This window comes from Arachis stenosperma, chromosome 5 (assembly GCF_014773155.1).
Source record: "Arachis stenosperma cultivar V10309 chromosome 5, arast.V10309.gnm1.PFL2, whole genome shotgun sequence".
In the NCBI taxonomy this organism is placed as follows: Eukaryota; Viridiplantae; Streptophyta; class Magnoliopsida; order Fabales; family Fabaceae; genus Arachis; species Arachis stenosperma.
The window spans coordinates 26,401,280-26,473,368 of NC_080381.1; the positions used below are offsets into that span (position 1 = coordinate 26,401,280).

The 72,089-nt window shown below is 32.7% G+C and overlaps 4 protein-coding genes across 4 annotated transcripts; 2 read left to right on the plus strand and 2 right to left on the minus strand.

The window, feature by feature from the left end:
* Window positions 1-17,219: 17,219 nt before the first annotated feature.
* LOC130980611 (uncharacterized) lies at window positions 17,220-18,086 on the plus strand. Its single transcript, XM_057904271.1, has one exon. It carries the CDS (start codon window positions 17,220-17,222, stop codon window positions 18,084-18,086), a length of 867 nt encoding a protein of 288 aa, XP_057760254.1.
* Window positions 18,087-18,334: 248 nt separating this feature from the next.
* LOC130980612 (uncharacterized) lies at window positions 18,335-19,843 on the plus strand. Its single transcript, XM_057904272.1, has one exon. It carries the CDS (start codon window positions 18,335-18,337, stop codon window positions 19,841-19,843), a length of 1,509 nt encoding a protein of 502 aa, XP_057760255.1.
* Window positions 19,844-21,007: 1,164 nt separating this feature from the next.
* LOC130981767 (F-box/kelch-repeat protein At1g23390-like) lies at window positions 21,008-22,577 on the minus strand. Its single transcript, XM_057905451.1, has one exon. It carries the CDS (start codon window positions 22,485-22,487, stop codon window positions 21,369-21,371), a length of 1,119 nt encoding a protein of 372 aa, XP_057761434.1. The 5' UTR covers window positions 22,488-22,577; the 3' UTR covers window positions 21,008-21,368.
* A 13,395-nt stretch (window positions 22,578-35,972) lies between these two features.
* LOC130980613 (uncharacterized) lies at window positions 35,973-37,479 on the minus strand. The gene is made up of 6 exons (XM_057904273.1): window positions 37,251-37,479; window positions 36,892-37,157; window positions 36,618-36,815; window positions 36,379-36,471; window positions 36,164-36,283; window positions 35,973-36,068 (listed from the first exon to the last, which is right to left on the minus strand). Exons 1-6 carry the CDS (start codon window positions 37,477-37,479, stop codon window positions 35,973-35,975), a joined length of 1,002 nt encoding a protein of 333 aa, XP_057760256.1.
* Between the last annotated feature and the right edge of the window lie 34,610 nt (window positions 37,480-72,089).

The following is a 72,089-nucleotide window of genomic DNA, read 5'->3' on the forward strand; positions in this document are numbered from 1 at the left end:
ACTAGATTCAATTTTAGGAATTGAAGCTATGTTAGGAATTGAAAATATTGTATTTAAATTACTATTCGATTCAACTGCATCAGAAGAATCATTTCTAACATGAGAGACACTTAAACTATCTAAATAACTTTTTAAGGAACATAATATATCTTGTTTATCAGCCATGAAAGAATACAATCAAACTGAGTGCTTGACCTTTACTCCCAATCAGTCGGTGTGTAGTTAATCTTTGGGTGGTGCAACTTCATATTAAACCTTTTTGAAGTTAAAAAACAGCCTTCACAATTGTAATAATTGAGCATCCTGTCAACATTACGTGGTTTCAATTTGTCATTATAAACATTAAAGTCAACATACATAAGCTCAACATAAAGAATTGAATCTGCCTTTATCACTTCAGTTTTTCCATCATCAGTCCAAAGAAGAATGCTTTGGTACACAATCGAAGGTACAACCCCAACACCATGAATCCAATCCCGACCCAATAAGACATTATAACTAGCCTTTGATGGGACAACTAGAAAAATAGTAGTTCGAGATGATGATCCTACTTTAATTTGAAGAGTTACCAAGCCTTTTGCAGGCGTCGATACTCCACCATAATCAGTCACTAAAATATTTGTAGGAATCAGATCATCGAAGTGATTCCCAACTTTCATCAACATTCTTTTTGGCAACAAACTGATTGCTGCTTGATGCGTGAGCATCTTTCCTATCTTTTCCTAGTGAATTTGCATCTAAATTGTTGAGTTTAATAAAGAATTAATTATCTTTTAGCCAATATGGATGCTACTTCGAATCTTTTGCAATTTTGTTTATTTTAGGTAGCATTCGGCTGGATTTGATGGAGTTTCTGCAACACAAGAATAAAGGGAGATGGATGCGAGGAGTGACGCGTATGCTTGACTGACGCGTGCGCGTGATTTGGAGCTTCCCATAGTGACGCGTGCGCGTGACTGACGCGTACGTGTGATTTGAAGAATTTCACAGCGACGCGTGCGCGTGACCGACGCGTCCGCGTGACTTGCGAAGAAGACCAGCGACGCATACGCGTGACTGACGCGTACGCGTGACATGCGCCACGTGCAGAAAATGCATAAACCATTGGGGTAATTTCTGGGCCTCATTTTAGCATCCAAGTTAGGCACGGATCCAGTTAAGCCAAGTGGTCCCCATGTTACAAGACGTGGAGTAGTTTGTTAATTCTGATTTAAATTCAAATTTGATTTTTTAATAGGAAAAGATATTATTTTTAATTTTAGATAATTAGATTTTAAATTAATTAGGATTAGTTATAAAAAGGGGATTCCATTAGGGAATTCTAGACGAATTTAGATGCCATCAGATTGGAACTCTGTATATTTATCACAATCCTAGTTTTTCTCTGAACCATAAGCAACTAATCCTCCATTGTTAAGGTTAGGAGCTCTATCTATTTGTATGGATTGATTTTATTACTTTTTTCTATTTTAATTCATGTATGGATTTATAATTTAAGAATTGTTTTCGCTCTTTATCTTATGAATTTGGGTGGAACGGAAGTATGACCCTATTTCTATTTGAGTTATTGTAAAACTTGGGAAAGCTCTTTATTTGAACAACAGCTTGAAAACAATTTCTCCTAAATTTTAATTATTTGGATTTAACAGGATACGTGACATATAATCCTTTTATTTTGGGTAATTAGAATTTTTGTGGCATATAAACTGGAATTTGAACTTCACCCTCTAATTGGAATTAATTGACCAAGGCATTGGCAGTTGATGAATTTTAGAGGAGACTAGAAAGGTCTAAGGAGTTAGGGTCTAGTCACAAATAGTTTGCCTTGAATTAAATCTTGCATGCTTAAAATAGTTAGTAAGAAAAGTCAATCCAGAAAATAGATAACTCTAAACCCTTAACTGTTTTCTCCCATATTTTATTTTCAACTTAATTACTTGCTGCCTTCTGATATTTTGAATTCACTTTTTAAACCTTTTGAACATCTCAAAACCATTTTCTGCTTGCCTAACTAAGTAAATCATTTAACCATTGTTGCTTAGTCCATCAATCCTCGTGGCTGTGGGATCGATCCTTACTCACCTGAGGTATTACTTGGTACGACCTAGTGCACCTGCCGGTTAGTCTGTAGTTGTAATGATCGCACCAAGTTTTAGGCACCGTTGCTGGGGATTGACTATGATTAACAACTATCAGTTGTTTGATTGCTTAGATTAGGCATTTTAGTTTTAATTTAATTTAAATTTTATTTAAAAAATTTTCGAAAAAAATGTTTTTTTTTTAATCCTAGTATCTTTCTTTGTTTAATTTTTGAATTTATAGTTCACTTCTTTTCATTTATTTTCGAATTTTTTTATTATTTTTTTATTTTATTCCTTTTCAAAAAAAATTTCTGTTATGTCTTCTTTGCTTTCCTGTTTACCACATGGTGCGTTTAATTCTTTTTGGTGTTTTGTGCTAAGAAAAATAATGGAGAGAGATCACATGGGTTACTACTCACACCCAAGGAGTGATTCTTATTATTGTGGATGGAGGAACGACTCAAATTTTGGTTGGCAAAGTCAAAACCAAAGAAACTTCAATGCTCCATGTTCCAACTATCAAGAGCCACCATCTCCATATTCATACCAAGAACCACCACCTCTCTATCCATATCAAGAACCATCATCCTTCTACCCATATCAAGAGCCACCATCTTCATATTTATACCAAGAACCACCACCTCTCTATCCATATCAAGAACCGTCATTTTTCTACCCATACTAAGAGCCACCATCTCCTTATTCATCTCAAATACCATCAGATCTTGAGCTTCTCATGAAAGAATTCCTACATGATATAAAGACGAGTGTCAAAAATATAGAGAAATATGTGCAGTCGCTAATCAAGAACCAGGAAGAGGAACAAGCAAATTCCTTCCCAAAAGATACAATGCAAGATCCAATGGAAGAAAGTGAGAAAACCAATCAAAGGAGTTTATACTCCAGTGAATTAGAGAACTTTCCACCCTCACATATGGAAGAAGGGAAAGATGCACAACCTCCCATGCCCTTGGTAAGCAATGAAGAAGAGATTGAATTAGAAGAAAGCTACCAAGAGGAAGAGGTTGAAATTGAGAAAGCTTGAAAAGAGGTAAAAGAATTCAAAGAAGAACACAAGGGAGTGGAGCTTGAAAGACCTCTTCCAAAGCCATCACCATCCAATACATCATTCAAGTGGGTAAAATTCCTATCCTTAACCTTTACTTTCCCACTTGAATCTGGACTACTGGAGATGGATGGTCAACTTAGAGCTCTTTGTGGCATTAAGAGTAAGAGGAAGATGGTTAGTGGCAAGAGTTGTCAAGAAAGGTTCAATATGGTTGCATGCTCCAAATTGAAGTGCAAGGATTAGTGTAGAGCTCAATTAAATGGGTCTAGAAGGTTGTTTGGATGTTTCTGTGAGAATTCAAATTGCTTGCCATCCGGTGGGAACAATGGTGATCCACAAGAAGACGGATGTAAAAGCAAGGTTTGGGATCCTGGAATTCATTCCCACAATCAACACTCTTGGAGCCTTGTCACTTGCTTCAACTTGCTCGAAGGCGTTGTTATGCGCTAGCTTGGAATCCCAGTGGCCATTGGAATTACAAACATTGATGGAGATTCCTGGATCAGTACAAGCACAAGCCACCATGACAAGGAGCTCACCACATGTCCAACTTAAGGACTTTAACTAAAAGTGCTTGGTGGGAGACAACCCACCGTGGGATGATGTTTCTTTTCACTCTTAGTTATTTTTCGTAGTAGTAATTTTCTTACTTATTTGATTTTTATTGAGTTCTTACTAATTTTCTGATCATGCAACTATTTTAGAACAGGAACCGGAAAAAAAAAGAGAGCACATGACGCGCAAGCGTCGCTGACGCGTACGCGTCAGAGGGGTGTGTGTAAAAAATAAAATTTAACAGAGAGTTGTGCGGGAGTGGCGCAGGAATAATGCCTTTCTTACAAACAAGCCCACGCATACGTGTACCCCACGCGTGCGCGTCATTGGTGATTTTGGCACTCCACGTGTGCGCGTCATCGACGCGCACGCGTGACTTTGAAAAACGGCGTAAATATGTGTTTGGTCAGAGAAATGAGCTGGCTTGGGGCTAGAAGTATGCTAGAAGCACAAAACTTGTTCACGCGTACGCGTCCCTGACGTGTGCGCGTCATTTGCATAAATGGCCGTCCACGCGTGCGCGTGCATGACGCGCACACATCATAAGAAATATTGATTCCCAAGCCACACGAACAAAGAGTTGTGCGAGCGCGCGGATGGCTTCACGCGAATCGCACAAAATCCATGGCATGCAGACGCGTGCCTGACACTCACGCGTCATTAAGAAAAACCCGCGACCCACGCGTACGCATGCTGCACGCGTACCCGTCGCCTGTGCCGCACAACTCCACTAGTTCGCTGCCCAGTTTTAATTTTCTTTCCCCCTCTCCCAATCCTAGTTCTCTCTTGTTCTTTTATCCTTTTCTTTTTCTTTCATCATAATATTTTCTTTCTATTTTCAGTTCTTCTTTGCTTGAGGACAAGAAAACCTTTAAGTTTGGTGTTGACTCTTTGCTTAAGGGTTTTCTGTTTATTCCTATGGCACCAAAAGGGAGGCGAATCATCTTCACTGAGGAGCACAACCTGAAGAATAAAACGACCGCTAGGATAGCTAAGGTGGTTGAGTCCCTTTCATTTTTTTATTCCTCCCCTCTTTTTCTATGTTATGTTCCGGTTTTCTGTTATTTTGCTTTGTTTGTTGCATGATCCTTTATTAGTTAGAATCCTAGGACTAGTTTAGTTTTCTCTTAATTGCTTTAATTCTGAAAAGATGTCTCATGTATTACTCACTGAGCTTGAATTCAAATAAAAAATACAGAAGTGATGTATTGCATGAGAAATTGAGTTAATTTTAAGAGTAGTCTTATTTACTTAAATGTGGTGGTATTAATTGTAATTCTGAATACATGACATGAATAGTACATATTTAAATTTAAATCAAAGAATGTTGATGTATTAGGAACAGGAATTTAGAGAATTATAATGAATTCTCTGAAATTAATGAAAGTTTAATCCTTGAAACAAAAGAAAAACAAGAGCAAGGTCCAAGGCTCTGAGCATCAATGACTAAGGAGGACAGACATGAGTAAAAGCTCAAAGAGTTGTTTCCCTAGTTACATGCTTGTGGTGTTCTTATGTCAAGTAATCCTTGAGACAATAACATTTAGAGTCAAGATCAATTGCAGAGTACACCAAGGGCTTTTGAGCACCACTGTCTGGGAATAATAATATAAAAAAAACAACAACAACAAAACAATAAATAAATAAATAAAATTATTTAGAACTTAAAAAGAGTTCCCTAGTTAAGTGCTTGTGGTGTTTCTGTATCAAGTAAAGCTTGAGACAAAATATTTAAAGTCACGGCTAGGCTCAAGGTGCAAAGCACCAAAGAAAAATTGTTGTGTTCAAGGATTAAATTGAGTTACAAAAGATCAGAGAATTCATAATATTATTCGAATTCTAATTCCGAATGACAGTGACATCCTTCTGATTCAAAGGAGAGTGAGATGCCAAAACTATTCAGGATTGCAGTTATAAACCCCACTATAAGAAGAGACATGAGCCTAATCGAACTCTCATTCTCATGCAAATTCACATCCTAAACTTATATTAGTTTTGGTTGCTTGAGGACAAGCAACAATTCAAGTTTGGTGTTTGTGATGCGTGAGTATCTTTCCTATCTTTTCCTAGTGAATTTGCATCTAAATTGTAGAGTTTAATAAAGAATTAATTATCTTTTAGCCAATATGGATGCTACTTTGAATCTTTTGCAATTTTGTTTATTTTAGGTAGCATTCGACTGGATTTGATGGAGTTTCTGCAACACAAGAATCAAGGGAGATGGCTACGATGAGTGACGCGTACGCGTGACTGACGTGTGCGCGTGATTTAGAGCTTCCCACAGCGACGCGTACGCGAGATTTGAAGAATTTCACAGCGACGCGTGCGCGTGACTGACGCGTACGCGTGATTTGAAGAATTTCACAGCGACGCGTGCACGTGACCGACGCGTCTGCGTGACTTGCGAAGAAGACCAGCGACGCGTACGCGTGACATGCGCCACATGCAGAAAATGCAGAAACCACTGGGGGTGATTTCTGAGCCCCATTTTACCACCCATGTTAGGCACGGATCCAGTGAAGTCAAGTGGTCCCCACGTTACAAAATGCGGAGTAGTTAGTTAATTCTGATTTAAATTCAAATTTGATTTTTAAATAGGAAAAGATATTATTTTTAATTTTAGATAATTAGATTTTAAATTAATTTGGATTAGTTATAAAAGGGGATTCTATTAGGGAATTCTAGACGAATTTAGATGCCATCAGATTGGAACTCTGTATATTTATCACAATCCTAGTTTTTCTCTGAACCATGAGCAACTAATCCTCCACTGTTAAGGTTATGAGCTCTGTCTATTACTCTATTTGTATGGATTGATTTTATTACTTTTTCTATTTTAATTCATGTATGGATTTATAATTTAAGAATGGTTTTTGCTCTTTATCTTATGAATTTGGGTGGAACGGAAGTATGACCCTCTTTCTATTTGAGTTCTTGTAAAACTTGGGAAAGCTTTTTACTTGAACAACAGCTTGAAAACAATTTCTCCTAAATTTTAATTATTTGGATTTAACAGGATATGTGACATATAATCCCCTTATTTTTGGGTAATTAGAATTTTTGTGGCATATAAACTGGAATTTAAACTTCACCCTCTAATTGAAATTAATTGACCAAGACATTGGCAGTTGATGAATTTTAAAGGAGACTAGGAAGGTCTAAAGAATTAGGGTCTAGTCACAAATAGTTTGCCATGAATTAAATCTTGCATGCTTAAAATAGTTAGTAAGAAAAGTCAATCCAGAAAATAGATAACTCTGAAGCCTTAACTGTTTTCTCCTATATTTTATTTTCAACTTAATTACTTGCTGCCTTCTGATATTTTGAAGTCAGTTTTTAAACCTTTTGAACATCTCAAAACCATTTTCTGCTTGCCTAACTAAGTAAATAATTTAACCATTGTTGCTTAGTCCATCAATCCTCGTGGGATCGACCCTCACTCACCTGAGGTATTACTTGGTACGACCCGGTGCACTTGCCAGTTAGTCTGTGGTTGTAATCACCGCACCACTGCTCTTCCATAAACCAATATCTTGTTGATACATATACCATTCATACTAGCAGTAATGTGTAGAGGTCAAAGATATGACTTTTACTTTTCAGTTGGCTTTTTGAAACATCCCAACTCTTCCTCATCACATACAAAGGCAAAAGCCTCTTCATCTTCCGTATCATAATCTTTGCTCAAATTTCTTTCATATTCTCCCAAATAATCTATTGGTATGATAAAGATAGTGCTCACTATATCTTCATCTCCTTCATCGAAATATTCCTTATCAAGGTCAGCATCTTTTTCCTTAACTTCATTCGAGATGATTGCAACAGACTTGCCCTTCTCTATTTTAGCTAGAGAAGGAATTCTTTTAAGATAAGTTTTTCCATCAGATGAAAAAATTATATGGGTATGAACAGAGGGAGTTGCCCCCTTGTCTGTTGAAGTTGATGGTCTTCCTGACACCATTTGACGTGCAAATCTTCCACTTCGATTTCCTCTGGCCCTTCCTCGAGGATACGGGTAACAACCTTGATTAAAACATTGATGCTCTCTTTGAGGCTGACGTCTATATTGAATATCTTGACTGTGAAATTCTTGGCAATTTTTAATCCATTGAACTCCCAAGGCTTGTGATAGACTCAGTGAAGGAGGAAAGTTTTCTTGAACATTTCGAGAACTTTGACCTTCCTGCCTTTGAGAAGGCTGCCTTTGATGAATTTGTTCTTCTTTATGATCCAACTCTTTTTTATTTCTTTCTTTCTAAAAAATCGCTGCAGCTTCAGCATCGACAATAGCATTACATCGAGGACATAAAAAAACATCTCGAACTTTTAATTTATGTTGTATCAAGACTTATAGCAATCCTTCACCCACACCAGGATATACTGCACACACATTGGTCTCGAAGTCTCCTAAAGCATAATGGAACTCATAAGAGGTAAAGCCAGAAACATTGACCCCCATGAAGTGAGGCTTGGCAAAGTTTGCTCCAGCGTCAAAGGAATCAGTATCAACTTTCTTATCTTTTTTACCATCATCAAACTTCAATCTTCCTTCGATAATTCCTTCTTGAATCAAGTCCCTGAAATGGACACAATTATTAGTTGAATGCCTCGTTGTTTGATGAAATTTACAATAAGGCTTTCCTTTCAAATCTTTTATTGATAGCAATGTCTTGCCTTTTGGAAAAATCAATTGTTTAACTTTAAGCAACACAGCAAATAGTTGTTCCAATTTTAAAATATCATAACTATATTTTTTCCACTCTTACATTTCAAATCATTAGATTTTTCAACATTTACAATTTTTTTAAGCAAAGAACAAACATAAGGTGGACTTTTCTTTACTTCAGCCAAATCAACTTCAGAAAATTTAACATCAGACTCTTCACTCGAAAAACCCATTTCCACACACGACACCTTTTCTTTCGAGTAAGAAATTTACTATTATACTTTTTCTTACTTATAAGTTTTTCTTTTACTTTCTGAAGAATTTCTACTTGACGAACCCTTTCAGCAAAATGAGTTAAATCAGGTACATGTACATTGAGAAATCTTCGATGCATATAATATCTTAATCCCACGGTAGCTATTTTCACCACTTCACTTTCAGGAAGTGAGACACGGCATTGACTTCGGGCATTCTTAAATCGAATCATAAAATTATCGATTGACTTTTCATCATCACATTTTAAAGCAACTAAATCCATGATTGTCATATTCAACTCACCTCTATAAAATTGAGAATAAAAAATACTTTCTAACTGTGCCCAAGTTATAATAGAATTAGGTCTCAAATTTGAAAACCAAGTAAAAGCATTCTTCATCAACGAAGAAGGAAAGAATTTTATTTTCAAGTTCTCATCATTTGCCAAGTTGCCTAATTATATCATATATCGAGTAACATGCTTAGTAGTCGATTCACCCACTTCTCCAGCAAACTTTGTTATTATCTTAGGATTGTTAACACCGCTAGGCAATTCCGCCATCTGCAATATAGCAGGGAAAGCGAAAACAAAATATGCTTGATTCATAAATCCCACATTGATTCTGACTCTATTAAGAATATCTTCAACTATTCTTGTCCCTTGATAATGTTCACCTCGTTGATTAATACGCATCCTAGCTAACACTTCATCTATATTTTGACCATGCCAAACTATATGATTCAAATCTCCACCAAGATCCATATTATCATCTCTATTCCTAAGATTATTCTCCAAATCTACTGGATCTACTCCGTTTCAATGATTGCCTTTATTATAATCAACTATTCGAGCAATTCGTTCTACTTGTCTAGCCAAATACTCGAATTTTGTTTCATGATTAGCCATCATGGGGTTCAAGATAGTAGTCATCTATTGAGTCAACAAGTTGACTAAATCATGATGACTCTCATCGACATACTGTCGAACTGCTGCCATCAAACCTATACTATTCGATGTCGATCCTACCTGATAATCACGGGAGACTTCAAGATGGTAAATTGGTGGTTAATTATTAACCGCTCCCTGTACATTTCTAAATCTAATTGGAGGCACAAAACCACTTGTGGGGGGGAGTGTAACTAGGAGAAAGACCAAAAGGGGGCTACCTTGTGTTTACAGACGATTGTGTTTGTGTTTGAGAAGTTTGTGGGTGTTAATTGTGCCCATTCCCTCTAAAGGTGGATTAATAACTGCCACATTTTCTCCAAGCCCAACTCCTGGGTTTTGAATGCTACTTTCTGTATATGATGCCAATTTTGCAGAAATTTGAGCAACTACTACAGGAATATGATCATTCGTAGATGATCTAACATTAGCATTAGAAATTTCGTTTGACATACATACAACTTTTTCACTTCTAAGTTGCATAAACTAAATTATTACCAAAATTTTGGCACATTTTTCAAAATTGTCCCACCGGACGTGCCATTTTGTTATACAGATTTTTTGCAAATCTGAGTTGGTACGATATCTAGTGATCTGAGAGCAAAACCTACTCCTCCTTTGTGAGTACTAGTTTTTGAAAGTGCGCCAAAAGATCCCAATTTCGGACGAATAAAGAAGAAAAGGAAAATTTTGAAATGTAAATAAAATTTAAATGACTTAAAATTGAAATTACAAAGAGTAAAGTAAACGACTTTAAATTCAAAGAAAAGCGATAAAATGCCTTCAATGTGGTCAAAGGACTTTAAATTCAAATACAAATGCGAAACTATAAAGAAAAAAAGGAGATAAATTTTGCAAAAAAGATAAATTTGCGAGAAATTAAAATAAAAGTAAAGACTATGGAAGGAACAGTACAAAAAAAATAAATTTTGAGCAAGATCAGAAAGTCTCTAGGGATGTGATATTGAAGAGCTTCTTCTGAAATGAATTCTATCCGCTATTCCTTCCAAACTTTGTCTATTTATAGCCACCTTTAATCAATCAAATACAATCATGTGCTCTATAGATGAAGAACTAAGTATAACTGTTTCCGCCACATAAATGATGCAATAATCGTCATTAATTGTCTCAATTACTAGTCATTCCATTGCTTCAATCGTCAAATCATGTCTTACACAAATCTTTTTTATCAATCCTCTTTGCTCATCGATCAACACCTTTGATAAACTCGAAAACCTGCTTTTGTCGATATATTTAGTACCAACTTGGATTTATTTCGAACCAACACTAGGAACGTAGACTAAAACTATAATAATATTTTTTTTCAAAAATACTCATTTAAATTTTCAAATTCCAAATATACCCTTCAATCTCTATATTTATCTTAAACTAAATATGATACTGAGACATAATTCAATCCTATATATTTTACACTATACACAATACATTTAGGATTTGTCTCTTAGTCGCTATCTCACTATCTCTTCTAAACACAACCTAAAAGTTGAAAAGGTTATTTAACTATGCAACTAATATTCTTTCGTAATCGCATTAACACATTATAAAACCTTTTGCATTAAGATCTTACGAAATAGGTCTATTTGTTTGAAACGGGTACTATTTTGTAATAAAGGGTTACGAACAAAAGATTTTTTCCGTTTAAATTGAGCCATTTTATAACAAAGAGATGCGAAATGAGTAGTACATTTGGTTTTACAAAAACCACATGTGGGATTGTGAAATGAGTAAAAATTTTATCTCGTACCCCATCTTGACGAAGCTACATACAAAGAGAAGTGTTCTTGTGTAGAAGGATGGATCTCCTTGATGGTTCTTCTATACAACTTACTAGCACTTTGACAAGAACAATGATCCTCAAGTAGGAAGAGTTATTCCTCGGCTATGGCAGAACAATGAGTATGGATACCTACAAAAGGCATTCCGACGCTTAAGTCAGTGTATGAGGCTTTTGATAGATTTAGAATATACCTCTCTTGCTGCTTAGAGTACATATAGTAATGGGTATTTATCAAGAAAGTTGTTCATAATTTTACAAAGATATAACAATGGCACAAGAACTCATATATATGTTTGTGTATCCAAATGCTAAAATAGATCATAATATCTTTAATGGGGTAACATTTACACATAATATGCCAATGTGGATGAGTTTGTATCCAACTAATAGTCTTACTAAGTTAAGACCTTTTATCATAATTAATTATTTGGATCATCATAGTGAAAGTGAATTTCTAAAATATCATATAGGTATTCGGTTTAACTCATTAGTTGAGGATTTTAATATGCAACTTATTAGCTCGACAACGATTTGCATGTTTCAATTATGTCAATTATCATAGCCAAAATCTAGAGTAATGGAGTATATAGTTATACATTTAAGTTGAAGATGTTATGGACAGCTTAGGTGGTTCAATCTCGTAGTTGGAAGTGAATATTTATATTCTAGTATCAACACTCAAGTACATGATTATCATTACAATGATATTTATGTGGATTTTGTCTTACAGGCGCTTTTATAAGAGGTTAATATTTTTTTTGCCCATATTAATTTTTCGTTTGATGAGGATGAGAAAATTTTGTCTAGTGATAACAATAATGAAGAAGTTGTTTTAGATAGTCAGCCAATCCCCACTCTAAAATTGACACAACCTTTGGCAATATCACTACTTCAGTTTGCCCACTCTAATGGCTAAACTACAGAGATTTCAAGTCATTACCTCTCACTCAACTTAATTAGAGGTGATGTATTTCAGGAAAGATATTGTCCTACAAAGCACTTTTTCAACATCGGGTAAAGTAGAGTTTGAAGTTGTGGTAAAAAATTTTCCATCAGTATGTCGATACTATTTACTGTAAAAAAAACTACATTCGTCGAGCAATTTAGTACAAGATGGTGGAGTCAAACCATTATTGACCCCAATGTAGATACAAGCAAATTTGGAAAGAGTGATAATGGATGATATAGGTTGAACAGGGTCACAATTTCAATCTTTGCTAGTTTCAGAAGTATAAAACACCTTACCCCCTTGTGAATTGCCTCACACATATATATAGGCTCACAACCAACGGTAAAAGCTAATATAACAAATTTAAGTAAACCTTTAAAAGATTTCACAAGCCCTTGCTCCTTGCATCTTTAGTCACACAAAAGCCTTCACTATTGTATTCTCTCATATGATTTTAATTTAATCCAAATGTATTATTCATTTTGTAACACCTTGTTGGTGGAATAGTCATTTCTGTAGAAAAATCCCTTATTCGCAACCCTTTATTGCAAAGTGTTGTGTAATATGTTAATATAATATAGTATTGCGAAATGATATATGTTGTGTAGTTGCACAACTTTTCCAACTTTTACGTATGGTTGAAAATATTTGTTTAAATAAAAATCAGAAATAGAGAGAGTATAATTTTATATTCGAATTAGGAGTGAACTACTTTTAGAGAGTTAGCGGCAAAAATTAAAGCCTAGTCGTGCTCAAGAAGCGAAGAGCTATAAAGTATAGTTTTTAGACTCTACTATATTAGTGCTATAAAGCTTAGTCGTATGGTTTCAGACTCTACTACGTTAATGGTAATTTTAGAAGTGTAAATCACTCAAAATTTTATACTTGTTACATTATTATAATTAAAAGAACACACACGCGCGCGTACACACTATTATTATAATGGTTACAAAACTTTGACAACACTTAAAAAGTTTAGTTAAAATTAAGGTCATTCTTTTTTATTATTTTGCAACACTATTAAATTTGAAACTCAAAAGAAGAAACGTAAAAAGTGTGAATAAATTAAAAGGTATTTTCAAATAGTAAAAAAGTGTGACCATAATCTACTACAAGAAAAATATTGAGTACCGTCGGATTTACCGTCAAATTTAGCATCGTAGAGTAGCGGCGGATTTACCGACGGTAACCACGTCGAATTCATAAAATTTTTTAATTATCGGCGGATTTTATTTTCCGATAGTAAATTTGCCAGTAATTTTTGGAGGAAAAATAAATCAAATTGGCGCGTCCTTTACCATCAGGTTTATAATCCGACGGTAACTCACTTTAGTAAAACGATGCATTTTGGTGACCTGCAGTGGCTTATCGTCTACAAATTCTGACAGTAAATCCAATGGTAGAAGTGGCGTAAATTCAAATCATGAACCCCTTCCCCCTCATTTGAACCATCGCCACTACCACCACCATCTCTCTCTCTCTCTCTCTCTCTCTCTCTCTCTCTCTCTCTCTCTCTCTCTCTCTCTCTCTCTCTCTCTCTCTCTCTCTCTCTCTCTCTCTCTCTCGTGTTCCAACTACCGTCACTGTCCTCTGCTATGTCACCGAGACCACCGCCGTCGCTACCCCCTCTCCCACTGCCGATGCTTCCTTCTTCTCCTTCTTCCTCTCCCTCTCAACGCCGCCGCGGTCCTTTCGTCCTTCTCCTTTTGCCCTTCTCAGCCTATAGTCTCCAGCTCACCCTCTCCTCTCTAAGCCAAGACCAAGCAGAACAGGGTAACTGTAGTCCAGCTCCTTGCTCTGACGGCTCACGACCGCCACCTCTAGTGCTGGCAACACCATAGTGTCGTCTCCTTCCTCCTTCCTTCTTTGTTGTTTTCTACATCCTGCATTCGAGGTTTTGGGTTTGAACTCTATTTTTTTTTCAAATTCTGTTAGTTAATTTTCGTTCATTATATTGATTTAATTAGTTTAGTTATTTTAATGTTCTATTTTAGTGGATTTAGGAGGTTAAGATAGTTCAGTTTAGCTTTATAGGTTCTGAATTATTGCTGAAAGTGTCTGTAACTATTTTGAGTTTGCTGATTAAATTAATGGAAAAATTGTTGCTTAGTTTATTTGGTTAATTGTTTAATTGTACTCATTTATTGTATTAATTATTATTTTATTGTTTTGCTATTTTGAATTAATTAGACTACTGTCTAATGAATTTATGATCAACACTGTTGACTTTTTTGGTATCATTGATGTTGAATTTTATGAATTGGTGTTACACAGATTACTTGTTAATGTTAAATTATATTGTTTATGACTTTGCATGTCAAATTTATGTAAATATGCCTCAAAAAGCTTTTTAATGAAAAATTTTGGTCAATCCCTTGAAATTTTGGTCCAACGACCAATAAAAGATGTAAAACCATCGAGCCTGAAACTCAGGAATCGCCAGAAGATCCATGACTGGAGGAGCTGCAATGGAGCGGCCAACTTAACTACCTCCCTGTTGACTACACAGCACAATCATCGATATAACCACGAGAGAGCAACGGATCCCCAATTGTATCTGCCTATGTCCTCTAACCTGATCATAGGGGAGTCTTTTGTTCCCAAAAATAAATGTAAAAGTTGTCGACATACTTTTTTTTTAATTCCAGATGGTCCCTCCCTACAGGTGCAAATCAAGATCCACAAGAAATTGGGGAGTGTACCAGAGCCATAAAGCCCTTGAATAGTGAGCAATAAGATAGAGTTATATGGATGTCTGATCACTCAGTTTTTCATAAAAAACACTTAGAGGTTAATCGAAGCTACTATGCCTTGGTTGAATTAAAACCGGAAATCTTTATAAGAAGAAACTCAGTTGTGGACCGATTTCGACCCTTTATTAGAAGAAAACGGAGGAGCGATATTGTTTCTATTAGAAAGGCTACGGTAGCCACTGAATATGCATTCGTGTACCAGACTTGTCACTGAAGAGCTGCGTCGATAATAGCATCATGATGTACGCTCTCGCGTACCTCCTGACTGTCTCTTCGTCTGCGCTCTGAGGAAGGTTACTGAATGTCTCCTGCATCCAAGTGCACTTCACAGTGAACTTGTCGATGCAGTCCGCCGGAGGCAACACACCTAATAATGCATATAATGAAATTCTAAGCAACTTAATATCGCAAAAAATAATTTTTTTTCTTAAAGAAAATAAATCTTATTCACTAACCTCTTCATGGATGAAACTAGTAATATGGGTAACTCCGTCCAATCGATAGATATGATTCGAATCGTCTTCCATTTTTGCAGTTTGAATATTGTGATTTTCTTTTCTCACATTTCTTTGGATGGTGTGTTTAGGGAGTGAGAGTTTGGTGAAATATAATTTAAAATAACTAAATTTGAATTCTATATATAAGTACATATATACTAAATCAAAATTAGTGGATTTAATTTACCATTACTAAATCGAATTCAATTAATTCGATTTATTAAGAATATAAACTATGAGTATGAATCAAAGCACCTAATTTTGATTTACTATGATAGTTCAATTCGAATTTTAAAACATAATAAATCAAAACTACTAAATTTGATTTACATACAAACCTAATAATTTAAATTTATTGATTCAAAACATGCAGATAACATTTTTTATTTTATGATATCTATGTAAAATTGAATCTCATCTAATTTTTTTAAGTGATTTGCCCAACAATATAATTAGCTCTTTGAATATATATATTTTTGTGGACGTCCCTTCGCTTCTAGAAGACACTCCTAGTCTTAACATTTATGTCGTGTTGTGTTGCTCATTGGTTTCAGTCAGTACAAATTCAACACACACACCACACCATCGTTTACTTTGAAAAATCTGTACCTCTTCAACCGACAAAAAAAATTAAATTCATGTTTGAGGAATCTGTAGTTCTGTACACGGAGCAGAGGGTCGAACAGGGTTAGGGACTTAGACCATCTCCAATAGGGAACTCATCCCAGTTTTTGTTTATGGCTCACCTGTCATAAAAAGTAACTCCACATCAGTTTTTGTGTCATAAACAGTAAATAGGAACTCAAAGCATCTATCTCTTCTCTATTAGGAAGAACTAACTTTAGTCCCTGTTGTGGTCCCACCTAATTAATTAATTAATTAAAATACTTGAAATTAATGTAATTAATTTTTTTTAATAATATAATTTAAATATTTAAATTTAAAAATAATTCACTATTAAAAGATATTAATATTAAATAAATTTATACATAACAACAATACACAATATATAATTTGGGATTACACAAATTTGTAAAATTACTTAATACAAAAAAAATATAATAATATAAATTATTATATAAATAAAAATTTAATCATTTAATTAATTAATTATTATAATTATTAGTAAATTAAATACGATTTAATTATTTAATATAATTAATCATATTTAATTTATTAATAATTATAATAACTAATTAATTATGTAAAGTATACTATATATATATATATGTAACTATTAGTACTATATATGTAACTATTAGGGTAAAAAACCATAATAAGCCAACTGGCTCAGAAAATTACGTAAATACGCCAAAGCAAAAATCGTTACAGCAATAAGCCAGATCGTATTTTTATATAATTCGAACCAGGTTGGTTCGAACTCCATTTAGTAGTAAATCGAACCAGGTTGGTTCGAATTATGGTTTTTTTTTTGTTAGTAATTCGAACCAGCCTGGTTCGAATTAGTAATGAAGGTAATTCGAACCAAGGTGGTTCGAATTATAGAGAGAGAATGTCTGCATGTAATTCGAACCAGGCTGGTTCGAATTACACCAATCATAGTTCGAACCAGGCCGGTTCGAACTATGTGTGAGACTGACTGTATATATATGGTTCCAAACGTGAGTTACTCTCATTAGAGGGAGAAGGATGGCTAGTGAGGAGAGTTTTGTTGTTTTGGTGCACCACAGAGGATCTGTTAATAGAAAAACTCGTTCCGGAGTAAAGTTCACAGATAAGAATCCTCTATGTATTGTCATAACATCTACGACGAGTTACGATGACCTTGTTAGCGCTGTACTAATGAAGCTTGGTCTGGAGGGTGCGAAGCGGGTAAAGAAGTTTTTCTATCGCATTCCAGTCACGGTGCTACAGAATACGGTGAAGTATGATTGCTTCACGATTAATAATGATGCGGACTTGCAAGTAATGTTTCTCTGTCGGCGGCAGTTTCCGGAGGTGAGGACACCGGAGTTGTTGGCCCGGCTGGTTGATGTTGTATCCAGCTCCGGCGGTTCGAACAGGAATACGAACACTATAGCGAATGCAGCAGGTTCTAGTTCCCGGCCTGCCGTTGCTTCCTCGTCCGTCCCTGTGTACGAACCAGTGGTCCAACATGTCGCCTCCCCATCTTTCGCTGTTGACCTCAATGCCACCAAAGGCGACGAGGTAGTGGAAAGGGAAAATTTGCCGAACGCTTTAGTGGGAGTTGCACCTGTTGGCGTAGGAGACGATTTTTTGGACGATGAAGACGAGGATGACGTCGAGCCGGATATGATTGACGATGATAGCGCTGATGATATTGGAGCGACTGGGCCTGCATTGGAGGTAGGTGGTTCTAGCTCTGGCACACAGCAGTATCCACCACATTTTTCCTCATTGGACTTGGACGCCATGAGACATGAGGGGGTTTTAGGGCACGCTGTTGGATTCGGAGCTAGAGATGCGGAAGGGAGTACTGGTCTGACAGAGTTCCAGGTTGGTCAGCAATTCCAGGATAAAGATGAGGCCCTTTAAGTGTGAAGACTTACAGCATCCGGCGAGGGGTACAGTACAAGGTGGTGGAGTCCGATCACCGCCGGTATGTGGGCAAGTGTTCCGAGTTTGGGAATGGGTGCACATGGTTGATTCGACTGAGTCTCCGGAAGCGGAAGGGCATCTGGGAGGTCAAACGGTACAATGGACCTCACACTTGCCTGGCCACATCCATCTCTAGTGACCACAGGAGTTTGGATTATCATGTGATTTCGGCTTTCATTATGCCAATGGTTAGGGCCGATGCATCCGTGAGCATCAAGGTGCTCCTGAACGCCACGGCAGCGCACTTTGGTTTTAGGCCGACTTACCGGAGGGTTTGGATGGCGAAGCAGAAATCTATCGCCCTCATATACGGTGACTGGGATGAGTCCTACAACGACCTGCCTAGGTGGGTCTTGGGTGTCCAGCTGACGATGCCTGGGAGTGTTGTGGTCCTGAAGACGAGCCCGGTTCGAGTTGGAGGACAGGTGGACGAATCTCAAGCGTACTTCCACAGACTTTTCTGGACTTTCCCGCCCTGCATCGAGGCTTTCCGTCATTGCAAGCCGCTAATCAGCATTGACGGCACACATTTGTATGGGAAGTATGGGGGAACGTTGCTCATCGCGATTGCACAGGATGGGAACTCCAACATTCTACCTGTGGCATTCGCACTAGTAGAGGGTGAGAATGCGGAATCCTGGACATTCTTTCTCTCACACCTTCGACAGCACGTGACCCCGCAGCCCGGTCTGCTGGTTATATCGGACAGGCACAACGGCATCAAGGCTGCGCTTGAGGCCCCTGACGGCGGTTGGCTACCGCCATCTGCGTACCGTGCATTCTGCATACGACACGTAGCGGCTAATTTTGCCCTAACCTTCAAGGGCAAAGACGCTAGGAGGCTACTAGTGAACGCGGCGTATGCGAAGACCGAGGTTGAATTTGATTACTGGTTTGATATCCTGCGATCTGAAGATCCGGCGATGTGTGATTGGGCGAACAGGATTGATTACTCGTTGTGGACTCAGCATCGTGATGAGGGGCGGAGATTCGGTCACATGACGACGAACATCTCCGAGTGTGTGAACTCTATCCTGAAGGGGGTCAGAAATCTCCCTGTAGCATCCCTGGTGAAGGCAACATATTGTAGGCTTGCGGAACTGTTTGTTCGCAAGGGGAGAGAGGCTGAGGCCCAGATGGGAACAGGACAACAATTCAGTCAGCATTTGGTGAAGTGTATTGAAGCCAACATGAAGACGGCCAGGTGCTTCACGGTGACGCTGTATGACCGGGATAACTCCGAGTTCACTGTAGCAGAGACTACTCCGACTGGTTCTTTCTCCTTGGGTACTTACAGAGTATCACTTGCCTCTCGGACATGTGACTGCGGGTACTTCCAGGCTCTTCATTTCCTGTGTCAGCACGCACTTGCGTGCTGTGCATACTCACGGGTCACCTGGACCTCTTACGTTCACAGCGTCTATCAGATTAGCTCGGTCTTCAATGTGTATCGGATGGGATTCACACCTCCCATCCCGGAGGGCTTCTGGCCACCTTACGACGGGCCCACAGTGATTCCAGACCCTGCCATGAGGCGTGCCAGAGAGGGTCGTCCTAGATCCACTAGGATACGGACGAACATGGACGAGGCGGATCCGAATCGGCCAAAGAGGTGCGGCCTATGTCGCCAACCTGGACACACGCGACGTAGTTGCCCACAGGTTGCAGGCTCGTCTCAGACAGGACACCATTAGTATGCATGTTGTTAGTGTTAGCATTATCTACATTAGTGCGCATCTTCCTAGTCTTAGAGTTATTTAGATTATATCCCATGTTGTTAGTGTCAGTATTATTTACATTAGTGCACATGACTTTTAGTTTGATTGTTGCGAGTAGTAATGAATATGGCTTTTTTAATTATGTATTTTTTTTCTTTAAAGTTCAATCATGTATGATCCTGGTTTGTACTTTTTTTGTTATGTTATAGTCTGTTTATCTATGTTTTTTTTTAATTTGTGTTCTGGGACATTCATTTTGTATGATCAATGAATCTTGAAACAGTTTAGCGTTTATTTTCTCTTATTGAACTGTGTCCGGGTTGGCGACATAGGCCGCATCTCTTTGGCTGATTCGGATATGCCTCGTCCATAGATACACAGTCTCACACATAGTTCGAACCGGCCTGGTTCGAACTATGATTGGTGTAATTCGAACCAGCCTGGTTCGAATTACATGCAGACATTCTCTCTCTATAATTCGAACCACCTTGGTTCGAATTACCTTCATTACTAATTCGAACCAGGCTGGTTCGAATTACTAACAAAAAAAAACCATAATTCGAACCAACCTGGTTCGATTTACTACTAAATGGAGTTCGAACCAACCTGGTTCGAATTATATAAAAATACGATCTGGCTTATTGCTGTAACGATTTTTGCTTTGGCGTATTTACGTAATTTTCTGAGCCAGTTGGCTTATTATGGTTTTTTACCCTAACTATTAGCTCAATACATATATATATATAAAGTATTAATTTTATTAATAAAATATTATTTTTTTTTTGAGAGAGCGTCCCTCTGAGCAGGGCCTTTGCTGCCTCGAACTTCGTGAAGGAACTCCTTTTTTAATTGCTCCAATGGTAGACCCTTTCTTTTTTCTGACACACAGTAAATGGGGTTCAAAATTTTTGAACCATTGGAGTTGCTCTTAGGGGGTATGGGAGTGCCGGAGCGTGCATTTTCACGTTCTTACTCGCGTTATGGACTATTTATTTCCCTTTCTAGTTTTTGTGTATTTTTATCTTTTTATTATAGAAATGTCTGTAGTTGTTTTCACAAAATTTTTGTGTTGATCTCACATGAGATACGTTAAAAAGATTTTTTTTTAAAAAAAATTATCGGTAGCTTTTTAAAAATTAGTTAAAATTTTAATTACTAAAATATTTATTCATCTAATATTTTTTATTTAAACATAAACAAAGATTAATTTCTCTTTTAGAAAATACTAATTTTCCGTATCATTGATGCAATCGATCACTTTCAAAGAGTAAATTGCAATACATAAGCGAGTGGCTAGAATGTAGATAGAAGATAAGCACTTGACCAACTCTATCCAAAGCACCAACAACAAAGAGATAAGATTATTAATCACGCAAACCACTCTGAATTGAGTGAATTCGGAGTTCTTGCACCTACGGTCACGTGCAAGTCACATCACTCTGATAAGATCACGCGCAACTCACAAGCCACAACTTTTCAAGTTTCTTTCACAACTAGAAACTCACACTAGCTTCATGCAGAATCTTGGATTCTCCGTAACCACCGCCCGCTGCACCTCCTGTAAGCTTACGCCACCGCCACTAACCACCATTCTCTTCGTCAAATCCCCCGCAGCAACGTTCCTCACGCTCCACCACTCGCACCTGGCCCCGACCTCACAAACCACCACCTCCTCCGGTTTAACCGGGTTCATAACGTAAGCAAAATTCCCAACCCAAGTCACTACCACCGAACCAAAATCCCAACCTCTCATGACCTTCTCCGCCATCTCATTCGGCATCTCTCCCACTTCCTCGAACCAAAAGCCCGAACCCGAACCTAGTTCCCCTTCCACGGACCACAATTTCACTCTCTTCGAGTTTTCCGCGCCACTCATCACCCCGGCCACCGTCAATTTCCCCGCTAGGATTCCGGTGAGGCAATAGAACACATTCTGATCCGGGCGAAGATCGTACGGTCCGTTCCACGTGTCAGAAAATGGATCAAACGAAAAAGTCACGCCGGACTTTTTCTCCGTCACCAGCATCTTGTCACCGACAACGGCGACTGAGAGCCACGTGGACCCTGCAGATCCCTTCAGTAGCTCAGGCATGGACTGGCTCGTGTTCCAAGCGCGTGCCTCCATGTCGTAGACTTCCACCGCGTGTAGGTCGTCCTCAAAATCGCACGCGCCTCCAGCTACCACAACGCGATTACCCACGCGCGCTACGACTGGGTCGGTGCGCCACACGCTCGGTGCTGGCGCGTTGTGCCAGGAGACGCGGAACGCACCTTCACTATCCGTGAAGGCGAAGCCCGCGGGGGTTAGCGTGTAGAGCAGAGTTGATTGGGATGATTGGACGGCGGAGGCGTGCTCGATCGACGGTTGAAGATTCATTTCAATCCAGACGCGCGAGCGGGGGTCGTAGGCGTAAGTGGCTGTCACGTGAGGATCACGTTTACTCTGTGTGAGGATCGTGAGCCATGGCTTGATGGGGTTAACGTGTGCCAGGGAGGAGGATACAGCGTGGTTCCATGCCCTTGACACGTGATAAGCCGGTACGAGATGGATTAGTGGCACGTGCGAGAATATTGCCTCTAAGATATCCCCATAAATAGGTGCTTCTGCTGTTGCCGCCATTGATTTAGAAATATGGATTATAATGAATAGTCGAATAGCTTAGCTTATAGCTCTGCTTATTTGAGTTGTGTGTAATGTGTGAAGGAGAGAAGATAGGATTCAGTGTTTATATAGTGTGGGAAAAGAGGAATGAAAATGATGGGTTCAAACATTGTCCAATGGGTGTGTGACATGTCATATTTTCATTGGCTTAGTCTATTTAGTATTTTGCCACAATGCATCCAGCCTTGAGATTCCTTGTTTCCATAGGTGTAATATATGAACCAACAATTATATAGTATATGGAAAAAATTTAGATATTCTAGTGTTCTAGTTGTTTTAATTAATACTTTTAATTATAAAAATTTTTATAATATAAATTAATAAAAATTAATTGTTAAAATTATTGAAATATTAGTATTTTATAAATATTTAAAAAAAATCTATATACCTTGAATTAATTACTCAAAAAAAAAAAAAGAAATGTTACAATAATGCATACCTATAACCACCACATGAATCAGAGCCTTACAGGATATAATATAAGCAAGTCTTACAAAACAAGAATTTTACTTGTTAAATGTTGTTGGTTGGTGTTTGGAAGTTGAGACTTGAGTGGGAAAGCAATGTCCAACTAATGTTAGAATAAACCAACAAATTAAAGAATATTTGGACATATCTTTCTTATGTTGGTAAGGGAATCCCATTTTTTTCTTTAAATCATTACAGTACTCTGTGATATCAATTTCAGTCGCTGCCATAAAATGGAGATGAAGTTAAAGTTAGGTAACCTAGCTTACTTGTCCCATTGAAATTGAACGTAGTTAACTTAGTATTTTATTTAGTAAAAAGAAGCCCTTTGTTTAATTCAGGCCTAAGCAAGTTGATGATCTGATCCACATACTAATTTGAAATGGATTTGAAATCATATTCAAGATTGTTACGCTTAATTGAAATGATAAAAAACCAAAATGTTATACTCTGATGTAATGACGTTGGCCACACAACTAAGGAACTGAACTACTTATAAGGTAAATGCAATAAGAATGTGGATGGATTGTAGTTTATTTGGTTATTGACGCACAAAATTCAGTTATTGATATTTGCTAAATTCTTACTCTCACGCATTAAACACACATAATAATAAACGGAAGTTAATTCCATTCCATCTCACCTTCCTTTGTAAAACTTTCTGTTCATTTTAATTTTAATAAATTTGAGTATCAATAAAGCTTTAAAACGAACCAAAGTTCAATTAAATTGTTAATATATTTTGCATTTTATGCACGCACTCTTTTTGTTATAGTCACCGTCACTACCACCTTCTCCTCCTTTTTTATTTGAATTTTTTTTCCTCCTTCCCTTTTCTCCTCCTCTTCTATAATCATTATCGTTATCATTATCGCTATTGTTGTTATCGTCGTTTTCTTCTTATACGTAAATAATATTGTTCATTTTCTTTCGAATTTTTGCACTTATTCTATTTAATTTTGTTGCATTATCTACAAATTTTTTTATTTATTTATTTTTCTATCAAAATTTGTAAATCTGTAACTCAAATCTTCATGAAATACATTCTTATTTCTATCACATCATTTAGTTAAAAATTTTGGTGTTAGAGTGAAGACATTTCGATATGATTCTTAAGAAATTTATGTAATATTTTATATATCATATACACCTCCTTCTTCTTATACGTAAATATTACTATTTATTCTCTTTCAAATTTTTACACTTATTTTGCTTAATTTTTTTTGTGTTATCTACAAATTTTTTTATTATTCTCTTTCCCATTAAAATTTGTGAATTTATAACTTAAGTCTTCATGAAATAAGTTCTTAGTTCTATCACATCATTTAGTTAGAAATTTCAGTATTAAAGTGAAGACATTTTGATGTTAGAACGAAGATATTTTGGTGTTATTTTTTAGAAATTTATGTACTATTTTATATATCAAATATATCGTCTTCTTCTTATACCTAAATGACACTGTTCATTCTCTTTCGAATTTGTTCACTTATTTTACTTATTTTTGCTGCGTTATCTATAGATTTTTCTACTTATTCTCTTTTTTATTAAAATTTGTGAATCTGCAACTAAAGTCTTCATGAAAAAAAATTCTTAATTCTATACTTCTATCATATCATTTAGTTAAAAATTTATGTGAGAAAATATAAATATTTCGATGTTATTTTTTAGGTTTTTGTGTGTTATTTTATATATCAGATAACATTCAGTTTATTAAATGTGTAATATTTTTTTAGAAAGATTCACTATTTTTTATGTCATGTTATTAAATTTTTAGTGCCAATTTTAAATAATTTTAGTGTTATGTTATTTCATTTTATAAAATTAATATATTAGTATGTAATTTATTTTCTATCTTTTATATCATTATATTTAAATTTTGGTGTCACTTTAATTTTTTACCTTATTAAATCTTTTCTTTTGTGCTCCCCTTTGGATGTGGACAGACTAGTATTGTGAGAAAGGAGCATATCAAAATTTAAGATTTCTGAGTCAATTTCATCAGATGCTCGACATAATGTTTCTAAAAAAGATGATAAAAAATAGAAGAAGAGAATTTGGCAGGAAGAAGACTTAATGATGATGAGATTACAGGAAATGAAATTGATGATGAAATTGTAATATGAAAGAAGAGTTGAGTGAGGAAAATAATATGGAGCAAGTAATGATGATGGGAAATATAAGTAGATAAGTAAATTTATAATTTACTAATATTTTTTAGATATTTAATATTAATAAAAATTAAATTAAAAAATATATATATTATAAGAATTTAATTAAAAAAAAATTTAAAGACTTAATTAAAAATTTTGTAAAATTATTAAAATCTGTAGAATAATTAAATTTATATTTAATTGTTTACACAAGTATTTTATTTGAGGGAGAGACAATAATAATATACTAAGCTTTGAGTCACAATCAAATAAGAATTTGGAAGTAAGGGTGACAAACATACTAAAATCTGCTAGGCCGATCTGCATAATTTACAAAAAAAAGGTTGGATTGAAAACTTGAAATCGTTAAATTTAAAAAATTTGCCTAAACCACACCGTCTAATCCTTGAGCTTTGGCCGGTTTCGGCAGGGCAGTTTGAATTTTTTTGGCGGGCTAGGCTTTTTTTTACAGAACTTTTTTTATAATTTTTTATAATGTTATTGATTTATAAGAGGATAAAGATAATAATTGAAGATATTTTAAATTATATTTTAAATTATGTTTTATGTTTGATTAATTATAAACTTAAAGATATTTAATTATATATTTTGGACAATATTTATTTTATTTTAGATAATATTAATTTTATTATATTATTTTAAAAAATTTAGTTTATAATGATATTTATTATATATTTATAATATAAAAACTTTAATATTTATAAATTTAAAAATTATAATTTTTTTATATTTTTAAAATTTATAAATTTATTAAAATAATTATAAAATTATATATATTATTTAATATTTAACAATTTAATAAAAAAATAAAATTATTTGACAAATTTAACCCGCTAACTCGCTAATTTGTTATTAAACGAGATGGAAAAAGAATTTAAAATTGCCTTATTAAACAGAGCGAGACAAACTAATCTGCCAAATAACAATTTTTTTACGGGACGAAAGGGGACAAACTTATCTGTGTGCCACCCCTATTTCTATTTGTATGTCATGTTATGGTGGAATATGGCACTTAACAACTAATATTGGTATAAATTATCGAATAACTACATCTGCAAATAAGTATAAGTTGTACTAAACATTCCCTCCCTCATCTCCCTGTTGTGGGATTTTTGTGAGTGGTATTTCTGGAAAAAAAAAATCTTATCATATGTATAAAAATTTAAGTAACTACCCTTAGTTTTGATCAATATATTTAGCATTATATCACGAAATTTGTAAATATTCGAGTCTTAACCGCTAGTATTACAATATAAAAATATCCTTTTATATTAAAATTAACTATTATATATTTATATATAATAAATATATATTATTTAATTTATTTTTAATTTATATTTTATATTTTATATTAATAATTAATTTTAATAATTGATTTTAGTATATATTTAATATGATTAATTATAATATTATATATTTTTTTATCTTTTATTATTGGAATGCTTATGTGTCTTCAATTGGAGCTTCCTGGCCTAGAAAAAAAAGGCATATATAGTGTAATAATTGGAACACGTTAGAAAACAATACGTGTAAGGCTAACGATCGTTAATATACTAATATTATATTATGTGGTGAATATAAATGGGATCAAGTAGCGAGCTTTGTTCAATTATTATATCGTGTTTGAAAATGAAACCATAGAAGCTTCTAATCCTTGGATACAATGTGAGGCGCACGTTACCTTTTACAATGGGCAAAAGCATGTTGTATGAGTGTTTATTGGCATTATTATTAGCTCCCATTATGCTATGTCTTGAAAAAGATTCTTTCCCCCAGGACCCATTTTTACTTGCATCCACTATATTGCATGTTGGTATGTCGTCCCTTTCTTGACTTCTGATTTTTTGCAATTTTATATGTGATTAAATTACTTTTTCTAAAAGATTTAATAAATTGATAAAAAAAATATATGAATGATTAGAGGAATATTCGAGAACAATAATAGTTTTGTGAATCTCTATGTATTGATACTACTTTGTCCATTATAAGTTTATAATATTACATTTTGAATTTATTACTACAGTTTTTAAAAAATTGTGATCATAAAAAATTTATGATCACAATTTTTTACTGTAATAAAAAAAATCTATGATCTTAATTTTGTAAAAAGAATAATTATAAAAGAATATTTATGATTACAGTTTTTTTAAAAAAATAATTTAAAAAAATTTATAGTCATAATTTTGGAATAATCTAAAAGATTTATAGTCACAATTTTAAGAGTGACATAAAAAAATTTATAGTCATAATTTTTTAAAAAAGAGTGACCTAAAAGGATTTATTGTCACCGTTTTAATTTGGTAGGTAACCTAAAAGAGTTTATGGTTATATTTTTAAAGAATGACTTAAAAAGATCTATGATTACGATTTTGGAAGGTGACCTAAAGGTATCTATAGTTACGGTTTTGAGGGGTGACCTAAAAAAATATATATAGTTACGATTTTACGAAAGAGTAACTTAAAAGGGTCTATAGTCACGATTTTTGGAATAACCTAAAAGGAGTCTATGATCACAGTTTTAGAGGTGGCTTAAAAGGGTCTATGGTCATATTTTGGTGGTGACCTAAAAAGATTTATGTCATGGTTTTACAAAATAGTGACCTAAAAAAAGTCTATGGTCACGATTTTTAGAGATGATCTAAAGAGATCTATAGTCACGGTTTTAAAAAGTGGCCTAAAAAGATCTATAAGAATTTTATGTGATTTAATTTAAATATTGAAGTTTTAAATCTAGTTTTGTAAATAAAAAAAATTACATAGAACACTTTTAATTTTAAATTAAAAAAATTATTAAAATTTAAAACTAATTAATAAATTGACAAATAAATATTATATTTTTAAAATAATTTAAAATAATAGTTGATTTTTAATTATTATTCTACCTTCTAAATTTATTAAAATTTTTATAATACCCTAATTTTTCAAACCTAACCCTAATCTTATCCTAATTTCAAATTCATCCACCCACTAACTATCACACACTCAACAAAAAAAAAAAAAGAAATACAGAAGAAAGGGAGCAGGGGAACAAGGAATTGAAGGGAAAAGAAGATAAGAAGAAGAGAAAAGGGGAGGATGACACCGGCAGAGGAAGGACCACCATTGCAGTGAAGAGAGCCAGATGGGGAGAGAGAGTGACACGCGAGAGAGAGACAGAGAGAAAGTTCATAGACACAAATCAAGAAGTGGAAAGGGAGAAGAGAAGGAGAAGGCAATAGCGCCGAAAAAGAAGGAGAGGCCGTCGCCACCGTCGAGCTAGAGAGGAAGAGCGAGAAAGAGAGACGAACAAGTATAGAAAAGGACATAGCGTTGCTGCCGTCATTACTGGGGCTCGTCGCCAGAGCCACGACCATCTTCGTCAAAGGAGCTCGTTGAAGGAGCTTGTCGATGAGCTGCACGCTACTGTTAGAGTAGCCGTCGCTATCGCTGAGTTGTTGTGCTCTTACTCAAGCGTGTTCTTGGTTCAATGCTATTATTAATTTTTTTAATTTGTTTTTCATTCTATTTGTTCTTGATTTTGGTTTAGGATTCACTGCTGCTATTTTTTATTTTGATTTTAGTGTTTTTGCATTCTAAAGTTTCATCTTTTCTCGTCGAGCAACAACATTTCGAACCCTCTTCTACTACTGGTTCAATTTATTTTTGTTTGTCAATTTGTTTTTGAGTTGCTGTTCTACTGGGTTTAGGAATTTTGTTAATAGTTAAATTGAATGATTCTGTTAAAGATGGAATAGTTTATTTGCTGATTCGATTGAATTATTTAATTTATTTGTTGATTTTTTAGCTGTATGTTCAATTTACTTGATAACAAATTTAAACATTTTTTTAAAAATTAAAAAAACTTCAAATTTGTTTTGTTAATTATTACGATTGGAGAAGTCATTAGACATCCCTATTTAAATGTTCAACAACCAAATAAATTAAACAATTAACATCAATACTAATGATGTATAACAAATGAAGTAACTAATGTGATGAGTGAGTGAATGGTTCCATATATTTAAAAGCTTGAACTTTGAAGTTTGAAATTTTACACGGTAGTACATTAGTTCTTTTGAATTGACCTGAGGTAATGAAATCAAAGAGAGGAAAATATTAAGTTGTGTAACAACTAATAACTAAATCTTTTATATAATAACTTGCCTCTGAAGCTTACTATAAAAGTGTATTTAACTTGGTTCTATTATAGTAATTCCCCCAACCCCTTTCACATTTGAAGTTAGAAATATTATAATTTTAATTAATTGCAGAACATCAAAAGTGTTATATAGAAGAAGAAGGCATACAAAGCACTTTTAATCATTCTCAAGATAGTCTATACAACATTTGATTTGGCTTTTTGATTAACCAAAAAAATCTGGATTGATGTGATTAAAGCATATTCTTAGAAAAATATTGATGCTGTATGAACTGTAGCTATAATGCTTCAATTTGTGTGACTGTGTGAGCATAAATAATATAAGAGCATGCATTGTGTGAGCATAAATAATGTTAAAGTGTTAAGCTTATAATAATTATATAATGTAAGTGTGTGATCAGTGACATTTAAGCGATAGATTTCTAATCCTTTCTGGGGAGGGATTCTGGAATTTAATTGTGTTGCATCGAATTTATATCATGAATGTGAAGGTTGACTTAGATTAGATGGTAAAATATCTAATTGTTCACTGTTTTTTATAAAGGGAGGTTTTTTTCGTTAAACTACTTTTAGTTTTCAAATAATCTTGTTCGTTTTTGTTTTTTAATTACTTAAATATTTTTTTAATGAAATGTGAATATCACTAAAATGTTTATTTTTTTTTTTTTGTTAGCAATAAAAAGTGATGTGAAGAAAATATTATCTTTGATAGAAATATGAGCTGGATGAGTCTCATATATATTTTAATTATATAAATATAATATTTTGCTCTCTTCTATATATTTTTCAAGAAACTTTATAAGATATTACATATAATGGATATAATATAATGTATCTTGATTTACTAGAAATATATCTAACTTATAATATAAATGTTATGATTTAAATTATTTGAATTTGTCTTTTTTTAGACTTATTTTGTGGTTATCACAATTTTGGGATATGATTATGCTTCTCATAAAATAGAATAAGTTATGGTCATGATATAAAACAAGAGTAACTATAAAGTAAGTTATGGTCACGGTTTTAAAATAGAATAACCATAAATAAGCTTGGTTACGATTTTATAAAAAGATGACTATAAAGTAAACTATGGTCACAATTTTAAAGTAGAATGATCATAGATAAGCTGTGATCACACTAAAATTGTGATCATAGATTAGGTTATGGTCACTAAAGCAGAAACTAAGGATCAATTTTGCAACTAATAGTGAAACCATCCTTGATGTTGCTAAATCGGTCATTTCTTTTTACTTAAATGACCAAATTAAAAAACTTAGTCTTTGGGTCTCTCAATCATGAAATCAATTGTGATTTTTAATTTAAAGATCGGTTTTATGACCAACATAAAAATTGGTTAAAAATAGTTGGTTGCTAATTCAGTAGTTAAAAAGATGTTCACTATATCATTGCTAAAAGTTAAGATAGCAACTAATTTAGCGACCAACTATTAAATCCTAGTTTTAAAATAGATGGTTGTTAAATTGGTTACTATTTTGTAATTTAGCAATGAAGAAACACTTAACAAAAAATAGTTAGTCACTAACTTGGCCACCACGAAATTGGTTGCTAAATTAGTCACTATTGTAACGTTTAGCGACTGATTTTGCGACCAATTAAAAGTAATATTATAAATTAATTGGTTGCTAAATCAATCACTATTTTAAAGACATTAAAATATAACAAATTAGATTTTAAAATAAATTAAAAATAAAAAACTTAAATTTTTTTGTAACCCTATATTTTTACTCTATTTAGAGATTTTTGTTTAATTATACACTAATTTGTTTCGTATAATTTTTTCAAAAGAAATAAAGTATTTCCAATAAAAATCTCAAAATTTTCAATGTTATTCAATTCCTCTCGCATATAGAGTCAGCCTCACCCTATTTCATTCTTCTTACACACAGTTGTTTTGAAAATTCATTACTCGTTGCTCCTCGTACTTTCTCACCGTTGTTTTCTCTAGTCGTATTGCCTCTTTAGCTCGCAGATCAATTACACCTTCAGCTTCTTCTCTTCCTCCAGATCTCGTGTGTGTTGTCATCTTCTTTTGCCTCCAACGTAGGTTGAAACCACTTCTACTGCACAAAACTCACATCCTGCCACCATTGTTTCTGGCCTCTGATTTGTAGCATTATTTTTTCTTATTACATATGTAGACATTGTGAATGTTTTAGAATTTATGTGAAACAAATCTATGTTTTATCATTTTTGGTATTTTATTGAATTATATTTATATATAAAAATCAGGATTTAAAAATGGCATATGTGAAATTTAGTAATAATTTTATAATTAGGAAATCAATAATGATAAAAGATTTAGTAACTCACTATACTTATTCATATTAGTATCAGCGACCGATTTAACTACTAAAAGGATAATCGCTATAAAAAATAAAAATAAAAGTTTTTGTTGTTAGAGACTGATTTGGTCAGTGACCAATTTAACAACTGAAAAATGGGTCAATATTTAGCACTGATTCTGCCATAAAACAATTTAGCAATAATAGAATTGGCTACCATTTAGTGACCAATTTTGTTATCGACACCAATCAAAGTATTTTTTTAATTTAGCAACTAAGATTTTACCAATTACTAAAATCAGCTGTTATTTTGAAAACTTTTTTCATCAATAATTTTGGTAATTTTTTGCAGTAAATTATTAGTTTATTACTAAATTCTAAGTGATTTATATAATGGTGGTCTTATTTATTATCATAAATGTTGAATTGAATAAGTCATAATTACTTTTAATTTAAAATTAAATAAGAATAAAATTAGACACATTATTTTATTTGGGCTTTAGGATTAATGGGTGGCACACTCAAATATAAATATTAAATAATGACTTCACAATTTTGGTTTCCGCACATCAAAGCCATCTCCACAACCTTTTTTCCATCAGAAGAGTGTGATTCATCCCTATTAAGGATATAGAAGGCTTTGATTGAGTAAGACCAAAGAATCAAACTCTTTCAAATATGCTTATGAATTTAAGTATGTTTTCGCATTCAAGTATTTATTTCTTAATGATTTAACATGGATGATCTTGGGGTTAAAAAATTCTATAAATTTTCAACAAGCGATATCAGAGCCATAAAAGTTTGAATTATTGAGAATATTTGATTTTAGTATTTATTTTTGTGTGTATATATATATATATATATATATATATATATATATATATATATATATATATTATGGTCTATTGTTTTATTTTGTACTATATCACCATTTTCGATTTGTTACGTAAAAAAATCGGTAAAAGTTTGGACTATTATACTCATATATTTTAAAAGATTTAGTTTTAGAATAAATTAGTTGAACATTATACTACCAAAATAGTCTTTTTATGAAAACTAATTTACTTTGGAACATTAAGAATATTGTGATATGTAATTCACGCGAATATTAGTCAGCACAAAAGAATGTCTATATTTGGCAGAGGTACATACACATATTGATGGTAACTATATGCTTGGGTAACTAAGTTAAACCTAAATTAATGCTTATTATTTATGCGTACAATAATCGCCCAAAAAAAATTATTGTTTGGCCAAATAATAAACATTTCACCTTGTGTTTATTTTTTATTTAGTTATGCAACCACTAATCGACCTAAAAGAATGTTAGTATTTGTCCAATTGATAGAAAATATATGCAATAATAAATAGGTATAATTTTCAAGTTTTGTTTGACAGAATTTTGTTGAGAATATTTAGTAAGTCGCACTAAATAAATTTATGTGTGCGTAGTTTATGCGAGTACAGATCGGCCTAAAATAAATTCTATACTTGGCCAAATTATATAGACATTTGTGGTAATGAACATGTGATACTTATTTGGCTCCATGTGAATAATAAGTTTGTTCAAAGATAAACTTATTGTTTGGCAGGATTTATTATCAATTGATTATTGTATTAAAAAAATACCACTTACAAATTAGTATTTCTGTCCAAAGACAAAATGTTAATGTTGTGCTAAGTATTATATAAATTTTATTCATATAATATGTAATTTGTGTGAGTATATTATTTTGCTTTAAAGTTATATCTACCAATGTTAATCTATTTTTAAATAGACTTTTTTGAAATAAAAAAATTCTGTCATTAGTAACTTATATTTCATCAAATTAATTATTATCTCATATGACCTTTTATAATAAATGTAGTTGATGACTTATATCTGTTTAGTGGGAGTAAGTATATTTCACTATTCTTATATATCAATAGCATCAAAATTGTAAATAAGGTAATATACTCAAATTCTAAGAGAGACAAGTATAGTCTCATTAGGTACCTCAAAAAAGTTATAAAGTTCAAAAATGCATAAAGTTTATTATGCTTCAACAGTGGTCTGATGGATAACAAATTTATACACTTACAGTTATTGTGTACTTTATTGGTATCTTTGACAGATATTTGAGTCAGTTAAGAATGGATTACTAAAGTAGACAAACAAATTTTGTTATAGCAAAACGTTACATGTTCACACATATGAAGTCAGAAACTAAAGTCAGAGATCATTTGGTATTCAAATTCTGACTTAGTTAGATATCTAGGTAATTTTTGATCCACTGCAGATATATCTATATTTTCATTGAAAAAGTTATTTGAAAAGGTGTTGAGAAGACACTTATTACTCTTTTCACTACAAGAAAATAAGCTTTCTGCCACGTTTTAAAGGCGTGCCAAAATGCAAAAAAGCGTGCCGATAGCTTTTTGAGCTATCGACACACTTTTGAAAGGGTCACATCCACCAGCGTGCCGATTGCTCTATCACCACGCTTTTGTGGATCTATCGGCACGCTTTTTCTGTTGGCAAGCTTTCATTTCTTGCCACGCTTAAAAGCGTGGCCATAGGTCTTAACATATAGGTACACTTTTTAAGCATACCTAAAAGTGCACATATCGCCACGCTTTTAAAACATCCCAGAATGTATGCTTAGGGTACTCTTTAAAAGCGTACCGATAGGGGAAGATATGGCTATACTTTTTAAACGTGCCAATAGGGTAAACATATGGCTATGCTCTAAAAGCGTGGCTATTTATAAGTACAAAAAGATACGGCTATGCTTAGAAAACGTGCCGGTAGATGGGGATATGGGTACGCTTTTTAAGCGTGCCGGTTGCCAAGTTATGGCCACGCTTATTAAGCGTACTTGTTGAGCCCAAAATTAAGATATAGCCACCCTTTTTAAGCGTGCCATAACTTTGGTCAGAATTTTTTTTCATTAATCTTTCTAATATTTTGTGCAAAATTCATATATAATTTTAAAATTATAGACCAAAATAAAATTATATATATTGAACTAATTCAACAAATATAAACTTTCCCATAAAAAAAGACATACATATAAAATTGTTACCACAAAAGTAGGATTTGATGACAAAGTACCAAAAAGTAAAGTCATAACAAGTAAATAAGAATTACAATTCTACTAAGTGTCACATATCTACTTCTTTTATATACTTAGTTACAAAATATCTAATTTCATGAGTAGTGTGATCATCCATTATGAGCTCTATTATTTTTATCACTGCCCTGCAGAATTGTAAATAATCTTGTGTTAGTACATGTTATAAAAGCGACTTCAATTAAGTCCAACTAATCCAATTCCAAATCCAAATTGATTAAACATGAAAATGGCAAGGCAACTTTAATTAGGTCCCACAACATTGCATATTCAGACATTAGAACAAAAAATAAATATCAAACACAAAAGAAATAGTCCCCTATACAAGGTCACAAAAAGAGCTGTTCACACACAAATTTCAAAATTATTGGAGTAGAGGAACAAACATTTACATGACTAAAAAATTTTCAGAATTCTGGTTACATTTTGTTTTTTATTATTATTTTGCAGATTTGGTGTGTGGAGTCAAAATTAACTAAGCTAGCAATTAAATGACAAACTAAGCTAGCAGATTCCTTTTCCCTTATTAATGTTACACTACCTCAGGATAGTAGTAATTAAATTTAAATGACAATAAAAAAAGGGAGAAACTGAGGAAGAGAAAATGACAAACGAGAATATATGGTCAAAACTCAAAACAAAAAAAGGGCCGTGGGCATGTCAGAGCGCTTTATTCCCAACCGCGATCAACGGCTTCCGCTGAAAATGAGATTAAATTGCCAAATCTCTTTCTTTCACACACCCTCTATCTTAATTCTCAATTCTCAATTCTCAATCAACAATAATTCATTTCAGCCAGCAACATAAATTCTCAATCAACAATAATCAACAATTCTCAATTCTCAATTCAGGCAGCAACATAAATTCTCAATTGTCAATTCAGCCAACAACATAAATTTAACATGAAAAACCAAATTCTATAATCTAAATCAAGGGAATGACAATAATACGAGGTTAGGACAGTTACTTACATCATCGGTTGGTGGAATGTGAGTTGCTTCGAAGGAGTGGGGAGTATTTTTTGATCTACTACTTGAGGCATCCAAAAGAGAATTTTAGGTTGCTTGCACTAAAGCTGCTACCTCTTCGTCACTCATTCCAGGATTGAGTTGGTGCAACATCATCTTTAATAGACCACAAACACCGTCCATCTTCTTTTCTAATGATGAGACCTTATCATTGTATTCAACCTTCACTTGGCGAATCTCCTCATCCTTTCTAAGAGAGCTTCTTGTTATTGAAGTCCCTTAATAACAAACTCGACCTGGTTGGTCCTTTTCTAGCACTGCTACAAATGCATCATCATGATTTTTCCCTGCCTCTATGCGGCTTTGAAGTTCATTCTACCAAAAGTAAAAAAAAAATACAGAGTCACATTAACTTAATATAAATACAAATCTATCTAGCATTTATATTGTACAAATCCAAATACAAATACGAAACAATTCACAATTGTTGTTTGTGTTTTAGCATCAATTTCTTTTCCATTTTTACTTGTGCGAGTTGCTGTGAAAATCTCAACCTTTGATGGCTCTTCATTGTTCTCTTTAGAGTCACGCTAGAATATGAAGAGAAAATTTTATATGAAGCATACTAACTGGACAATATAACATGGATATAAAGGAGAAATCACAAAAAATTAAGTTATGTTACCAGCTGCTTGCGCACTATTGTAAACTTTGTAGAACCCATTCGGTGAGGACATATTTGCTTTGACCTATTTTCAGTATTCTTAACAGACATAGCCTAAATATAAACATGAAAAAGAGATGTTATTCTTAACGGACACATTTTCTTTCTCTTTGAAAATCACATCACCTTTTTTTGAAATAGCAAGTCTAATCACAAAAAAAATCAAGGATAGCTAGAAGAAATAGAAGACATAACATTACCTTGATAGCGGGAAGACTCCAATACCGAATTAGCTTGCGAAACTGAAATTCAGGAATCTCTAATAATCGGTTCTTTATTATTTCTTTCTTTGTGTTGTACTTTAAGAAATGTTCTTTTTTAATTTCACCCTTGTATTTTTTCCATGCACGACAAAATTCCCGCATGACCCACGACTTTGAACTTATTGGAAGAATGAACTTTTGCGATGCAACACATACATTAGAATGCCAAAGGTTAGCACACACAACACAACAAATAAATAAATAAATAAACTGTCCATAAAGGCATATTACATATGTTGGCATACTCCCACATGCCCTCCTTGATATTATCAGGCACACCATGCCAACTAGTGTATAGCAAAGTCACAAAATGGAAATTTCTAACAGTTGAACCCAAAAATTGGCCTAGGTTAGCTACGACCTCCTTGGTTGGACCAATAGGCTGCCATTGTAAAAACTCCACCTCCCGTCGATCATTAAAATCAGTGGCATGAAGTTTTTTGCATAAGGTCTTGCCACGAGTTTTCTTTTTAGTGCCTAAGTCCAATTAGAATAACAAAATTTTAACTCTGCCTAATTGAAAAGTAATATAAGCTATAATTAGGAAAGAATGGAGATAAGAAAAAGTACCTTCATTACTAGCTTGTCCTCTACTACCCTCAATATTTGCAGCATCTTGCTCATCTTGCTCATCTTCCTCGTCTTCGAAATTAATTCCATGCACCTTAAAATACATGTCAACACTCATTCCTTTTTTGTTTGATTCTATGCTCAGCCCACTTGTATCTTCTCCCTCCTCATTAGAACTTGCATCATCTTGATCCATTGTATCATCTTCAACAGTTTTTTTTATTCCCATTTTTTGATTTCTTTTCAGCTTGAAACATTGTCTCATTCCCACTTTGGGGGGTTCTTTTCAGCAGCCTTTGAATTATTCCCATTACCTTCACATTCTTGAAACAGTGAGTTTGGTTGGACCTTCTTTTTCTTTTTCGGAGCCCCAAGTTGCTCTTTAAATGCATCTTCCACTATTGTGATGGGTTGTTTTCTTGTTGGATCTTTTGGGCTTTGAGCTTGCAACCTAGCTTTCTTATTGTCAGCCATGACCTTCTCTCTCTTAATATTATATTGTTGTAGTAATTCAGCACTAGACTTAACTTGCATCACCTCAAAAGAATTTTTTTGGGACTTTTCTGTTTCATGTTCTTTTGACCTAAGGTAATTATTCTTTTTCTTTTAGTGATCTCCCCTTTTTCCATCCTGCACACATAAGAAATAAGAAAAAAAAATGTAATCCTATTAATTAAATAAACATAATCAACACAAGCAAGTAACTAAATAAGAAAAATAGCCAACAAAAGTAATTCATTTAGAATACTACCAAACAAAAAATGCAAAGATAAACACATGTCAAGATGAATCGGAATCAGACTCCTCCATGTACTCATCATATTCACTTTCCTCGTCTTCCTCACAACGTTGCTTGGCAAACATGTTTGGAGCCATATCTATGATGGTAGCTTGTAGATCATTCCTCACTAGATCAACCTCGCCATTATCATTTGGAAGACTTGGAATCATTTCAGGTTCACATGGCTCCCTTGCATATATTGTGGGGGAATCAAACTCAAGGTCATCACTTATTCTAAATAAATCTCTCGGAATTGTTTTCATAACATAGTATTTGTCACTCACATATGGGTCTTGCACATAAAAGCATTGGTTTACTTGAGATGCTAACATAAATGGTTCTTCTTCGTAGCATTTTTTACTGAAATACCCATATGAGAGACCAAAGTGGTCTTTTGCAACTGTATACCACTCACACTTAAATAGGAATACTTTAAATTGGCCATAATAATCTAACTCAAACATATCAACTATTCTACCATAGTAGGTTACTTTTGCTTCAATTGGGTTCTTATCTTTCACACTAGCAAAACTAGGAGTCAATGCTTCTAATATGACACCACTATTTTGCGTTTTATGTCTCGCATCATGGTGCCTTGTATGGAACCTATACCCGTTGATAACAAAACCTGAAAATCTTTTCGCAACTCTATTTGGACCTCTAGCCAACCCTTTTGTCCAACCAGGCACATCTTTTTTCATGGCACGAACTTTAAACCATTCTGAGAATTGTTGACTATGGTCTTTGGCTTTCTCCCACTTCGTTCTGCGTGGATTGTTATCATTAACTTGACTCTCATGCTCCCTGAACATATCAAATATTCTTATTTGTTAGTAAGGTACGATGTTGTAGTTGTAAACTAACATATGATAATAAAGCAAACAAAATACCTCATGTAGACTTCGATCTTATCACAGTTGTTCAGGATGTATGCATGCCCTTGTGCTTCTGATTTTTCATCTAAGATGAACACATTTCTCATTTTTTCACCCAGGTAGATGTAAGAGCAGTTTTCGTTTCCATACAATTCTAAACTCCTAAAGTAAAAGCAATAATGCAACACCAATGACCAATCACTATCCAGAAAGTAATAAAATAATCGCAAGTAAACAAAATTGATGAAGCTAGAAAATACAAACCTTGATGCCAGATGCGGGATGAGAGGCGAGCAGAACCAAATGCGGGATGAGAGGCTAGCAGAACCCCGACACAGAAAGGCGAGCAAAACCGTGAAGATGGATGAACGACGCGCCAAGGCTGGGTTTGATCGAGAAGATGAAGCTGATGACGGCGCCTCAGCTTTTAGGGTTCGATGGAGAAGATGAAGCTGATGACGACGCCTTAGCTTTTAGGAGAAGATGAACGCTGCATCTTTAGGGTTTCATTGTTTTTAGTTAGTGTGTAAGTTAGTGTGTATTGTTGGGTAAAATTTGATAACTTAGAAAAAAAAAGGTTAAGTGTGGGAAAAATAGGTGGAAAACTAAATTTTAGAGGAGGAAACTCTATCGGCACGTTTTTTTTACGGTGCCAAAATAAACACGGTATAGCCACGCTTTTCAAGCATGCCGGTTTCTTTCAAAAAAAAAAAAAGTGAGGCCAAATATCAAATCATTGGCCATTCTCATAAAAGCGTGCCGATTTCTCTCTATGGGTACGCTTTTCAAACGTGGCAGTAAGAAAGCGTGGCCAAATTTCAAATAAGTGGCCACCCTCGTAAAAGCGTGCTGATTTCCCTCTATGGAAAAGTGTGGCAAAAAAAACATGACCAAATCACAAATCAGTGGCCACCCTCGCAAAAACGTGCCTATAGACCACTTTTGGGCACGCTTTAAAAGCGTGACAAGAAAAAAGGGTGCCGACATGCCTTTTTTCTTGTAGTGTTTTATTAAAGTACTTAAATATAAAATACCTTTTGAAGGCTCCATTTCGATGACTACAAATACTTGTCACAAATTATAAAAAATAAATTTAGAGGACCACTTGAGTTATTTTACGACAATGTGTTAGTAGTCTAATACTTTAAATTTTTGTTAAACAAGAGAGTTCAAAGTGTTTAAGTGTCTTGTGAGCAAATTAGTACAAACTTCATAAATGCACGCATATTTAGTTTATAAGAAACAAATACCAAGGTCTTTCGGGTGGATATTATTCATATGGGTGTTATATCATTTTATGATATATTGTTTCAATGGAAGTATGCATTTGGATGCTCATATGATTTAGATAAATTTACGAATATCGATCTTTCTATAGAAACAAAATATTTAATTTTATTTTCACTCTAACTCATGATATCATAAAGTTTATTAAAGTTGAACCAGTTGAAAATAGACATGCATGGGATTATTTTCGCATGTAATTTTTGAATTTTCTCATCTAAATTTTATCTATGTCGTTGAGTATATTAGTATGGTTATCATCGTGGTTTCGTCACAACAATAATGTAATAAAAGTTACGGTAATTTCATAACTAATATATGAGACAGACCAGATTATTAAAATAATCAGAAAAATAGCATTTGAATGCCCCTATAAAACTTATAAGATGTGATTATCTCAACAAAGAATATATGTATATATAGCTCAAGTGGGAAATTATTGGAAAATTATTAATTTTCTAATTTATTTATGAACAATACATATATATCATTTTAATCACAAATTATGCTATTTCACATTAAATGACTTATATAATGGTAATCTCATTTATTGTCATTAATACCGAATTGAAATAAGTTATAATTACTTTTGATTTGTAGTTAAATGAAAATAAAATCAGAGATACTGTTTTATTTGAATTTTAGGATTTAATAGGTGCCACACTCAAATATAAATAGTAGTTTTAGAATTTTGGTCTTCGTACATTAGAGTCGCCTCCACAACTTTTTTTTTTCTATCAAAAAAATTATGATTCATCTCTATTGGAAATACAAAAAATTTTGATTAAAAAAAATAAAATTTTTTTAGTGATGTTTATAAATTTAGATACGTTTTTGCATTTAAATATGGGTGATCTTGGGACTAAAAATTCTATGAATTTCCAACCGTAACCGTAGGAGCTAAACCTCGTGTGAAGCATGGTGTAATTCATATGGGGTTGATGTCGTATACAATAATGTGCCGACAAGTTTGTTTTATAAGCTCAATCAAAGTTTGTTTTAGTAGTAGCATATGCCGAGCTACGTAAATGTCGCAATTGAGGCCGCTACTTAAAAACAAAGTTTGGCGGTGATTGGAAGCTGTTAGGCTCCAATCTGATCACAATAAGCAAGGGTGCACGTGATAGATGGTGAGCACTGAGCTGCACCAATTTAAGATTTGAGACTTTCACATGGAGCCTAAAGACTAAAGAGCATGCTAAATAGAAATTAAACAAAAAAAAAAAAAAAAAGCAATTTACACGTGCCACACCAAGCCTAAAAAATCAAACTATTATGATTGGATCATTGAAAATGTTACCGTGTCTAAAAAATGTTATCTATTAAAAAAATTAAAAATTAATATTTAATTTAAAAAATATATAAATAAATAATTTAAAAAAAATCAAAACTTATTATAAAAAATAAATTAAACAAAATTTAAATACCAACTCATAAACACTGTAAAATTGATTTTGGATAATTTATTAAAAAATGATTTTTTTTGAGAAAATATATATAGTATCTCACAATTAATTGGGATATATATTATATAGAAATTATTTTTAATATAAAGATAAAAATTGTATTTTAGTTAAATAGTGATATTTAAAGTGTATTATAAGATTGTAAATTTGTAAAAAATATCAATACAACATGTAAGAAATGTATTGCTATAGTTTAATATGTATTTAATACGTATTTTATATATGTATTAGTCAGAATATTAACAGTTCAACACCAAAATATTAATGTGTAACATGTAATTTCTACCAAAAAAATTTATCTATTTATAATTACATTACATAATTTTATTTTTAATAAAAATACTAATACTTTTTTCTTAAAAAAAAACCTTGAGCATATAGCAAAACACTGTGAAGGATAGAGAAAGTCTTTGGTTGCCAAATACTTGAGTGGTGTGAAAAGGTGGGTGTTCATTGCTCACATACCTATTTATAAGCTCGTAATTGTTATGATATCTAAAAGTATTTATTTAATTTTTTAAAAATAATTAAAAGTTAATATTTAATTTTAAAAATATAAAAATAAATAATTATTAAATATTTAAAATTTATTATAAAAAATAATTAAATAAAAATTAAACATTAAATTATAAATATCATCAAATTTACTTTATATGATAAACATGATACATAGATCTTTATGATAAACATGATACATAGATCTTTTTGTGGTATCATTAAAACAAAGAAAAAATAAAAAAATTAAGAGAGACCCACAAACGTTATTTTTTTTTCCTTCTCTCTGTATCTTGTCTGTTGTCGCGTTGTCACTCTTTGAATCTGTATCAGCTTTAGAGTATCTCTTATGTGAAAAAACTAAAAAAAAAGAGTTGATTAAAACAAAAAGAGAAGGAGTTGGTGTGGTAAGGAAAAAATTGTTGAACAGCAAGTGTAAGAGGTAAAAAAAAAAACGGTCACTTGCCGAAAAGAATAAAACGAAGTAAGAAGTAAATGGTATATAAAATATAGGATAATTCTATAATGAAAAGTGAAGATTATTTTTTTAAGTGAAAAAGAACCCCACTAAAAAGAATTTGTCATGTGTAATACTGTAATGCACATACTTTATTAAATTTAGCAAAAATTTTTTACTTTTTACTTAATTTTATTATTCATGAAAGAAACACTCCTAAATTTAGTAGCTTAAAATTATGAGTAGGTTGTGGTTTTTTATTATTATTATTTTATTTTATGTGCTATTATACTTATTTGTTGATGTGTACCTAGTGTCTCTATAATAAACAAATTTATACAGTAACCTAACATTGTCATTGGTATATAAAAGAAGGTTTAATTATTTTGCAGGTCATATAGTTTTGTCAAATTTTTAATTAGGTCTCTATTTTTTTTTCAATTGGGTCTCTATACGTTATTTCTTTTTTTCAATTAAGTTCCTGCTATGAAAATAACATTTAAGATAACAGAATATTCTTAGTAAAAAACAAATATTCTAATGATTTAGTTGTAATAGCTAGTTGAACAAACATATATTTTTTCAAAATACCAAAAGAGTCCCTTGCAATTTATTCCAAAGAAAAAAAACCCTAGCCCTAAGTTGTTTTGTGGAGATCGCGTTCACTGTCGTCTCCTGCGTCGGGCCCTCGACTTCATCTCTCTGTGGTGTCGTCTGCAGTGGACGCTTGGTGGTCTGCCGTCCGTTGCCTCCTTCTCTCTACGCTGGTCTGTTCTGCCTTATTCTGCTCAGAGGTCTACTGCGTTGTTTTTCCATCCAAGCCGTCACTGTCCCTCGCGGTTCTTTGCCTCGCCTAACGTCACTGCACCGCACCGCACCGCACCACGCCAAGTCTCGCCGCACCTGGCCTCTCGTTTGGCCTCCCGTCCCCGCGCTGCGCCTCTCCTCGATCTGTCACAAAACAGGTAACATATAACATTGATTTTTTTTCAGTTTTTAAAACTTGATATAACATGTTTATGCTAATTTTAATTTTTAAAAAATATGGCATTGGTTGAGTACCTAATTTTTGAATTGATTTCTAGATTATTTTGATATAATGGTTTAGGGTTTACAATATGAAATTTATGTACATAGATTTTGTTAATTGGTGAATTGACATATAAAGTAATTTTTTGCTAATGATGAATTTTTCTTATTGTTGATTGTTGTTGCTGTGATGATGTTACTTTATTAGGATTCTGTTTCTGTCTTTTTTTTTTAATGTAGTGATGGGGATTCAAATTTTACCATAGACATACATCATGGTGGCAAGTTTCATGATATAGGAAATGGGCTAGAATATTCGGGGGGAAGGATGTTGGAAGATATGGATTTTGAGCTCGATGAATGGAGTTTGCAAGAAATAGTTAGTGAGCTGCAAAAGTTAGGGTACAAAGGGTATGTTAAGATATGGTAATGTGAACCAGGATGTCAATTGAGCTCTGGTCTTAGAGAGTTGATGAGTGATGGAGATGCCATGAGAATGTGTAGGTTAGTGTCACAGACTGTTAAGCATTGCTCGGTGTATGTTGTTGATGGCTGCAGGAAAGGTAATGGTATTGAGATATGTTCGAATGATAAGGACTATGTGCCAACTGAAGCTGAGTACAGTGGCAGTGGTTTCATAGAAGTAGAAGTTGAAGGTGAATTAGAGTCATCTAGTGAGGAGGATATATTTGATGATAGTGCTGATGATGGAGATCACGAGGATTATTTTGGGTTTGATCTTGAAGATGGAAATGATGGTGGAGCTTCAAATGCTTTTAGGGCGTTTGATGGCCCGTTAAATCAACATGACAATGCTCAAACTGCTGGTGTTGATGCTGCTGTGAATGATGTCACTGTTAAAGAGGATGTTGAAGTTGGAGAAATTTCTGAGGGTTATAAAACTGAAGATATTGATTATCTATGAGGGAGATTCGGATGATATAATTAAGAAGAGAAGATATCCTAAATATAATGAGGCTGAGATGAGCAGAGAATATGAGTTTAAGGTGGGTTTGGAGTTCAAGTCACTTGGTCAGTTTAAAGATGCTATTAGAGAGCATGCTTTGTTGAATAGAAGGGATATTAAGTATATCAAGAATGATAAGGTTAGATGTAGAGTGGGCTGCAGAGGAAAGAAAGGGAAGTGTAGGTGGATGGCATTTGCCTCCAAAATTGGTGGTTCCGATTTCTTTCGGCTGAAGACCCTTAATGGAAAGCACACTTATGGACAAAATTACAGCGGTAGGCTTGCATCAAGTAGTTGGGTGTCTCAGAAGATTGTTTCCAATATTAGTAGGGGAGAGGAGATGAAGATTGCAATAGCAATTCAGACCATTCAGGATAAATACATGGCTAATATTTCAATCATAAAGGCTTATTGGACAAGGAGAAAAGCGAGGAAAGAAGTACATGGCAGGGCTATTCTGTAATATAGCAAGCTGAGAGATTACTGTGCAGAGATTATGAGGACAACTCCCAGGTCTACCACTCAGATTTTGGTTGACAGACCTTCAATTACACACCAGCCAAGTTTTATGAGGATGTATATGTGTCTAGATTCTGTTAAGCAAGGGTTCTTGGCTGATTGTAGGCCTATTATAAGGGTAGATGCCTGCCACTTGAAGGATGATCATGGCCAACAACTTTTGGTGGCTGTTGGTAGAGATTCGAACGATAATTACTTTCCAATTGTTGTTGCTGCTATAGAGGCTGAGACCAGAGACAGTTGGGGTTGGTTTATTAACCTTTTATTAGATGATAATGGACATGTTAGTAGAAGAAAGTGGGTATTCATGTCTGACCAACAAAAGGTTAGCACTTACTATGTAATTATTTATTAAACTGTTGTGTATTTATATTAAACATATTGGATAGTTTTTATTTTTGATTAAGTTGTCATTAATAGGCTGAAAATACAATTTGTTATTAACTTAAGACTTCATAATAGACGGACAATATAATTAGTTATTTATTACAGGGTTTGATGCAAGTTTTTCAAGAGATGATGCCGGCTTTAGAGCATAGACTATGCTTGAGACATTTGTATGCCAGTTGCAAGAAAGCATATGGTGGTGGGACTGTATTGAAGGATCTAATTAAAGCTACATATATGGAGGAATGGAAGAGGAGGATGACTTAGCTGATGCACATCAACCAACAATGCTATGAAAAGTTAGCAGTATTAGATCCAAAGCTCTGGTGCAAGAGCCACTTCACTTTTCTTGCTAAGAGCGACATGTTGATGAATAATATTTCTGAAGCTTTCAACGGTAGGATCTTGGAGGCAAGAGAAAACCCTATACTCACTATGTTCGAGTGGATTCGGTGTTATTAGATGTCTCAGTTTTTTGAAAAAAAAAAGAAGAAGGCCGAAAAAATGACGGTACAATCATGCCTAAACCAAAAAAGAGGCTTGCTGTCATTGCAACACGAGCTATAGAGTGACAAGCAAGATGGGCTGGAGGACTGACATACGAGGTTTCTCATAAGAACCAGATGATTGTAGAGAGGTTTGTGGTTGACTTATTAGCTGGAACATGTAGCTGTAGATTTTGAGGATTTTGTGGAATGCCCTGCCCACATGCTTGTTGTACCATATTCGAAAAAAGGGACAATCCAAAAGATTATTGCAGCAACTTTTATAGCCCAGCAGCCTATGCTGCAACTTATAGTTAGTTAGTTTCTTCAATCAAAGGAGAAAATATGTGGCCAAAAGTTGAGTGTGATACCATCATACCCCCAATATTTAAAGTGAAGCCAAGAAAATCACAGATAGTGAGGATCAGAGAACCTGATGAGAACCATTCTCAGACAAAGCTTAGGAGGACAAGTACATATGTGAGATGCAGCAACTGCGGACAATATGGACATAATAGAAGGCATTGTCCCAATTCAATAGTGTCAGGTACCAATAGTAGAATAGGTTATGATAGTATATGATAACATATTGGATGTGAATTATTTTTAGTAACATATATGCTGCTCTTTAACTGTTTTTTGTTGAAATTAGAATGTGTTTGATGTGTTTAGTGGAGTAGGTTGTGATAGTATATGAGAACATAGTGGATGTGAATTATATTTGGGAACATATATGCTTCTCTTTAACTGTTTTTTGTTGAAATTAGAATGTATTTGATGTATTATAGCGGATGTGAATTATTTTTTATATCATTTGTTTGATGAAGTTATGCTGTGTTATCAATGTGAGTATATTGTAGACCTTATTCAAGTTTTTTTATATATAAATTGATTGAAAATAAAGTTGAATATTTATGTGGTACAAGACATATAAATGTAAGATGTTTGACACTGGTTTATGTTACAAACTGGTTGTGTTATACCTGGTTGTGTTATACCTGGTTTCAGGGTCTGATGATGCTGCTGCCGCCAACAGAGAAGATCCGGCTGCTGCTGACACTATGGCTATTGCTACAGCTGCTGTTGATATTGTGGCTACTGTTGACACTGCTCCTGCTGTCGACAATAGATCCGGTGTGAATATTCGTAGATTTGAGAGAATAAGGCAAGTAGGACTAGACAGGGGCAGAGGAAGGGGTAGAGCTACATCTTCACAACTACTCCCCACCAGACTTGCTACTGCATCTTCACAACCGTTACCCACCACACCTACTGTTGCTGCCTCTACTCAACCACCTCTAATACTTGTAGATTCAGCTTCTCAGGCTCCAACCACAGCCACTGGTGTAGTGAATTCTGAGCTTATTAGTGTCGTACCTTCTGGATCTTCACAACAAGCCTTACCTCTTGAAGAGTTCGCCTCCCAGCCTCTCCTACTTGTGGCAATTACAAGTTCGCAGCAACCACCTAGAGTATCTTCTCAACCTTTACCAAAGACAAAGGTGTTTGGTGTGAGGAGGAGTGGGTGGCTAAAGTTACGAGTGAGGAAACCAACAGGGGCACCTAGTCTACATATAGACCTAACTGATGACTGAAGCATGATTAAATTTATAGTTAGGGTTGTTGGGGTTGCTATTAAATAGTATATGTTGTGATGAATTGTGTCTCTGTGGCTAATGTTTATTATATGGATAGGACAACTATTTTGATATTTTGGGATTAGGTTGGACCACTTTTAATTGTTGCATTTCTTGAACTTTTATTTTGGATTAGGTATGTGGCATATTATATGACCACTTATTTTGTGATATTTTGTGTATATATGGTTTACAAGAACACTTATTTAATGGATATCTAGATATGTGGCATATTATATGGCCATTTATTTTCTGTACCTTGTTGACCAATTGTGTAACTTAAGATTTTTAACTATAAAGTTTCTTTTCAACTATGATTTTATTGTTATAAACACACAAAATACATCAATGCAAAATTTATTCAAACTAAACATAATTAGTTATAATTGGATTGAAGTTGTAGAATCTCTTACATTAGAATTTCATAACAGATATAACTTTAAACTTTTACAAACCACATTCCAACTATTAAGACTAGCAAAAACATAAATAGCATATATTGCATTTTACATTGATTTTTCATTTTGTCATCAAATCTTCCAACTTGTTCTTGGAGAATATTAAACTCATCACATAATATACCCACACAAGCATTTATTTTTCTGCTTCAACAATCAATCTCTCCATCTCCATGTTTAGTCTCTCTAACTTTCTTTCTTGTGCATCCAATTTCCTCATTTCACCCTCCAACTTAGTATAATTTTGTGTTCCAACAACTCCAACAGCAGCAGCAGACACGCTATTTCTTGCCCCAGCTTTATCAACACACTCAAAAAATTTGCATCTTCTGTTAGGACAAGAAATAAATCTTCTATTAGGATTCTTTGTTGTTCCTGGAATTTGAAGACTTAGAGTGCCACCACAAAAACAGTGAACCCTCCTTTCTTTTTTCTTTTCCCACCCATTCTTCACACCATCATCATTCTCAAACCACTCAAAATCATCAATCCACTCCAAAAAGTTGCATTTTGGTATCTTTTCACAAGAAACATAGTTCCTACCATGGTCAGAAACAGCCGATGAAGGACAGACGGTTATTGCCTCTCCACAAAAATATAGGTGTCTTCTTTTCTTCGGGTTGGAGTTCCTAAAAACACAGCTTCCCGAAGAGAGCATGAAAGAGATTCATTGACTTTGAGCCATATGTTTGTGACAGATGAAAACTGAAAATAGAAAACGGGAAGAAGAGAAACCTCAGATAAATCAGAAGTAGGAAGTGTTTATAGGTGGAAGACAGGGGTAAATAAGTCATTTCATAACTCACTAACATTTTTTAATGTTAAACGTGAACAGGGACTTAATTGACAAAAAAAATTAACGTATAGGGACCCAATGGAAAAGAAAAAAAAGTATAGGAACCTAATTAAAAATCCGGTGAAGCTATAAGGACCTGCAGAGTAATTAAACCTAAAAAGAACAAGCGGGTAGTGAAATGCAAAAAAATAGATGAGATATGTCTTGTATATTACACAAATGGAGAAGATAATAATTCAGAAACATACATCTCTTTTCATCTCTATTTCCCATTTTCTGTCCTGGCTAATCAGAAAACCTTTATTGCACTTTAGCATTTTACTTTTTTATCTGAAAAAAAATCCATACAAAATAGTAAGAGAAAAATAAAATATATATATGTGTGTGTGCGCGCACGCGCGCCTGCGCATGCAAGACTTTCAAAATTTTAGTGGCTGTATAAAGATACGTGAAAGGGAAAAATAATCTCTAAGAACTACTACATAGACAAAGTTAAAATAATGATATTGCTTTTCATAAAAAACGAGTAAAGTGATAATTAATCCTTGAAAATTTTATGCCAAATAAGTTAGTCCACTAAATTAAAAATATTAAAATAATTTTCGACATTTATTTTTGTTGAAAACTTGTAATTCCTCTATTAACACCATTAGCAAAAGGGAAGTTTTATGACGTTTTGATACGAACGCCGTTTTGTCTAGTGCAAAACTCCATTTACAATTTCATATATATAAGCTTGTTCGGGACAAATAAGATCATAACGATTAATAATTAAATGAGAATCCGATCAATGTTATGCTTGTATCGGACCACAATCCAATCCACCACCAAGGCAATGCCTTTCATACTCATTTATGGTGAAGAGGTAGTAATTCCAAAAGAACTTGGGGAACCAAGCCCAAAAATGGTCTTGGGAACCACCAGAACTCATGAGAGCTTGTTTCTGGTTGATGAAGTAAAAAATATGGCTAACTTAGCATAGCAAGCTTTGAAACAAAAGGTGGCCAAGAGGTACAATATCAAGGTCTGACCTAAAAATTTTCAACTCGGGGATTTAGTCCTAAAACAGGCTTATGCAAGAACTCTAGAAACACGAGGTAAGCTGGCTCAGACCTGGAAAGGGCCCTTCAGGGTGAAAGAAGCATTTGAAAAGGAGCTAGAGACATTGGATAGTTCAGAAGTCCCAAGAACTTAGAACGTAACCCACTGGAAAAGGTATTACTTTTAGCAAAATTTCTATTTTCCATTGAGTAGAATAAAGACACTCTTTTCCTAGGCATCTAAGTTTTTAACGAGGTCTCCCTTGTATTCAGCAAAAGGAATTCTTTTTGCAACTTTGTATTCGAAATAAATATTTGAATAACTATACATTTCTCTTACAATCTTCATGTTATGTTGGAATATGTTAAATATCTCTTCATCAGTATAAAAGTCGAATTCGGACTGAAATTAAAGCTTTAGAATGGTCTAAGGAAATATTAAAAAGAGAAGAATATTAAAATGGCAAAATGTTGAAAGTTACAAGTTAGTCCTAACGATAACAGGAACACAAAAAGATAGTCCCGAAGAAACAACGGGAAAAAGTGCTACAAAGGTACCATAATTCTGAACTACCAAGTTCAAAATACTTTGGAAAATAAGTTACAAATACAAAATGGAAACAACCTTCCTATCCACCACCTTTTTGAAGGCATCAACTTTGGAGACGTCTAAGTCAGGAGCTTTCAATTTGATCTGGTCAAAGAAGTTCTTTTCAGCATCGAACACGCCATCAACAGTTGCTTGTTCATCCTTTTTAACCGAAAGTTTTGAGTTCCTCAATTTTCTTTATTAATTCGAAAACTTGCTTCTTTAGAGTTTCTTCCCTTAAATCGGAAGCAGCTTTGGCCTCCTTCAAACTTTTTACCTCATTCTCAAGGGAAGTTTGTTTACCTTGAAGAGTAGTGACCAAAGTATTTAGCTTCTAGATCTAGGTTTTCACATCAACAATGATATCGTCCTTTGATAAAAACTCTGAACGAAGACTCGAGATCTCTACCTCCACATCTCGGACATAAATTACAAAGCACAGAAGCATCCTCTGAACCCAAGGGAGGGTATCCTCTAGAGGCATCTTTGCAAGCATTGATGATTAGATTTTTGACAGTTTAGAATTTCACTAATGAAATCTCGTTGTAAAGTATAGTCTCTAAACTAACAATAATCCTTTCATGCAAAAGATTGTTTGTCACTAGTACAAACTCCTAAAATTATAAACCGAAGTATTCAAACCTCGGGTCGTTCTCCCTAGAAATTGCAATAAAGTGTCCTTGTTATTGGTTATGAGTTATGTTTGGGATTTTTGATAAGAGACATGAAAGATAAACGGCAAGAAAGTAAACTAATAGCTAAAAAGGTCTTGGCAAGGTTTGGTGATCAAAGATCTCTATCCTAATCACTAACCACAACTTGAGAATTGGTAAGGATCAATCCTATTAAATCATCCTCTAACTAGTAACTAGTAAAGGAAAGTTAAATGAGCTATATCAATCCATGTCCATAAGTCCTAACTCTCCACTAATCCAATTAGTGAGAACTAGAGTCAATGGCTCCCAATCATCAATTACTTGGATATTAGTAACTCAAGAGTTCCTAAGTTACCTTCCCAAGCCAAGAACATAAAAATCTACTCTAAAATCCAACCAAGTATTTCATCAAACACTTGGAAGGCATAAAAGAAAAGCATAGTAAAATTTCAAGAAAATTAAATCTACAGTACTCAATTGTAAGGAATTAAACAACAACAAATCAAATGAACAATAAAGGAACATGAAAACATGAATTGCATTAAAGGAAAATGGAAGAACAAAAATGCATCAACATAAAAGTAGAGAATTACAAAAACCAAATGCTAAAATAGAGAGAAGAGATGTAGAAGAAGAAGAATTACAAAAGAAAAAGTAAATCAAAGCATGAAATTAACCTAGATCTAAGAATTCCTAATCTAGATCTAAACCTAATCCTAATTCTAGAGAGAAGAGAGAGCTTCTCTCTCTAAAAACTAACTTTTCCTCCAAAACTAAACTAAACTAAACTAATGGTAAAAAGTGTGTTGATTCTCCTTCAATCCTTGGCTTAAATAGCATCAAAAATGAGTTGGATTGGGCCCACAAGGCTTCTAAAATTGCTGGCTACGAGTTGCATTAAGTGGATCATGTGCAACCATCGGCGTGTACGTGTACAGTGCATGTGCACGCCCTTATGCGCGATGTAACTATGACAAATCTTATATCATTTCGAAGCCCCGGATGTTAGCTTTCTAACGCAACTGAAACTGCACCATTTGAACCTCTGTAGCTCAAGTTATGGGCGATTAAGTGCGAAGAGGTCGGCTTGACAGCTTTTGCGATTTCTTCATTTTTTCATGAGTTCTCCATTTCTACATGCTTTTCCTTCATTCCCTTGATCTAATCCTTGCCTCCTAAATCTGAAATCACTTAAAAACATATCAAGGCATCTAATGGAATTAAGGTGAATTAAATTTAGCTATTTTAAGACCTAAAAAAACATGTTTTCACTCTTAAGCACAATTAAGGGAGAAGTTATAAAATCATGCTATTTCATTGAATAAATGTGGGTAAAAGGTGATAAAATCCCCAAAAATTAATATAAGATAAACCCTACAAATGGAGGTTTATCAAGCATTGCCCTTGTATCCTCATTCATAAAGTGCTGGTCCACAAACTCAAGAGCTCAAAATCCCTTATCCAATACATGCCTAAACGAGGTAGGGATTGAAATATTTTGAACCTCAGGACCTTGCCCTTCTTCGCTCTCTTCATTCCCCTGAGGTTGCGGCTGGCGACTGATAGTAGCAGAAGAAGAAACCCTATCGCCACCCACGATGTTCGGAGGCTGAGATGACAACCTCCTTTTCATCTCAGTAATGGCGGCAAGTCCTTTAGTCATGTTGACTGAATAAGAATGATGGTAAATCATAAGAAAGAAAAGTCATAAGCATACAAGGTCAGGCATGTAGGAATGTCCAGAGGATAACAACTCACTTATAGTGTTCTAGGCAGCCTGCTCATTTATCAGTATGTCCCTCAAAACAAGGGGGCGTTCATTCTACAACATCATTAATAAATTAATACTCAAAAGCTCGGCATCATTAACACCGCTAATTCTAATCTTTGGGGAAGAAATGTTGTAGTTCCAATACAAGTTAAATTTCTTTGCACCCTCCAAAGTCATAAAGAAAGGGGTCGTACCTTCCACTCCTTTGATCTTTAAGAACTTTTCTTTAAAATCATGGTAAGATACCTCAAACAAAGTGAAAATTTTTCTGTTCGGGACACCTCGAAAAGAGATAAACCCGCGACTTTGTGACCTAAAAGGAACTGTCAAAGTGAAAAAATAAAAAAAGACCCCAAGGGTAGGTTCAATATCCAGGAACAAGCATAAGAGCTCGAAACCACGGAAAATAGCCCAAGTGTTGAGATGGAGTTGAGAAGGAGCACATCTAGTGTGGGTCAACATGCTCACTTAAAAGTCAGAAAACGGTAAGCGGACCCCAAATCTAGAGAATAATGTCTCATACATCCACAACCAATCCAGGACAGTACTGGCATGCTCATTAATATGGCATAACTGCTCCTCGGACCTTGGCACAGAGAAGATGTACAAGTTGCTTAGATCAGAATCAAAAATAACTCGAGCCGCTTGTAGATTGTCGAGTTCTTCTTGCGTGATCATGGAAAGAGTAGTCTTAACCTCCTCGAATACCCATAAATAGACATCCACCTCAAGCTCACTATCTATCCTTGGGAGGGGGGCAGGCCGGGGTCTCGACAGATTAGAAACACCATCGCATCCCCGATTCACAATAACCTTTTTTTAGCCATCGCAAAAATTTCTATAGGGGCACCACCACTACGTCACCATCACTATGTTACCAAAAAATAAAAAATTCCTAAAACTACAAATTCTACAACTTACAGAAGAAAGACACAAAATGAGCTTAGAAAACACAGAAATTATGAAAAATGGGGACAAACAGAAATCATCGATTATTTGAAAAAATTGGTGCCCCTACTACATTGAGCCTAATTAAAGGTAGTAAATTCAAGGAAATGCGAAGGAAGTTTTAAACAAACAGCGCCAAGAAAATAAAGAATATGTAAAACTTGCAAAAACAGTAAAAATCACGAAAAAATCCTTCTAAGTAAAGACACAAAAGAAGAAAAAGAGCAAAAGCCTCATTAACTTTAAACAAAAATTGTTATGAGTGCTGACGGAAAGAGTGATGGCGGCGAAGAAGGTGTCGAAAAAGAAAGACCAAACGGGAGGAAGCTTACTGGGAGGAAGAGGAAACTGCTCACATTTGAAAAATGATTTGAGGAGTGAAAAATAGGCGAATGAAAGGTAAAGTGGAAGTGAAAGGTTATTTAATTTCAAGTTAATATTGCATTTATTGTTGGAGAGAGAATTTGAAAGAGGACTGACGATTCTTAAAATGAAAGAATTATAAATGCTCTAAAGAAATTAAAGGCAATTGTTCAGTTTCTTTAATAAACCCTTCAGAGCCCCAATTTAGAGACAAACTCGACTTTATGAACTCGGATGCCCTTGTCGAAGGAGCCAAAGTCTAGGAATCCGAGTTGGGGGCATTGTTCTAGACAAATAAGATCATAACGAATTAATAATGAAGTGAGAATCTGACGTTACGAGATAACATCGAACACGTTATAACAGCTACATCACTAAACATGAAAAAGTCGAATCTCAACAGTAAGGACGCGACATAAAAGCATTAGATGCTGGAAAAACGATAGCTCCAACAGATAGAAATAAAAGAAAAAGGCACTCAGTAGATAAGGACGCAAAAATTTTCATACTATACAAACACTTAGCTGACTTTGACATTAAAGTGTCTTACATATTATTTTTTCAACCTGATTTTATACACACCAAAATTAGAATCTCCAATCTCAAATTTCCAGTTCGTGATCTCACTTCAGGTGCGAACAAAGCCAATATGAAATTCTTACATTTACGTTTTTTAACCTAACACAATTATTGATCAATAAATTTGTGTTATTAAAATTTATGTACCTTAATACTTTTTACTCATATATAAAAAGTTTCATATTGTATATATTCTATGTTTATCAAAACTAATTGCTTGTATGATTTCTTATGTATTTTCAGTACATCAAGACTTGTAGATAATTTAATTAATTATTAGCTTAGGTTTTATTCAAATTTGTTTATAATTATCACCATTTGAATATGATAGAATGAAAATAAAAAAGTTCGGGGGTTGCTACTTGCCATCATCAACTATATAAAAAATGTTTTAAATAGCATATGAAAAGGATGATATATGTTCGATCCACCACACATCCAAGGAACTGATCAACCACACTGCAAGCAAATGCAATAAGATTGTTTGTTAGTTTGGTTGTTGAGGTGTTAATGGGGCAATAAGAGTTATCAAAATCTAATTTATTTATTTACTTTATAAAAAATTTAATATTATATTATAAAATCACTTAATCCAAAACTTTAATTTGTTAAATAAAAATATAAAAGTTTTGATATATATCTCATCCAATTAGGCTAGGATAGCTAACGTCTGACTTTATGCACTTTGTTGGATCGTACTAAAAAAAGATTAAACTAATAGTATATATCAAAGAAAGAATTATTGAAATAGAAGCTCATTAGTTGTTAACTTATAGGAGCTTATCCACATTACTAGTATAACTAGTTATTTATATATTTTTGAATGGGATAAAGTAATAATAGGAGACATGTGTCAATTAAGAAATATGCATTAACAGCTACTTATAAATTAAATGGTAGAATTAAAGTAGAAGCTCATTGACTTCTAGATAATTTAGCTTTAAATTAAAATAAGTAAACATTCAGCAACTAAATTAAACCTTGTGTGATGTCACTTTAATGGTTGGTGTGCAACGGGAGTGGATTCTCTCCAGTGGAGAAAAAATTGGATGGTGTCTAGTGGAGGATCTCACCTTTTATTGTTCTCTCTTTCCTATTTAATTTTGGTCCCACTTATAGAATTAAATGTGAGAGATCACACTTTATTCTCTCAAGTGTTAGAAAAAATGAAGAGGATCCATTTCCGGTGTGCAACATCAGATACATTTCATCCTTTTGTCCGACTTTCATACCATTATTCAGGGATTTTTATAAGTTCAGTCTTGCAATTTTTCAAGGACTACTATTGTAGTAACTTTTTACTTTTTTTTTTTCAAAAATATATAAGTTTAATTTAATTAAATTTTTCTCCTAATATTTAAAATAAATTTTAATATTATATTTCTATTTATATATTTTTTACCATCAAAGTTAGTCAAAATATTTTACCCATATACCACGTCATCATCAACAACAATAGGTATAAAAATTAGGGCAGTGGCTGAAGTAAATTTTTCTTAGCACCGGCTGAAATGAGGTGTCAATAAGATAAGTTATACGCGTGGTATTACTTTACCTGCAAGTGTAGATAAAGACCGAAAAAATAACTTTGAGTGTAAAATTGTGTCAGTTTGTGTTGAATTAATTATTTAATAAAATACATTAATTTAAAAATATGAACACATGATTAAAAAAGATAATATTTTATCTGTTTTTGTTGATAATGGATATGGGCATGTCGTTTTTTTTTAAGTGGACTATTGTGAGAATCTATGACTTTGAACAAAAAATTGTTTTAGGTTGGGATAATAATAATAATAATAATAATAATAATAATAATATATAATAATTCATTTTCCTTTTTTAAAAGATACTAAAATAATATTTCTCTCCTTTTTATTTGTAAAATATATTTTTTTCTTTATAGCTTTTAAAAAGTTCTTTCTTTAATCTATCTTAAATTTTTTGTATTAACTAATATTAACTTTATTAATTTTTCAAGAAAAAATAAATTACTTTTATAAAATACTCTTTAGTAAAAAAATTTATTTTTTGTCATTAAATTTTGCTTATTAAAATACTATTCAATAATTTTTTTATTAATTAAATTATATTTTTATTAATATATTTTTAAAAAATTTAATAATTGAATTATTTTTTTAAGATACCTTTCAATAATTTTTAATTATTAAATTGTGATTTAATAGGGATTACGTTTTAGGATGGGATAAGTATTATTTTAGTCCCTCACGTTGAGGGTCGGAATCGAACCCGTCCCTAGTGTATATTTTGATTTAAAATCATCCTTAAAGTCGTATTTGAATTTAAAATCGTCCTTCCTAATAAAATTTTTTAATTAATTTCTAAAGTACTCCTATAATAAAAAAATTATAAAATTTAAAAAGAAATAAAAGAAAACACGTTCGGTGGGGGGGGGGGGGGGGAGAAAAGGGTATACGAAGGGGGAGGGGGAAAAGGGGGAAGGGGGAAAACGAAGGGGAGAGGGTTGACGGCGCCAGCGGCAAAGAGAAGGAGGAGGAGAAGTGGAAGAAGCCGGAGAAGAAGAGGAAGAAAATGAAGGGGACACGGGTTCGGGGTGGGGGAAGGGGAAAGGGGGAAAGGGGAAAGGACACGCTGTGGGGGTGGGGGAAAGGGGAGAGGGGGAGGAGGAGGGGGAAGGGGAGAGAGGAAGGGGGACGGCGGCGGAAAAGCTTGGAGCCGCCGTCGCCGCGATGGTCCTGTCGCCGTTGTAGATCGCCGTTGGAGATCGCATGGTGGTCCCGTCGCCGCCTCTACCTCTGCCTCGCCGCCTCTGCCTCGCCGCCTCGCCGCTTCTACCTCGCCATCTCTGTCTCGCTGCCTCACCTCCTCTGCCTCGCCACCTCACCGCATCTGCTTCGCCTCTGCTTTCTTGCTTCTGCTTTGTTGTTTCTATTTTTTGTTTGGTGTTGTTTTCTACTTTCTTATTTTCTGTTTCTGTTTGGTGTTGTTGCTGTTGGTTGGTGGTGGTGGTGGTAGTGGTGGTGGTGGTTGTGGTTGTGGTTGTGGTTGTGGTGTTGGTGTTGGTGTTGGTGGTAGTGTTAGTGGTAGTGCTGGTGGTGGTTGTGGTGGTGATGTTGGTGTTGGTAGTAGTGGTGGTGGAGGAGGTAATTGTGTTGGTAGTGGTGAGAGTATTTTTGTCCAAAAAAAATTAAAAGGACGATTTTAATACGAAAAAAAAAATTTAAGTATGATTCTAAATCAAAAATTACGTTGGGGACGGTTTCGATTTCGACCCTCAACATGAGGGACCAAAACAATACTTACCCCTTTTAGAATTTATCATTTTAGGTTAGTAGAATTTATAATTTAAGATTTGAAATTTAGTGTTTATGATATAGAATAATGATTAAAATAAGAAATTGAATAATAGATATTTAAAATTATCTTTTTTAAATAGTTATGTAAATAAATTTAGTTAGTTAATTATCTTTTTTATCATATTTTTACTTTAGAAAATACATAATAAAAAAGTTCATACTTTTATCTTTTTTTTTCATACTTTTACTTTAGGAGAACAATTTATTTTTATTAAAGGTAGGGGTGTGCATGGCCCGACCCGATTCCGAACACTTTAGAAGCTAATTTTGTGATTTTACCGGGTCTAGGGTCGGGTAAGGGTCTAAAAAATAGACTCGGCCATTATTTCGGGTCGGGTCCGAACCATGGTTCAGGTCATCTGAAAGCAGTCCGGTGGTCCGATCATCATACATAATTAATATTTTGTGTTATTAAAGAAGGATTTTTTAAAAGCTATGAAGGAAGAGAATGTACATTTTACAAATAAAGGGGAAAGAAATGTTATTTTAATATTTCTTAAAGGAGAGGAATGAAATTTATTATTATTATTATTATTATTATTATTATTATTATTATTATTATTATTATTATCCCAATCCAAAATAATTTTTTGTTCAAAGCCATAAATTTTTACAACAGCCCACCTGAGAAAGAAATCCCATGTCCATACCCATTATCAACAAAAATAGACAAAAATATTATCTTACTTAATTATGTGTTCATGCTTCTAAATTAATATATTTTATTAAATAATTAATCCAACACAAACTAACACAATCTTGCACCCACTATTACTCTCTCAGTCTTTATCTACACTTACAAGTAAATAATATCATGTGTATAACTCATTTTGTTGACACCTCATTTCAGCTGATGCTGAAAAAAATTTACTTTAACACCGTAACATTGGCCTAAAAATTAAAACATATTTACCTTTTCCTTAAAATTATTATTTAAGAATATTTAATTTAGAAATGAACCAGGTGAGTTTCAAATCTGATTTTTATCATTAGAGATATATTTAAATCTTAATAATAAGAAACTCAGCATTTTACATTAAAAAAATTTTTGAATTGATTTTTATGATTTCATAAATAAATTTAAAATGGTAAATTTTATCTGACCTTCTCTAATTTGAAGGATAAATTATCTCTTGTGACATGTCTTTTTATTATTAAATGAAATGAAATAAATTGACTTATCATAGTTAATTTTAACTTTTAATCTAACCTAAATTTTGTTAATTTAATTAATTCATCATGATGTATCTTTTTTTTTGAAAATTATAAAAATTATTAAAAAAAGTTTAATTTTGTAACTTTTTTTATTTTTCTCAAATTATACATTTATTAATCAATTTCAATCACAAAATATAAAAAATCACAAAAGACAAAAAATAAATAAAAAAATTCAAGAGGCACACAATTTAAAATTTTCAAAATTTTCTCTCTTTTGTTTTCTTAATTTTTTTGAAAAAATAATAAAATATAAAATAAAACTTCTCTAATGATTTTTAACTATAGTATAACTTTTCTTAATCTAACCTAAATTTGTTTAACCTAATTAACTAACTATGGTATAATTTTTTTATAAATTATAAAAATAATTAGAGAAGTTCTATTTTATATTTTATTATTTTTTTTCAAAAAATTAGGAAACAATGAGGGAAAAAATTTTAAAAATTTTAAATTTTTTGTACCTCTTGAATTTTTTTATTTATTCTTTGTCTTTTGAGATCTATTTTATTTTGTAATTGAAATTGATTAATAAATGTATAATTTGAGAAAAAATAAAAAATTATAAAATTAATTTATTTAATAATTTTTATAATTTACAAAAAGTTACATCATGATTAATTAATTAAATTAACAAAATTTAGGTAAAATTAAAATTAAAATTAATCATGATAAGTCAATTAATTTTAATTTAATTAATAATAAAAAGATATGTCAGAATAACTTATCCTTTAATTTAGAAGGAGTTAATAATATTTACCTTTTAAAATATGTTTGGTTAATATATATGTTCCTTGAAATATAATAATAATTCTCAAAAGTGTTTGTAACATAAATTTTTTTAAAATGAAGATAAATTTGTATAATTATACATATTCTTAGGGACAGTTTGGTAATTCACATGGAAAGTTTATTTCTAGGAATATTTTATTCTGAAGCTCTATCTAGGATAAGAGATAAAATCCTACCAACTCATTTTACTAGAACATAATGTCGATGGGATTAATTTAAACTCACTAACTAAGTAATCTTTTTTAGAGGTGTCCATGGATCGGATCGTATCCGCATATTCGTGGTAAATATTCGTATCCGATTTAAAAATTACGGATACGATTTGATTCGCAAATTGATCATCGGGTGATCCGATCCGCACTATTTACGGATCGGATCGCGGATATCTGCTCTACATTCATGTATTTGATCCGCGGATTCGCAGATCCACACAATAATAATTAAAAAATAAATAAATATATATATATGTTTGGTATTATATTTACTTGTTTGTATGTTTTAGTTAGTAATTATTATTTATATATTATACTATTTTATTTTTATTATTTAAAAAGAATTTGATTAAAAATATTTTAGGAATAAATAAATTTAAAAGTATAAAAAAATATTTTTATTGAATTTTTTTACATTAAAATATGATTAAAAAGAAAAGATTTAATTATGCGGATATATCCGATATCCGATCTGATCCACACATTTGCGGATCGAATTGGATTGGATCCGGCATTAAAAAGTGCGGATATCATATCCGATCCGATCCGATGAAAATTGTGCGAATCGGATCAAATTTTTTGTCATATCCGATCCGATCTGATCTGCGTACACCCCTAAATTCTTTTCTAAAAATCTAAAAAAGTAAGATGGAAAAATGGTGGGACTATTATAAAATAAGATGTAGTCGTAAGAAAACTTTTGAAACATTTTTATTATAGGTTGAAATTGATTATTTTGAAAGATAACACTAAAAATTGAGAGGATTTTTTTTCCACATAAACTTAAATGACATCATTAATTGTTTTCTAGTTTATTTTCTATCTCCTTCTATTATCAACCATTTTTAATGTGTTGGAAAGTATCATTTCTATTATGTATTCTGTCGGATATACATATATGGTGATCTCATTTTTATTTTAAATAATAAAAAAATCAAAATTATTTATCAGTTTGATTAAATATTATTTTATTAATTTAATTATTTTATTAATTTTTATAATTTAATTAATTTTTTAATTAGATTTTTATTGTTTAAAAGTTTGTGATTGAATTCTTTTATTAGATAATTTTTTTAATTAAATCCTTACTAATTGTTATTTTTAGAATAAACACATTAATCTTAAAATATGTGTTTTTATAATATTTCCTAATTCATCTTATATATGAAATACAAAAATGAATATCTCAAAAAAATTGTATCTTAGAAAAATAGTTAGAAAGGATCTAATTAAAAATTTTATCTAATATAGAAACTTAATTATAAATTTTTAAATTATAAAAATTTAATTAAAAATTTAATAAAATTACAAAAACTAATAAAATAATTAAATCTAGCTATTTTAATGTGCTTGTTCTTTAGAAATTAATAAGAATTAATAACCAAATATAAATAGTATTTTAGGATTTTGGTCTTTTAATATACCATGATTACTATATACAACACCAATAATAAGATCTCGATAAATTTTGGTTGAAAAAAATAAAAAAAAACTACACATTAGGATTAAAAATATTTTTATTTGCATGTTATTTCTTAAACACTGCCTTAGCCCTTAACCATCACAAATACAATAGATATATTTGTGATAAATAACATATAATTATATCTTTATATAATATATATATAATTTATATCTTTATATATCATTATATTATTCTATAATGAATAATATTTTGACATAAAAAATATTGACGTAATGCATTCTGGTTTCAGTATGTATATCTCTCTCTTCTCAACTAATTTTAGAAAAATACTATTTATAATTATATAAAAATAAGTATTTAATAAATAATTATACTAATTGTCAATCATTAATATTTTTAATCATTCTATTTATATTAAAGGTAAATTATATTTTTTATCCTTGTATTTTGTCAAAAATTTAAAAAATATCCCTAAATTTTATTTTATTTTAATTTTATCCTCAAAGCTTTTTATTTGTATCAAATATACTACTGACAACTAAATTTTCAAAAAGTTTAGTACCATTTCAGTAATAATACATGACAGCTATACCTGATTTGTTTGTGTAGAAGGTTATTCTTGTGAAATTATTGCTGAATTTGTGCTAAATATTTTGAAAAGTTAGCTATCATTTGAGATTATTTGATGCAATTCAAAAACTTCTAAAAAAATTAAAACAAAATAAAATAAAACTTAAAAGTATTTTTAAAATTTTAACAAATTTTAAGGACAAAAAATTAAATATACTTTTTGTCAATCATTATAATATTTTTAATCAAATATAATTAGTCATAAATATGATATTAACATCAATAACTTTATTAATATTCTCTATTATAGACGTGTGTATTTTGTTAGTATCAAATTAATTTTGTGTTACTAAAGATTATATATAATGTTTTTTGTGGTTCATGAGTCTAAATTTAAGAATCAAAGTATTTTGTTTAATTTTTTAATTTGTTATTCTTTTTGACTATTTCATAGAATAAGAATATATTTTTTATTTTTCATCGAAGTTTACCCTTTTAAGCTACAAATTACAATTTTTTATGTATAGCTATTCTATTATTCTTTTGATAATTTAATTATTATTCTTATTTAAATTTATTCTTTTTGTCTAACATTACAGCATGTGATTGTCCTTTGCCGCAATAATTTATAATACACCACATCGATCAAATACCACTTCGAGTTGTATTCAGGTTCTAATTATATAGATGTAAGAGTTTAACGAAGAGACAGTAAACCTTATTTTATTGAATGATGATTGGATCTACTCGTATATTATGACTAATCTAATAGAATGTGAGTAAAGTTAGTTTTTTTAGGAGGAGCTCGATTTTTTATTGAATAATTGCTTTCAAAGAGCTTTACATGCTCAGTTCAAATCGCATTCGATTCATGCTTTCTACGTCTAATAGAAAATTTTTGAAGTGAAGCATATAATGAGATTGAGTTTTCTCAATTTAAGTTCAATTTTCAAAAAATTATATTAAACTTGGAGGTACAATTTCAAAGATTGGTATTGTATTTAATTTTTTTAATCTTTTTTAATAAAAAAACTAGTTTTATAATCTATTGTGATTTTTTTTTCCAAAAACTATTAGCCTTCTAGTGTGTTAATGGAATGCTATTGATATGGAAAGAAAATGTCAATTTAATTTTTTGTTGTGGCTATTCTATATCTTGTAATATTATATAAATAGGGAATGATAAATTTTATTTAACAAGAGGATGGTCTAAATTTATACGGATTCTAAATGTTCAAAGTGATTATATTATTTTAGTTGATTGTTATTACGGCAATGACTCTAATCTATATATGTCTAAGGTCTAGAATAACTTAACTATAATTTAAATAGCTTAGTTCTAATATTACCATTTGATTATATTAGTTTTAGAGAAATTTAAATTATTACTTTAATTTATATGTAACGACTATTATTTTTTGTTATGCTATTTTTTAATTTTTCAAATATGAATTTTTTTGTTTTTAAATTTATTTTTATTTTTGTTGACTTCTAGTATAGCTAGAAAAAAAAATAAAATAGTTAAGTTAAAAAATCTGCTAATAATAAATAATTTATACTTTTAGATTATTAATCAAATAAAACTAAATCATGTATAACACTATTAGTTAACTAAAAAATTTTACTGACGTTGTATAAAATAGTTAATAGTTGAGTTAAAATTTATCAATAACTATTGTTTTGAGGGTTATCTAAAACGTTGATTTGGGGTTGAACGTGAGGTCTAGATCTCTTAATGTGGCAGCGTCCAACCTCTTCAGTGCTGAGGTGTCATCTGTCCGAGTTTCTTGTGAGGAAGTGGGGAGTGGTACCTATAAGTAAGAGACTCCGATGCTTAAGTTAGTAAGGGTTTTAAGCAGGTTTTTCGTAGAGTAGAACGTGTTTTATACCTGGAGGATGCCATTGTATTTATAGTAGAGTAGATAACCACCTTTATTGGAGTAGTTTCGTCTTTATTGATGGATAGCTGTTCCCTTTATCTTGAAAGTTTGTTAAAATTTATCTTTCAAAAAAAAAAAATAGAGATAGTTAAAGAGATTTGAAGAGACAATTATTTAGATAAGTATAAACTGCCTTTTTGGATTGGGTCAGACCTCTTCAAAGAGGTCGGGTATGCGATATAGACCACTATTATAGATGGACTTTTTATTTTTATTAAACTTGGCTTTTGTGTTTTGGAATAAGGTATAAACAACTGTAAAATTAAAATTGTAATTATCTAATACAATATATTTAGTTAAGTTAAAATTTTATTAATGTATAATTAATAGGATCATTGGATTAAAATCTAGTTATCTTATATATTTAGATATATAAGGAAATAATCATGGATATAAAAAAGCTAAGTTAATAACTACAATTAATATATATCAAATTAATTTAACATTAATTAAAAAAAATTTTATTTTATTTTAAAGCACATACATCAATCCTATTATTATTACAGTTAAATAAATACACAATTATAATTTACGATATTTTATGTAATCATAATATTTTTCATAATAATTATTATTATTCCTATTATATATACTACTGTTTGCATGAATGCATTATTAAAAAAACATTATCGTATATTAAATAGATTATTAACTAATCATACATAATTAAAATTATTTATTTTATTATACAAAATAATAATTAATTAGTATAACTTTTTATTAACACAATCAATTAGCATACGAATTATATCTTTAATAGTGGTTTGTGAAGATTACTATAAATAATGAAAATTATTGTATAATTTATAAATATTACAAATTTATGCGTACCATGATGATATTAATAATAAAAAATAAAAATATTATTGAATAATTATAAACTTAAAAATAATCATATATATAATGATATGTGACTTAAATATTTTTACGTATAATTAATATATGTGTATACATAAAAAAATATTAAAAATTATTTAAACAAAATAAATATATCTAAAAAATCTACTTTAGGTACACTAAAAAATTTATTAACCTATAATGAATAAGATTATGGAGGTAAAATTTAATTGTCCAATAATATATATTTAGATATATAAAAAAATAATGATAAGTATAAAACAAATAAGTTAATAGCTATAATTAATGATTATAATTAATATATTAAATTAATATAGCATTAATTAAAATTTGTTCTTTTTATTTTAAAACAAATCAATCCTATTATTATTATTATTATTATTATTATTATTATTATTATTATTATTATTATTATCAAATGAATGTGAAATTATAATTACATTATTCTACGTTATCATAATACTCTTTATAATTATTTTATTCCTATTATACCACTATTTGCATAAATACATTATTAAAAGAAAATTATCATATATTAATTAGATTATTCATTAATATGTATAATTAAAATTATTTGTTTTATTATACACTTCTAAAATGATATTTAACTAATCTAATTTTTTTACTAAACATAATTAATTAGCATACAAGTTTATATCTTTAGTAGTGATTTATGAAGATTTTTTTGACTTATAAAATTACACGTACAATAATATAAATAATAAAATATAAAAAATTATTGAATGATTGTAGATTCAAAAATACTCATATATATATATATATATATATATATATATATATATCAGAAAATATATAATATATGTGATTTTATCGAGAGTTTAATTTTTGTTTTATGTATACAATAATTTATTGGTCAATAATAAATTTTTAAATAGAACTCTAATTAACAACGAATTATTCTTTATCCTGTTAAATTAAAAAATATTGTAAAAAATAAAAAAATATATTAATCTCTTATTTTCTAATTTATTATATGGCGATGAATTTTCTTCCCCATAATACTATTGAATTAATATTCAAATTTGTTTATAAAAAATAATCTATTTTTTAAATTAAACTTTAAAAATTAAATTAATCCTATTAATTCTTGAAAAATGCACTACAAACTTTCATATTCCTTTTCTAGAAGCAGTATCAGAAGTTGTCCCATTTCATGCCTAAATAATATCACCGCTACTCTGTAATCAAAATTGTCTTGATGCGGGTCTATGAACTGTCAAAAGGCTTTGCCACATTATATTATGTTCCGTCTAGAAGCTCGATATAAAGGACATATATTGTTTCTTTTTGCCGCTTTATTTTTTTTTTTAATTTTTTCCCTCTCCTTTCTAGAATTTTGCTTATAGTAGTATTAGAATTTAGGATAATTTACATTAATAAAATAATTCGAACTCAAATTTATACAGATATTTTTAATAAAAACTGATTATTATACATTTATCTTAAACAAATTTATATAGGTAATTTAATTTAACTATTCACACACAAATCGAATTAAATCAATTCAAATTAGCTTAAAACTAAATAAAATGAATTAGACTAATTCGATTAACTAAAAGAGAAAATGACATAAAATTAAATTCTTAATAAATGAAAACAACCAATTTCGATTTATAAAAAAATATAATTTTAAAGATAAATTGCATCACCTTAATTTAATTTACTTGAAAACACTTCTCACTATAAATCAAATGCTATTGATTCGATTTATTATTGATTTTTCTATATAAGAATTAAATTGTTTCATACAATTTACTTTCAGTCCCTTCTTCCAAAGAGAATCCAGAGTGAACAGGCGGTTATGGAAAATAACTCAAATTGTATCTACCAATTAAATAAAATTGCTTATATTACTGATAACATCAATGAGGAGATGAGTACACGAATTTTTTTTTTCATATTAGATTAAAAATTTTAGTCATTCTTAGTAACTTAGAATTATTAGATTATAAATGTTAGTTAAAGTAGAGTCTAAAATTTTTTATATGAATTTTTCAATTAAAAATGTTAGTGATAGCAGGGATTTAGAATTGTTAATCATATGTAAATTTAGATAAGTAGTCATTATAGGTGAATACTGAATATAGATCTGTTAGGATTTGATTTCTATGAATAAGGATAGAGTAACATATACGTAGAGACACCAAGATTAAATTTTACATATATGATATGATTGAACTTTAATTAATTTTTTAGGATAAAATTGTCATCACTTTTGATAAGGATTAATTAATAAATTATAGATTATGAGTTGGGCTATTATTTAATTTTATTTCAACAGGTTATGAAAATATTATAATATTAATTTTTTAATTAAGTTATTTGTTGATGGTGTCAAATTTATTATGAATTTTTTATAAATATTTTTTACTATGAGAGATTCTACTATGCTAAAGCATTTTACTCTCTTTAGGTTCTGAAGACAGGTGTCGATGCTGCAGGAAGGACACGCGGTGGAGTGAGAAAGCAAGGGGATTGATGGAGTGTCTGAATCTCTACTGCTTAGCAGGTTGTGTGTCCTAAAAGAACAACATTCATCTGTTGTATAAATTTATAATTGTGACTTAATCATTCCAGTAATTAAAGTGAATTATTAGAATATTTAGTTCAATTTTTGTAATTTTTTGGAAGTAAATTTCTTTTAAAACACAAAATAAAAAAAGAGAAAGAAAAACCTAAGAGAAAAATCCTAATATGAAAAGAGGGGATCCAAGACAGGCATATCCTCTATCACAAAGAAAATTCTAGCCTCCATTGAGGTGTTCTTTCTCAGGCAGTGACAACGTGTCCATCTCACTGCCGCCGTCGAAACTGAACAAGCCATCTTCCTCCACTACCAGAGCGTGATAGACGCCGCATGGCGTCGCGTTGCCTGTGTGCTCATGCCAACGGTGATCTAAATTCCGTCGCCTGGAGATTCGCCTATGCCCCTCTACAGCCGTAGTCTGCATCGTCGCTGCCCTCCCCGTCGAAATGCCATGTCACCATCTGTTATGAGCAAAGTGGCGACTCTGTCTCGACGTGGTTCCGGCACTATTCTCCGTCTTGGTCGCAGGGTTTAGTGGTTTGGTTGAGCTTGAGGACTGAAGCCGTTGTCATAGCTTCGCCAAGAGTTTTCCTTTGTTTTGGCCGAGCATCCGGGTTGGTATTGTCATGCTTCCTCCGCTGTTCAACCGTCATAGGAGCTCCCTCTCCGTTAAGTGTTCTAGGTATTTACATTCCTACCAGGTCCTCATTGATGTTGTTTGTTGGACTCCGCTATTTTAAATGTTGTTGTGGTGTTGTTTGAAGTTCATGATATTTTTGTTGTTAATTTAGTAATCAATAGAATTTTTGTTAAGGCGTTGTTCTTCGACTATGAGAGTGTTAGGTTGCTGAATTTTTGCGGAATTGTTAATCTAAATATTGATTTTGATCCTAGTTTATGTTTGTTAGTTCTGATTATTTGGCAATTTGATCAACTGTTTGTGATGTGCTGTTATGTGGCCTGTGTTGGTTAGGTTGCTGTTTTTCCAGTTATTAACTTGAATAATTAGTTGGATCCGACATTACAGTTTTCATGTTGTTAATGTGTTCATATGACCAGTTAATGTTATTGGGTTGTTCTTTGTTGATGTTGTGATTGTTAATATGTGAAATTGATTTGACTTTCTGTTCATTTTTTAACAACTTTGGTGTAATGAGAGAATAGCTGAAAATGTTCTAATTTCTTTTCATTTGGGATATTGAGTATTTAATTTGCACACAACTAAGGGAGTACTTGGTTTAGGGTATTGTTTTAGGGCAATGAATGATTTTAGAGTTTGTAGGCATCATTGGAAATGCACACGTAGTCTGTGCTGGTTTGTTTACATTTGGAGTTTGGATGATGCATGCATACTTTAGATAAGACAGGTACGCAATAAAACTGTTGAGTAATAAGATATTTTTGAGTATTCAGGTGGTGATGAGGTTCAGGAGGAATAGTTTCCCAAAGGAGGACAAGTCTTTGACTTGAGCGTGGATGATATTTTGAACCAAGTTTGGGAAAGTGTGGAAGATGCATATGAGTTTTACCGAATGTATGAAAGAGTAAACGGGTTTGGGGTACAGAAAGGGGACTCAGGTAAATACTACAATGGTAATCTTGTGAGATATCAATTTTTTTGTAATAAGGAAGGATTGAGGGGCATTAGGCACTATGATATGATTGACAAGCAGGGGGGACACAAACCTGAGACACGGACTGGATGCAAAGCAATGCTATCAATATATTTGGAGAAGAGTGAGTATAATTGGAAGGTTAGGAAGGTAGTGTTGGAGCACAACCATGACTTAGCACCTGTTGGGATGTCCCACCTAATTTTGAATCATCATAAAATGACAGATGCAGTAAAGGCTTACATTGACGGGATGCATGCGTATGGAATTGAAATGTCAAAAATCTTGGGCTTCATTGTTGGTATGTCAGGGGACACTCTTTGCTAGGATTTTTGAAAAAGGATGCTTACAACTACGCTGACAAGATGAGGCGGTCAAGAATAGCTAACGGTGATGCGAATGCAACGTTGGTTTACTTTGAGGAAAATGTTATTGCTGACCCTATGTATGTTGCACGCTACAACCACAAAAAGGATGAAGGCTTGGTAACATTGTTTGGGTTGATGGACATAGCCGGTCTGATTTTCAGTGTTTTGAAGATGTTTTAGCGTTTGACTCCACTTACAAAAAAAATAGGTACAAACGTCCAGTAGTAATTTTTTCTGGTTTAAACAATCATAAGCAAACTACCATTTTTGGTTTTGGGTTGTTGATAGATGAAACGGTCTCATCGTATAGTGTATGTTACAAAATATTGGATGTTATGTGCTAGAAGAAGTCTTGTGTAGTTGTTACCGATGGAGACAAAGCGATGATAAAAGTTGTGAAGTCGGTTTTACTGGAGGCACACATCGTTTGTGTGCGTGGCATGTGGAGAAGAAAGCGATGTCAAATGGGAAAGATGAACACCTCCGCAGTTTGTTCAACCGTTGGTTGTACTGGACATAGAGGTTCATGAATTCAAAGATGATTGGATTCAAGCGATTGAGGAGTACAGGCTGCATGAAAGGAATTCGGCAAGGCATATGCATGAAAAGCAAAAGCTACGGGCGAACGCGTACTTGAGTGAAAAATTTTGCACCGAATTCCGGACCACATCGCGAAGTAAGAGAATAAATGTTGTGGTTAACAAGTTTTCGAAGTCAAGCCATACCATCCTTGAGTTATTGCAAAATTTGGAGCTAGTCATCCGTGAATATTAGAACAAGGAGATGTTGCTGCAGTTTAACTCCATTTACATGAATTTGGTTATTATGACATGTTTGAGGTCAATAGAGATAGCTACTACTAGGGTTTATACACGAGAGTTGTTCTCAAAAGTTAGGAAAGAGATTGAAGGAGCTGGAGCAGTTAATCTAGCTATTAAAAAGCGGTACTTGGATACAACGTTTATTATCTAGAGAAATATGAGAAACCAGATGTTTAGGTAATGGTAGCTTCCGGCAGAAGTAGAGGAAAACTCGATTGTCAATGCTTGTTTTGGGAAAAGAACGGTTACCTGTGCAGACATATGTTCTTTGTAATGAAAATAGAGCATTTGTGGGAAATACCTGAAAGATTGGTCCTTCAACGATGGAGAAAGGATGCCAAAGACGTTAACCAATATATCAAGAAGTAGGACGATTCAACCCAAATAGGCTTTTTAGTTTGACATGGGACACTCCACACAAAGTCTCAATGGCTTCTTTACCTAGGTTCACAAGAGGAAAAATTGTTTTGGAAAGTAATTGATGGCATAATTAACTTGTGCAACAATCTGGAAACCGAATGTCGAGGGTTAGCAAAAGAAGTGGACACAAAGGAGACGAAGCGGGTGGTGAGGGATCCTGAGGTGGCTAAACCCAAGGGCGCCCTGCGACTTGCCAAACAAAGGCTCTTAGGCAAGAGAAGGCGATGTGCAAACTGCAAGCATGTCAGGCATACGAAGAGAAAATGTCTCCAATATAGGGGAAGAAGTCTTCAATAGACGAGGATGAGGACCTTCACGGCGTGGCCAATGCTAGGATCACTAATGCAGGATGACACCAGTGAGTTTAGACTTTTTTAGTTCAAAGGGTTCCTGTTGCGTTTTCTTTATGAGCCATTAATGTTATTTAATTAACTTCTGTGTTCTAGCAGGGAGCTGGGATTGCAGACACTGAAAAGCATGAAAGGAAGCATGAAATTTTCACTTGGTAGTTAGCCAAATCAACTAACGGCAGCCACGTAGGAAATGATGCAAAGGCAGGTTGCACAATCAATGAGGAGTGGGCAAACGAGGTTAGTATATATGAATGTGTTTATGTATTCTCAATGCCTACTTGTGATGATACATGTATTCAGTGTCATGTTGCATGTGTATAATTATTTTGACTGTTAAAAATTCCTGTATAATCACTTGCTTATGTAATGATACAGGTTAGGATCATCCTTGAAAGATTACACAAAGGATCATGGAAAGCTCGACGAGTACCATTGATTATCAGACGCTCCCCCATGTAATAATGTATGGTTCCTTTCTCATTGTCATTGCATCGATAAATTTGTTATATCTTGAATTAGTTGAGTATGCTTAATTGTTGGTGTTTGGAATCATTTATATCCTTTTTGGTTGGACATTATTAGAGAAACCTATTCATTATTTTTCTGCGTATGTCTTTTTGCATGCTATAGTTATGGTTGTTACGCGTACTTTTTCTTGTATTTATAATATTCTTAAAAATTTAGCATGATATGTCACTTAATTGTTCTTTCCCAAGTTGATATATTTGCTTCTACGAATGGTATGGTTGATGTATGTTCTTATCTGGGACACAAAATTTATTT

Coding starts and splice junctions, on each gene's coding strand:
- LOC130980612 (XM_057904272.1), top strand. CDS start 18,335: ATGGTTAGGGCCGATGCATCCGTGAGCATCAAGGTGCTCCTGAACGCC.
- LOC130980611 (XM_057904271.1), top strand. CDS start 17,220: ATGGCTAGTGAGGAGAGTTTTGTTGTTTTGGTGCACCACAGAGGATCT.
- LOC130981767 (XM_057905451.1), bottom strand. CDS start 22,487: ATGGCGGCAACAGCAGAAGCACCTATTTATGGGGATATCTTAGAGGCA.
- LOC130980613 (XM_057904273.1), bottom strand. CDS start 37,479: ATGGGAATAAAAAAAACTGTTGAAGATGATACAATGGATCAAGATGAT. Junction 37,158..37,250: donor AGGACAAGCTAGTAATGAAG/GTACTTTTTCTT, acceptor AATTGGACTTAG/GCACTAAAAAGAAAACTCGT. Junction 36,816..36,891: donor GTAATATGCCTTTATGGACA/GTTTATTTATTT, acceptor GCATCGCAAAAG/TTCATTCTTCCAATAAGTTC.